The 72,089-nt window shown below is 43.9% G+C and overlaps 2 protein-coding genes and 1 pseudogene across 2 annotated transcripts; 1 reads left to right on the top strand and 2 right to left on the bottom strand.

The window, feature by feature from the left end:
- Window positions 1–23,686: 23,686 nt before the first annotated feature.
- Window positions 23,687–55,571, bottom strand: LOC135510696 (mitogen-activated protein kinase kinase kinase 11-like). Its single transcript, XM_064931823.1, is given in 13 exon segments — window positions 23,687–24,403; window positions 25,838–26,133; window positions 26,135–26,485; window positions 26,487–26,526; window positions 26,529–26,555; window positions 26,817–26,923; window positions 27,051–27,222; window positions 29,615–29,731; window positions 32,811–33,057; window positions 34,750–34,925; window positions 35,382–35,530; window positions 38,119–38,299; window positions 53,655–55,571. Coding segments are annotated over 13 exon segments (3,240 nt in total). The 5' UTR covers window positions 54,409–55,571; the 3' UTR covers window positions 23,687–23,780.
- Window positions 55,572–57,107: 1,536 nt separating this feature from the next.
- Window positions 57,108–64,030, bottom strand: LOC135510694 (dr1-associated corepressor-like). Its single transcript, XM_064931814.1, has 7 exons — window positions 63,641–64,030; window positions 59,964–60,036; window positions 59,561–59,654; window positions 59,290–59,412; window positions 59,074–59,164; window positions 58,836–58,924; window positions 57,108–58,634 (listed from the first exon to the last, which is right to left on the bottom strand). Exons 1-7 carry the CDS (start codon window positions 63,680–63,682, stop codon window positions 58,463–58,465), a joined length of 684 nt encoding a protein of 227 aa, XP_064787886.1. The 5' UTR covers window positions 63,683–64,030; the 3' UTR covers window positions 57,108–58,462.
- A 1,241-nt stretch (window positions 64,031–65,271) lies between these two features.
- On the top strand, window positions 65,272–65,945 carry LOC135510090 (UPF0696 protein C11orf68 homolog; annotated as a pseudogene).
- The last annotated feature ends 6,144 nt before the right edge of the window (window positions 65,946–72,089 follow it).

Genomic DNA, 72,089 nt, shown 5'->3' with positions numbered 1-72,089 from the left:
TAGCGCTTGATGGTTTTTGCGACTGCACTTGAAAGAAACTTTCAAATTAATTTAAATTCTCCGGATTTACTGACCTTCATGTCTTAAAGTAATGATGGACTGTCATTTCTCCTTACTAATTTGAGCTGTTCTTGCCATAATATGTACTTTTACCAAATAGGGCTTCTGTATACCACCCCTACCTTGTCACAACATGACTGATTGGCTCAAACGCGTTTAGAAGAAAACAAATTACACACATTAACTTTTAACAAGGCACACCTGTTAATTGAAATGCATTCCAGGTGACTACCTCATGAAGCTGGTTGAGAGCATGCCAAGAGTGTGCAAAGCTGTCATCAACGCAAACGGTGGCGACCTTGAAGAATCTAAAATCTCAAATATTTTGATTTTTGGTTACTACATGATTCCATATTGTGTTATTTCATCGTTTTGATGTCTTCACTAGTATTCTACGATGTAGAAAATAGTAAAAATAAAGAAAAAACCCTGGAATGAGTAGGTGTATCCAAACGTTTGACTGGTACTGTATGTGGCAAGTAAGTAATTCCACTAGTACAATATAATTCTACAAGGCAGGGTTTACATAACATTCTATTGCATGTCATTTTGATGTTCTCAAACTCTCAATATGCAGTCTTGGCTTCCTTTACCCACTATGATATAAGCATTAACACCAATTGACTATTCCACAGTGAAAGCCATATTTTGTTCAATTTGGAGTCGATCAGCAGAAAAATACAGGCTCAATAATGAGTCAAACGACTGCCTAAACATTGTGTATGTTTTGTCATTTCGCCTTGATGGATTAATCAAAAGGTGCATGTGATCTAAATACATGAACAAAATTGTAAACCATGACAGTTATAAATTGTGTAGATTAATGCAGAAAGTCCAGGCATCTTGCTGTTGTTCACAGCAGTTGCACACGGAAACACTGCTCTCTGCTGTCCATCTTCAGAACAGGTCATTTTTACCCTCACAAAGCGCTCTCTATTCAGCCAGAATGCTGACGGGTTACAGATGTAAAGGTCATTTTCGATTGAGCTGACATATGCAGCGTTTACCGGGAATGCAGAATACGCCAACTCGGGAACGTTGCCTTTACATTTAAATTGCGCTCCATCCACAATACAGATTAAACAGGTAGCCTAGTGGTTAGAGCGTTGGACAAGTATCCAAAAGGTTACAAGATTGAATCCCCGAGCTGACAAGGTAAAAAAAACTAAATCTGTCCTTCTGCCCCTGAACAAGGCAGTTAACCCACTGTTCCTAGGACATCATTGAAAACAACAACAAAAACAGAACCCGTAGAATCTGGTTGTTTGGTGTGTGCAGCTGCACAAAGAGAACAGAAGACACTTCAATTGACCTATATGGTTTTCACTTTATCCGTGTCAAAGGATCGTCTGGAATCCATACTGAATATCACTCCGTTTCACCAGGATAGAACTCGAGAACAGTCAGTGTTGCTGGAGCAGCAGCTCGTCTTTATTGCCCGAGTCCACACTCATACAGAACATCAATGGACAAGAACAGCTCAAGGCCCTGAACTACACACATTTTCAATGAGAACAAATCAAATCCCATGTTATTTGTCACATACACATGGTTAGCAGACGTTAGTGCGAGTGTAGCGGAATGCAATAGAACAAAAAGAGTTACAACTGGCGGTTACACGCACGCATACATCAGTACGCATGCACATGCCTGAGATTTTATTTACACAACAAAAATATAAATGCAACGTGCAACAACTTCAAAGATTTTAGAGAGTTACAGTTCATATAAGGAATTAAGTCAATTGGGATACATTATTTAGGCCTTAATCTATGGATTTCACAGGACTGGGAATACAAATACAGTATTTAACAAACAAAAGGTAGAGGCGTGGATCAGAAACCAGTCAGTATCTGGTGTGACCACCATTTGCCTCATGCAGCACGACACATCTCCTTTGCATAGAGTTAATCAGGCTGTTGATTCTTCAATGGCTGTGCGAAGTTGCGGGATATTGGCGGGAACCGGGACACTCTGTCGTACACGTCGATCCAGAGCATCCCAAAAACTCAATGGGTGACATGTCTGGTGAGTATGCAGGCCATGGAAGAACGGGGACATTTTTAGCTTTGAGGAATTGTGTACAGATCTTTGCGACATGGGGCCGTGCATTATCATGCTGAAACATGAGGGCATGGCAGTGGATGAATGGCTGTGCATTCAAATTGCCATCAATAAAATGCAATTGTATTCATTGTCCGTAGTTGGTGGCGCCTTAATTGGGGAGGATGGGCTTGTGGTAATGGCTGGAGCAGAATGAGTGGAATATCAAACACATCAAACACGCCGTTCCACTTGTTCCGTTCGGGCCATAATTATGAGTCGTCCTCCCCTCTACAGCCTCCTCTGCAGTGGACTTTCTAGCACCATGATAAAAAACAGTGCACAATCAGTGGCGACCCGCCATTCATGGCAGGTGCCTGTTATGCTGGCATTAATACCCGTCACATGTCATTGAGTTAATAGAGCCACATACAAACATGGTCTCTTTTTTGCTTCCTTGAGTAAGGCAGCTCCATGTTGGTGTTTCAACCGAGCTCAGTGCTTCCTGCAATGGTGGGGCAGCCAGCGGAAAATTCAGAGCGTAGGGGTTTCGCCTTGTTTGGCTCAGAACTCGAACATTTAAGCCCCTTGGGTGCTGCCATAGATTTACATTAGAAGTTCCCCTCCAAGAAGACTTGCCCACAGATAAAATTTACGTCAAATCACATTATATCTACCATAGCTTTGATTGGACTGATCATGTCAACATCATACTTTCAAAATCTTCGCTAGCAAGCTAGACAAGCCGTCATCCTCATGATTCATCATGAATCAAGTCGACAATCTACTGGCAAATCCTTTTCAATCCTTGTCATCTGAAGAGAAATTATAAAGAAAACATATCAGTGCTCATCGGCCATTGGACATTGCTAAGCAATCACTAGCCTGCTATTCAGTGGAGTGAGTGTGTGGTCAAGTCTAGGTTTAAGGGTAAACATTCACATGCCATGGGCCAGAAAAGGTTGAATACATTGGCCATGCTGTCAATCCAGCATGACATCTGTCACGTTCAAAACAACTGGAAACTCGGAACTAGAAAATCTCAGACTTCAGTGAGTTCAAGACAACTGGGAACTTGGAAAACTACATTTTGAACGGTCATCCAACTCGAAATTCCAAGTCGGGAACTCGGGCCTCTTTCTAGAGTTCCGACCTGAAGATCACTGACGTCATGATTAGATCTTGTTTTTTTCTGAGTTGCCAGTTGTCTTGAAAGCATCATAAATCCAGAGAATGCTATTGATGCCAAGGTTTGATGACAAAATTTACCCACAGGAAGGACAGCCACGCCACCTTCCTGTTCAAGTGAGCACAGCACAATAAGGTGAGTCCAAAAACATATTGTATGCTGCAGTATAAACTATTTAATGTGCCAGTAAGATACAGTGCCTTGCGAAGGTATTCGGCCCCCTTGAACTTTGCGACCTTTTGCCACATTTCAGGCTTCAAACATAAAGATATAAAACTGTATTTTTTTGTGAAGAATCAACAACAAGTGGGACACAATCATGAAGTGGAACGACATTTATTGGATATTTCAAACTTCTTTAACAAATCCAAAACTGAAAAATTGGGCGTGCAAAATTATTCAGCCCCCTTAAGTTAATACTTTGTAGCACCACCTTTTGCCCTGATTACAGCTGTAAGTCGCTTGGGGTATGTCTCTATCAGTTTTGCACATCGAGAGACTGAATTTTTTCCCATTCCTCCTTGCAAAACAGCTCGAGCTCAGTGAGGTATGATGGAGAGCATTTGTGAACAGCAGTTTTCAGTTCTTTCCACAGATTCTCAATTGGATTCAGGTCTGGACTTTGACTTGGCCATTCTAACACCTGGATATGTTTATTTTTGAACCATTCCATTGTAGATTTTGCTTTATGTTTTGGATCATTGTCTTGTTGGAAGACAAATCTCCGACTCCATCAGGTTTTCCTCCATCTTCCCATCAATTTGAACCATCTTTCCTGTCCCTGCTGAAGAAAAGCAGGCCCAAACCATGATGCTGCCACCACCATGTTTGACAGTGGGGAAGGTGTGGTCAGGGTGATGAGCTGTGTTGCTTTTACACCAAACATAACGTTTTGCATTGTTTCCAAAAAGTTCAATTTTGGTTTCATCTGACCAGAGCACCTTCTTCCACATGTTTGGTGTGTCTCCCAGGTGGCTTGTGACAAACTTTAAACAACACTTTTTATGGATATCTTTAAGAAATGGCTTTCTTCTTGCAACTCTTCCATAAAGGCCAGATTTGTGCAATATACGACTGATTGTTGTCCTATGGACAGAGTCTCCCACCTCAGCTGTAGATCTCTGCAGTTCACCCAGAGTGATCATGGGCCTCTTGGCTGCATCTCTGATCAGTCTTCCTTATATGAGCTGAAAGTTTAGAGGGACGGCCAAGTCTTGGTAGATTTGCAGTGGTCTGATACTCCTTCCATTTCAATATTATTTGCACAGTGCTCCTTGGGATGTTTAAAGCTTGGGAAATCTTTTTGTATCCAAATCCGGCTTTAAACTTCTTCACAACAGTATCTCGGACCTGCCTGGTGTGTTCCTTGTTCTTCATGATGCTCTCTGCGCTTTTAACGGACCTCTGAGACTATCACAGTGCAGGTGCATTTATACGGAGACTTGATTACACACAGGTGGATTGTATTTATCATCATTAGTCATTTAGGTCAACATTGGATCATTCAGAGATCCTCACTGAACTTCTGGAGAGTTTGCTGCACTGAAAGTAGAGGGGCTGAATAATTTTGCACGCCCCAATTTTTCAGTTTTTTATTTGTTAAAAAGTTTGAAATATCCAATAAATGTCGTTCCACTTCATGATTGTGTCCCACTTGTTGTTGATTCTTCACAAAAAAATATAGTTTTATATCTTTATGTTTGAAGCCTGAAATGTGGCAAAAGGTCGCAAAGTTCAAGGGGCCGAATACTTTCGCAAGGCACTGTATGTATACTGTAGCTAAGAAAGTAATACTAAGTGTATGTTGTGTAGTAAGATGTTAGTAGCCCATGTGCCTCACCCTAATAATTTGGTCCATTTACCCCTTATAACTTAGCCTACTGTTCTGACTTGGTGGTGCACATGTAGTCTATAGCCTGTTTTAGAGAAATGTAATCATTGAATTTTATAAGAGCTTTCGTTGTCTGCTAACATGCCCCTTTATTTATCCTATGGTTCTGACTTGGTGTACATGGAGAATACTGTAAGAATGGCCCATGTTCTGAATTCTGTTGCTGTACATTTGAAAATGGCTGAACAAATAGTTCAAATTGCTCATTAATGTCTTGATCGAAATTACAGATTGCCCCTTATGCAATAGTTTATACATCACAATTGTCAGTAGAAAACACATTTTTCGACATCAGCTATGTTTCTTAAAAAGGCAAATAATGAGGCTGAATTAACTGTTGGGACAGCCTTATGTAGGTCCTAAAAGTTTGTGGGCAACGTTTGTCACTGTTATAGTGCAATTAATGTATTGTTTAATGTTGTATTGTGGCTTTTCTCGCATGCATGTCCACAATGCACAGTACAGTAATTGAGTACATTGAGACATCAAGTGGTTTGTGATGATGTGGATCAGTTGGTAGAGCATGGCGCTTGCAATGCTAGGGTTGTGGGTTCGATTCCCATGGGGGACCAGTATAAAAATGTATGTACTCACTCCTGTAAATTGCTCTGGAAAGAGCATCTATTAAAATTGAAAAATAATTAATAGACCAGTTGCATTAGCTAAGTTTTTCAAGAAACTGGAAAACACATTAATTTAGCAAGTATTTTTATACTTCACAAGTTTTATCAGATTAACTGTTTTGTACAGATAAATATCAGACTCAAGTTACAAATGCTGGTAAACACTAGAATACATTGAACTTACATTTTTTTCACAAAAGTAGTGCACTGGGCCTTTACTAGTCCTGTATTAGCGGACCGATACAGACGTCTACAGGGTGGACATTTTGTTCCCTTCTGCAATTCCCAGGAGTGTAAAGGGATAAAATCATCCCTGGTTCCAAAATGCCATCATCTGGAAATGGACAAAAATAATTTGTCAAATGTGAACTATCAAATCAGAAGGAAGAAATAGTTCAGAAGGGTTTTTATCCCTCAGAAAGCTTGCATGTCCCCATCAAAGAGAAAAATCATAATTCTTAGCATTATGGCTTGATGAACAGGATGGTGTAAAGTACTTAAGTAAAAAATACTTTAAAGTACTAATAGTTTTTTGGGGGTATATGTACTTTACTTCACTATTTATATTTTTGACAACTCATTTTTACTCCATTCATTTTCCATGACACCCAAAAGTACTCATTACTTTTTGAATGCTTAGCAGGACAGGAAAATAGTTTAATACAAACACTCATCAAGAGAACATTCCTGGTCACCCCTCCTGCCTCTGATCTGGCGGACTCACTAAACACATGCTTTGCTTGTAAATTATATCTGAGTTTTGGAGTGTGCCCCTGGCTATCCACAAATCTTTTTTTTAAACAAGAAAATGGTGCTGTTTGGTTTGCTTAAGGGATTTGAAATTATTTATACTTTTACTTTTGATACTTCCGTATATTTTTGCAATTACATTTACTTTTTATACTTAAGTATATTTAAAACCAAGTGCTTTTAGACTTTCACTCAAGTGGGATTTTACTGGGTGACTTTCACTTTTACTTGAGTCATTTCCTATTAAAGTATATTTGACTTTTTCTCAAGTATGAGCAATGTAATAAAGTATTGACTTATCAAATAAGTTATGTTACATGTTATTAAGTTGGCTGACAATTTGTTAGCTACGCTATTCTTATGAACCGCATAGCATATCATCACAGCAGTATGTACCGGTATGTTAGCTACCTACTGTAACGTTAGGTGACTACGAGTACATCAAACTTGCCAGTATATTTACTTTATGCTATCTAACTAACTACCCAACATTCATTGACTTGATTATTCACGTCATTCATAGCTTAGCTAAGTGGTATAGTCGTTCGGGTCCGTTCGCTCTGGCTATCCACACCGATTTGATAATTCACCTCTGGTAAGACGAGGGGTGGGGTGTGTGTCTTTTTGTCAGTAACAGCTGGTACGCAATGTCTAATATGAAAGAAGTCTTGAGGTATTGCTCGCCTGAGGTAGAGTACCTTATGATAAGCTGTAGACCACACTATCTACCAAGAGAGTTCTCATCTGTATTATTCGCAACCGTCTATTTACCACCACAAAGCGAAGCTGGCCCTAAGACCGCTCTCAACCAACTCTATAAGGCCATAAGCAAAGAAGAAAATGCTCACCCAGAAGCGGCATTCCTAGTGGCTGGGGACTTTAATGCTGGCAAACTTAAATCAGTTTGACCAAATTTTTACCAGCATGTCACAAGTGCAACCAGGGGGAAAAAAATCCTGACCACCTTTACTCCACACAGAGATACATACAAAGCTCTCCCTCGCCCTCCATTTGGTAAATCTGACCATAATTATATCCTCCTGATTCCTGCTTACAAGCAAAAACTAAAGCAGGTAGTACCAGTGACTCACTCAATAAGGAAGTGGTCAGATGACGTGGATGCTACACCACAGAATGGTTTTGCTAGCACAATCTGGAATATGTTACAGGATTCATCCAATGACATTGAGGAATACACTAGCTCAGTTGTCGGCTTCATCAATAAGTGCATCGATGACGTCCTCCCCACAATGACTGTACATACATATCCCAACCATAAGCCATGGATTACAGGCAACATCCGCATCCGCACCACGTAGGTAACCTGCCTAAATGATTACCACCCTGTGGCACTCACGTTGGTAACCATGAAGTGCTTTAAAATGCTGGTCATGGCTCACATCAACAGCATCCTCCCAGACAGCCTAGACCCACTCCAATTTGCATACCGCAAAAGATCCACAGATGACACAATCTCAATCTCACTCCACACTGCCCTTTCTTACCTGGACAAAAGGAACACCTATGTGAGAATGCTGTTCATTGACTACAGCACAGTGTTCAACACCATAGTGCCCTCGAAGCTCATCACTAAGGTCAGGACTCTGGGACTAAACACCTCCCTCTGCAACTGGATCCTGGGCTTTCTGACGGGCCGCCCCCGGGTGGTAAGAGTAGGAAACAACACGTATGCCACGCTGATCCTAAACACTGGGGACCCATAGGGGTGTGTACTTAGTCCCCTCCTGTATTCCCTGTTCACCCACGACTCCAACACCATCATTAAGTTTGCTGATGACACAACAGTAGGCCTGTTCCCCGACAACGAGAAGTCGGACTATAGGGAGGAGGTCAGAGAACTGGCAGTGTGGTGCCAGGACAACAACCTCTCCTCAATGTGAGCAAGACAAAGGAGCTGATCGTGGACTACAGGAAGGCGAACAGGCCCCCATTAACATCGATGGGGCTGTAGTGGAGCGGGTCGAGAGTTCCTTGGTGTCCACTTTACCAACAAACTATCATGGTCCAGACGTACCAAGACAGTCGTGAAGAGGGCACGACAAAACCTTTTCCCCATCTGGAGACTGAAAAGATTTGGCATGGGTCCCCAGATCCTCAAAAGGTTCTAATGCTGCACCATCGAAAGCATCCTGACCGGTTGCATCACCGCCTGGAATGGCAACTGCTCCACATCTGACCGTAAGGCGCTACAGAGGGTAGTGCGAACTGCCCAGTACACTAGGAACAAGCTTCCTGCCATCCAGGACCTATACAATAGGTGGTGTCAGAGGAAGGCCCATAAAATTGTCAGAGACTCCAGTCACGCAAGTCATGGACTGTTTTCTCTGCTACCGCACGGCAAGCGGTACCAGAGCGCCAAATCTAGGACCAAAAGCTCCTCAACAGCTTCTACCCCCAAGCCATTAGACTACTGAACAATTCATAAAAATCGCCACCGGGCAACTTACATTGCCCCAAACCAACTTTGGGATGCTCTCTCCTGCCATCCAGGACCTATACAATAGGTGGTGTCAGTTATTGACTAAGAATTTCAATAGCTTCTTTATCTAATTGAGCAGCCAGATTGCAGTGGTAATGAAGCTGCCCCTGCCGCAGTTGTTAATGAATTTTGGTGTATGCTCTGTCACCTCAGACTAGAGTGCACGCGATGGAAGAAGGCGCACAGATTGTGAATTAAGTCCCCTGCTATTTGTGTTGTCTTCTTCCTTGCCAGTGTGTCATACAGCCTCGAAGGACCGAGTACTGCTGCCCTCAGACAGCAGAGCCCATACTGACTGCCTTCCTCAGCTTGGATGTGTCAGGCGGCAGGTGTATGTGGCAGGTGTAATAGCGCCACTGGCTTGTGGGAACTCCATCAAGGCGCATGTCTCCATAGCAGGTAAGTGTAAAATGTACTGTGTTTTCAGTGAAGTTGAGGCTTCTTTCTGTAATAGTCCCTAAGTAATTCAAACTGCTGAACCTCTTCCCCTGTCAACAACTTAGGTCCGCTTTTCGCCACACAGTGATTTGCAATGGGAAACATTAAATGTGAAACATTGCAAATCACTGTGTGGAGAAAGCGGACCCTCAATTGTTACATTTAAAAAAAAAAAATTTGTGTGTTTCGTGTGAATGGTGTGTAACTCTTTAATAGAATCCATTGCTTATTACATGTCTATCACATGTTTGTTACCAATTTGTTATTCATCTATATTCCATGTTTCCAGACACTGTGCTGAATATAAATAGCAAAGTAAGGAACAGATACCCCAAAGAACTTCTTAAGTAGTACTCAAAGTATTTTTACTTAGTTACTTTATACCACTGAATGTCACATATCTCAGGATATTGAGGCAGGTTCGTGTTTCGGGGGACGCATGGCTTTCGACCTTCGCCTCTTCCGAGTCCGTACGGGCGATGCAGCCGACTACCAATTGTAGAGTAAAAAAGGTCAAATTTGTCAGGATATGGTGCATATCCACAAAACACCAAATATGCATTGGAAATGGTCTGTATTCCCTGATACGGACCCTTTTCGCCCAGTGCCATCCCCTCTTCCCTTCTCCAGACTGTCTCTGGAGACCTCCGATTCTTCACTTCCCTCATCAACTGATCACTGATCACTGTCTGAGTCAACACTGACTTCAAGATGACCAGAGTCACTCCCCTCCTCAAGAAACCAACACTCAACCCCTTTGACGTCAAAAACTACAGACCGGTATCGCTTCTTTCCAGAGCACTTGAGCGTGCTGTCTCTGACCAACTCTCTCGCTATCTCAGAACGATATTCTTGACCTTAACCAGTCAGGCTTCAAGACGGGTCACTCAACCGAGACTGCTGTTCTCATTCTCATCTTGAAGCTAAGACAGCCGAGTCCCTGTTGAAAACAATAAACCCTACCTCTTCAAAAAGTGTCTTAAATAATCCCACAGCTCCCCTCCTACCTATTTCTGTCATCCTTCAATAACTGTTTTTATAAATCAAATGCAATTTCTTTGGCTCACAAGAAGTAAAAAAAAAGATTAATCTATTCCCGCCAGTGAAATCACGGGACACATTTTTCAACACAACATTAAACTTCTGGAGTCTATAGAAGAGATTAACCACAATGCCTTTCATATTCAAACTACGGAAGGACTTGAAAGAGAAATATACCTCTAGAAATTGCAGTTAAATATTCAATTGAATTTAACAAAACATTTGACAAACTATGACAAATTACAGAATTCCAGCAACACACTGAGCACATCACATCACAGGAACTAAATGGCAAATTAATGGATTATTGTTGTACACTCTTAGGAAAATAGCTGCTAAGTAGAACATTTAGACTACTCTTGCATGTCTCCATAGGGGAACGACATTTGGTGCGAGGTATAAACCTTTGTTCTACCTAGAATGAGAAATATACAACATTAAGATCGATCAATCGCTGTGTACAGTGTGTGTGTGTGTGTGTGTGTGTGTGTGTGTGTGTGTGTGTGTGTGTGTGTGTGTGTGTGTGTGTGTGTGTGTGTGTGTGTGTGTGTGTGTGTGTGTGTGCGTAAGGAGAAACAGAGAGCTAAAGGACCAGAGGGCTCATACAGAACACAATAGATTACGGGGACTGAGACGAGGGGGATTGGGCATCTCTGTGGACCTGTCAAAAATGACTCCCGGACAGAGTCAGTCAGGCAGGATAAACACCACCCACGTTGCCGAAGCACAGCCCCCACACCCCTCAATGGAAATCAACAGACCACTAGATTACGACCATGAGACAAGGTCGAGTATAGCCCAGGAAGGTCTCCCCCACCGCACTACTCCTATGGGGCGCAAAACCGGACAGGAAGATTAAGTCAGTGACTCTACCCAACCAAGGGAGTCAAGTATATTGAACAAAGCCTGGCATGATGTGATGCACCCTCATGTGGACATCATGGGAGAGTACGAGCAGGCCAATGATTCAGCCTCTGTAATCGGGTCAGAGGCAGAAAGTCTTGGGAGAGAGTGGAGAGCCGGCCAGGCAGAGACAGCAAGGGTGTTTCCTGTCACCAGCGCCTTGCTGTTCACCTTCGCTGAGCCACAATCATAGGACCTACAGAAGAGATGAGTCTTCAGTAAAGACTTCAAGGTTGAGACCCGAGTCTGCTTCTCTCACGTGGTTTGGCAGACCGTTTCATAAAAGAGGATCTCTATAGGACAAAGCCCTGCCTCCAGCTGTTTCCTTTGAAATTATAGGGACAATAAAGAGGCCTGTGTCTCGTGACCGTAGCATACGTGTAGCATACCTACATTATGTACGGATGGACCAAATCAGAGATATAAGTGGGAGCAAGTCTATGCAGTGCTTTTGTAGGTTAACAGTAAAAGCCTTGAAATGAGCCCTAACCTAAACAGGAGTCGGTGGAGAGTGGACGTGATGTTTTCCCAGGTTTGTAGGGAAGTTACGGGTTCCAGTAGTGTGAAATATAGGATCCGAGGAGGGAGCGAACAACAGTGGCCTTTAAAAGGTTTCATGGCCTTCAGACGATGTTCACAATGAGAAGTAGCATACGGCCTGCCTGCAAAGTTCTCCAACAGTCCGCAGCCTTACTTTACACCCTAAAGATAAGGACCCAGAGGAGGGAAAACACTACATTTTGCCCTCCCAATGCCAGCCCATCAGAATGCCTGTAAACAAATTGAGCCATGACAGTAACACCAAAATGGTGTTCCCTTCAGAGTGAGCACACAGAACAAAATTCTGAACATATTGAAGAGGGTTGACAGAGGCTAATAGTAACCCAGTTCAGTAGTCCAGGTAAGAGGTGGCAGTCTGACATACTGTTCAACGCAGAACCTTTAAGAGTTCCCAAAACCCGAAGTCCAACTTTGCAGAGCAGAACGTCTTCTTGTTATGTGAAACTGAGCGAGGCAGAGAGCTGGGGCCTTAACGTTGCGTCATGGTGAAAGCCACAGGGTGTACAATGTGTGTCCCTACCTGGTGAACAATACGTAGTTGGTTTAACATGCCTCGGTCATGTGATGAAGGAGTTATTGAAATTCTAAGTCAAAAATTGAAATAATAAGGTCAGTCACATGGTCAAGGAGCTATTATATTTTAAGTTATTTCATATATATATAATACCAGTCACAAGTTTGGACACACCTAATAATAGTGAAGACATCAAAACCATGAAATAACACATATAGAATCATGTAGTAACCAAAGTAACCACCCATTGCCTTAATGATGGCCTTGCACACTCTTGGCATTCCCTCAACTAGCTTCAAGAGGAATTATTTTCCAGCAGTCTTGAAGGAGTTTCCACATATGCTGAGCATTTGTTTGCTGCTTTTTCTTCACTCTGCGGTCCAACTCATCCCAAACAATCTAAATAGGGTTGCGGTAGGGTGATTTTGGAGGCCAGGTCATCTGATGCAGCACTCCATCAATCTCCTTCTTGATCAAATAGCCCCCCACAGCCCGGAGGTGTGTTGGGTCTTTGTCCTGTTGAAAAACAAATGATAGTCCCACTAAGCGCAAACCATACGTGATGGCGTATCGCCGCAGAATGCTGTGGTAGCCATGCTGGTAAATTGTGCCCCCACACCATCACACTCCTCCTCCATGCTGCGAACCACACATACAGAGATCATCCATTCACATACTCACAAAGACACAGATTTGGATTCATCAGATCAATCACAGGACTAAGATCAATCACTGGGCTAAAGTCCTCCTCCATTCCTGTCATTATTGAAAGAGATTGTGATAATATCTCACATCTCAAAATAGGGCTACTTAATGTTAGGTCCCTCACTTCCAAGGCAGTTATAGTCAATGAACTAATCACTGATCATAATCTTGATGTGATTGGCCTGACTGAAACATGGCTTAAGCCTGATGAATTCACTGTGTTAAATGAGGCCTCACCTCCTGGTTACACTCGTGACCATATCCCCCGCGCATTCCGCAAAAGGCGGTGGTGTTGCTAACATTTACGATAGCAAATTTAAATTTACAACAACAAAAAAATACTGTTTTTGTCTTTTGAGCTTCTAGTCATGAAATCTATGCAGCCTACTCAATCACTTTTTCTAGCTACTGTTTACATGCCTAATGGGCCGTATACAGCGTTCCTCACTGAGTTCCCTGAATTCCTATCGGACCTTGTGAATATTATCTGCCATGACTACATTTTTGGTGACTTTAAAATTCACATGGAAATGTCCACAGACCCACTCCAAAAGGCTTTCAGAGCCATCATCGACTCAGTGGGTTTTGTCCAACATGTCTCCGGACCTACTCACTGCCACAGTCATACCCTGCCTGGACCTAGTTTTGTCCTGTGGATTAAATGTTGTGGATCTTAATATTTTTCTTCATAATCCTGGGCTTGCAATCGCAAAAAAAAAAAAAGAAATCTGCTCAGACCCCAACCAAGGATCATGAAAAGTTGTGCTATAAATTCTCTGACATCCCAAAGATTCCTAGATGCACTTCCAGACTCCCTCCACCTACCCAACGACGTCAGATTGCAAAAACAGTTAACCACCTAACTGAGGAACTCAATTTAACCTTATGTCATACCCTAGAGGCAGTCGCACCCCTAAAAACAAAAAACATTTGTCATAAGAAACTAGCTTCCTACAGAAAATACCCGAGCTCTGGCGCTACACCAAACTGGAAGCCTTCCGACTAGCTTGGAAAGACAGCACTGCAGTATCGAAGAGCACTCACTGCTGTTCGATAATAAGAACAATCCAAAATGTATTTTTGATACTGTCGCAAAAGCTAACTAAAAAGCAGCATTCCCCAAGAGAGGATGGCTTTCACTTCAGCAGTGATAAATTCATGAACTTCTGGTTAAAGCAAATGACGGACTCTTCTATAAAAGGGAGTTTTTCCTAGCCACCGTGCTTCTACACCTGCATTGCTTACTGTTTGGGGTTTCAGGCTGGGGTTCTGTACAGCACTTTGTGACATCAGCTGATGTAAGTGCTTTATAAATACATTTTATTTGATCAAAGGACAGATTTCCACTGATCTAGTGTCCATAGCTTGTGTTTCTTGGCCCAAGCAAGTCTCTTCTTCTTTAGTAGTGGTTCTTTGCAGCAATGTGTCTGTTACTTGAACTCTGTGAGCATTTATGTGGGTTGCAATTTCTGTGGTGCAGTTAACTCCAATGAACGTATCCTCTACAGCAGAGGTAACTCTGGGTTTTCCTTTCCTGTGACACTCCTCATGAGAGCCAGTTTCATCATAGCGCTTGATTGTTTTTGTGACTGCACTTGAAGATACTTTCAAACGTCTTGAAATGTTCCGGATTGACTGACCTTCATGTCACACCCTGATCTGTTTCACCTGTCTTTGTACATGTCTCCAACCTCCTCCATGTGTCACCCATCTTCCCCATTATCCCCAGTGCATTTATACCTGTGTTCTCTGTTTGTCTATTGCCAGTCCATCTTGTCAAGCCTACCAACGTGTTTTTTCCGTGCTACTGTTTTCCCTAGTCTCTGTTTTCAAGCCCTCCCAGTCCAGACCTTCTCTGCCTGCCTGCCGCCCTGTACATTTCGGACTCTGACCTGGTTCATGAACATCTGCCTGTCCTCAACCTGCCTACAACATGCCCCTTCTATTTTAATAAATAGAGACTCGAACCATCTGCCTCCTGTGTCTGCATCTGGATCTCGCCCTGTGTCGTTATACTTCATGTCATAAAGTAATGAACTGTCATTTCTATTTGCACATTTGAGCAGTTCTTGCCATAATATGGACTTGATCTTTTGCCAAAAGGGCTATCTTGTGTATACCACCCCGACCTTGTCACAACACAACTGATATTCTCAAACGCATTAAGAAGGAAAGAAATTCCACAAATTAACTTTTAACAAGGCACACATGTTAATTGAAATGCATTCCAGGTGACTACCTCATCAAGCTGGGGCGGCAGGGTAGCCTAGTGGTTAGAGCGTTGGACTAGTAACCAAAAGGTTGAAAGTTCAAACCCCCGAGCTGACAAGGTACAAATCTGCCCCTGAACAGGCAGTTAACCCACTGTTCCTACATTATTTACTATACATTTCTAATTGGCACAAAATGATCTGAAACACAAATCAAAACAAACAGCAAATGCATCCAACAAGTTTATGGAGTCACAAGCTTGATGTAATCATTACATGCTAGGAATATGGGACCAAATACTAAAATGGTTCTCCTAATATGGATGAAAGCACCCTATAATTTCAAATCCAAAGTGGTGGAGTACAGAGCCAAAACAACAAAATTGTCACTGTCCCAATACTTTTGGAGCTCACTGTTTTTACAAAAAATTGTAACAACTTGTGACTTCTCTGCCTGGCCTGTCTTAGTCACAGCGTAAACAAGGTGAGGTGATGTGAGACAGGGTACTGACAGTGAAGACAAGAACACCCTCTCAGATTTTGTGTGTGTGTGGTGAGTGAATGGGTCTGTGAACTCAGCCCCCTCATACAAGCTGTGCGCATAGGCACACACACCTCAGTGAACACTCATTGCACACTGTCATGTAGCTGAGAAGCATTAGTCTCCATAACTGCACTAACACAGTCACACAGTGCACTGTCACCTGTAGAACACGCGTCACCATGGATGGAACACATAGCATTCAAATAAATACCCATGCTTTTAACTGAGCATGACTTTGTGTAGGCCTAATCGCTGTGGACATTTTCACCACCTTATATGCACTGTACAGATTTATATTATCTTCTACAGATTGGTTGTAGCATCATGTAAATGTATTGTGCACCTTTATTTTCAAGAGATGTTTCGTAGCTATTCACCGTTTTAAAAACAGTCCCCTTACAAGGCAACATGTTGAATACAATTCCATTTTAATTTGTCTTGAGTTGGCTGGTCCTTATGCAGCTGGGAACAAAATATCCACAAAGAAGTACTATAGCTCTCTAGAGAATCCAAGCGGGCATACCCAGCCTCGGGGTCTGAGTCAAAACTATACAGTATGCCACAGCGCGGCCAATGTGTTCTACGGTTCGCACACTTAATGTTTACGATACGGTTTTGTAAACCTTTGGAACTTTCATATTACATAAGAATCATTTCAGGAATACAAAAAGACGCACTGTGCCTTTCCTCACTTGACATTCACAACATGACTGGGACACCTGCTCGTCGAACATCTCATTCCAAAATGATGAGCATTAATATGGATGGAGTCGGTCCCCCCCCTTGCTGTTATAAACAGACTCCACTCTTCCCGGAAGGCTTTCCGCTAGATGTTGGAATGTTGCTGCAGGGATTTGCTTCCATTCAGCCGTAAGAGCATTAGTGAGATCGTCCACTGATGTTGGGCGATTAGGCCTGGCTCATCCCAAAGGCTGTATGGACCTCACTTTGTGCACACGGGCATTGCCATGCTGAAACAGGAAAGGGCCTTCCCAAACTGTTGCCACAAAGTTGGAAGCAAAGAATCATCTAGGATGTCATTGTATGCTTTAGCGTTAAGATTTCCCCTCACTGGAACTAACGGGCATAGCCCGAACCATGAAAAACAGTCCCAGATCATTATTCCTCCTCCAAACTTTACAGTTGGCACTATGTATTCATACAGGTAGCGTTCTCCTGGCATCCGCCAAACCCAAACTTGTCCGTTGGACTGCCAGATGCCGAAGCATGATTCATCACGCCAGAGAATGCATTTCCAATCGCTTCGATGGCAGCGAGCTTTAAATGGAAAAGGGGATACCTGCTCCGTTGTACAACTGAATGCCTTCAACTGATATGTGTCTTCCGCATTTAACCCAATCCCTCTGAATCAGAGAGGTGTGGGGTCTGCCTCAAATCAACATATACGTCTTTGGCTCCCAGCCGAAGTTTGGCATTGCGCATGTTGATTTTAGGCTTGTGCGCGGCAGCTTGGCCACGGAAACCCATTTCATGAAGCTCCCGACGAGCAGTTCTTGTGCTGAAGTTGCTTCCAGAGGCACGATCTTTACGCGCTACAGCACTCGGCAGTCCTGTTCTGTGAGCTTGTGTTGCCTACCACTTCGAGGTTGAGACGTTTTTGCTCTTAGACGTTTCCACTTCACAATAACAGCCCTTACAGTTGACCAGGGCAGCTCTAGCAAACTGACTTGTTGGGAAAGTTGGCATCCTATGACAGTGCCACATTGAAAGTCACTGAATGGCTGTGTGCTCAATTTTATACACCTGTCAGCAACGGGTGTGGCTGAAAAGGCCAAATCCACTCATTTAAAGGGGTGTCCACATGCTTTTGTATATATAGGTGTATCACTTCCTCGCTGCTTCACCTCATGTCAAATTAAAAGTTCTGCATGAGTGCCATATGTGGGTTAGCAAGCCATGCGCAACATACCATTGCCGTTTTACCCCTTCTCGGCTTGTGGGGGACTTATTTTGACATGAGTTGAGGCAGAAGAATAACACCTTGAAAAAGGTATAAAAATGTATTTATTATTGTTGGCTTTTGAATTTAAAAAAACAAACCCACACATCTCAAGGTTGTTATATTTTATTTGGTCTCATTTTCTTTGAGTTTTTCCTTTATGTGTTTCACAGGTTAAACCCAATTAAAATAGTCAAGAACAAAAAAACAAGTACACACATTCTCTCACATACACGCCTCTGACGCACAAACAACAAAATAGTTTTTGATTAGGCCCAGCCCAGTGCGAAATTTCACAAACACACAACACAATGAACGACAACATCATCTCAAAGCCTAAAGACAAAACAACCTAGCTCATACGAGCAGAAACCAAATCTGGAAGTTGTATTGCAGTATTTGAGGCAACGCAACATAATATTTCATCACATAACCCTGGATTTGGAAGCAGTGGGCTAAGAAACACGGACATAACATAAGCTTTTGAAACAAACAAAAAATGATTCAGAAAGGAATGTTGAACAGAACACAAAGCAAATAGATAGTCTACAAAGACAGGGAGGAGGTCACAAAATGTCCACCGTTGTCAAACCTTGTTTCAGTGAAACTGAAGACCTCATCTATGTCTAGGTAGATAGCAGTTCTATGCACAGTATGGGTGCTATTGAAGGGATCTCAGTTTGGGATCAGGTTCAATGTCAGGAGGATCTCTCTCAAATATATTTTTGATGATCTAACTATAGTATAAAAGTAGTCTATGATTTTCTGTTACAAAGAAATACTGGAATGCCTAGAGAGATGTGTGATACAAAACCATTTTGTTTCAATTTGGAAGCAGGAATGTTAAGATTCGCCCCTGGTGAAGCACCCATACTGTTTTTATCTTAAATACTCCAGTGAAGACCTAAAATAAAACACAAAAAATACAAATTAAAAACCAGGTCGCCCAAAAAATATGAAGCAATCAAGCATCCTAAAGTAGACTCTGTCTCTGGCCCTCTTCAAAATGTTTTCAGTCCAGTGTGTAAAAAAAAGGGCCATTATAAATATATCCTCTCATTTGTCCCCCTATATAAAACTCCATTGTAAGCTGATGGGAGCCGGTCACAGCAGGAAGGAGTGCTGTACAGTACTGTGATTCTGAGTGGGAGTCCCACATGTTCTTCCACAAAGTCCCAGGGAATTGCACCGTCCTCTTAAATCGGCTGCTTGTTCTTTGATGAATTTGAATTCAATTCAAAACTTTATTGAAGCAGCACCTGAAATAGACCACCCACTACAAATACCCCCAAATACCTTGAATAGCGACGTTTGGTTTTCCTTTTCTTTTTTCTTACCGAGATTGTTTCCGATAGCAACAGTTAACCTTGTCAGCATGTAATGAGGTCTATTCAAATTCAGCAAAGGGCAAGGAAAAGAGTATTCAGACACTTAATTGATCTGATTCAGTCTAATTAGTGTTGACTGGATAACGTTCTTTCCATCAACGTCTTAAAACGTTGACAGTTCCATAAGAGAGAGATTCAAATTCTGTGCTCCGTATGCTTTGTGTACAGGGACCGTCTCTTTGGCACAGGGTTGATTCAAAATAAAAGTAGTTCTTTAGATGAAACAATTAGTCGTTTAGACCTTGGAACTCAATAACCACACAGATTGGTCCATGCTTCGTTTCCTCACACTTCCATGAACTAAACTGAATTCTGGGTAGCCGCTGTTTCCAAATGTTAGCATTTGGAAACAGTACCAGGGAAATAAAAAGCAAAGTATGGATTGCGGTCATACCTTGTCCATAGACTGGTTTCCTTACCCTGTAAGCAATGTGTCATTTTGTAATATGGGTGAACCATCCCTTTAAGTGTTATCATTTGAACAAGAGGACAACAGATGGTGACCTCGAGTGTTCAGACCGAAACGGATGACAAATAATGTTTACGCTTAAGAGCTAGCATCAGAACTAGGCTACACCTGGTATTGGCTTAGACTCAGACAGACACGTAGTTGGCTCCCTAGAGGCCATTGTCTCGCCACAGTTCGTAAAGGTCATCTTTAATCATTTTGTTTGATGACATCACGCAGAACAAAGAGACAGGGGCAGGTGTTGCCTTTTAATGCGGTCCACGAAGAGAAATAATCCCCCTCTGGTGATAATAGCTGGGTACGAAAGGATGGTAATGGAGTCCTTAATCAGGTTTATTTGAATGAACAGCTGATTCATTCAGTCCAGGAAAGCAGCGAGAATACTGGGTAAATGAGCTGCGCTGACCCCAAGTCTCCATTAACCATGAAGGAGACAGAGCCGGAAGAAATTGATGTAGTAGACACGATGCGATTTGCTTTGGGAAAGTAAAAAAAAAAAAAAGAGTTTCAGTGATTTGGTTTCATGTTAATAACTGACACGCCTCAAAGCTCGACATGAATGGACAAAGTAAGCCTGAACGAAGCCAGTATTTGTAGTTGAGTAGTCGTAACATGGTCTATTGTCTTTACCTTCCTCTCCTCCTCTGCAGAGCTCTGTTTCATTTGGCCTGTCAGCCCGGATGGGGACATTGATTCCTGATGACGGATGAAGCAATGCCTGAAAGGGTAGTGCGTCACAAACAACTCGTCACGAGTATTTTTATTGGAACGCCGCGTGTCACCCGCATCAATCTGGGGACTGGCAGCGGAGCGACCCGACAGCGTTCTAGGAATCTAGTCTCCTGTCCAGAAACCTGTCACCGCTGTGACCAGGGTTAGAAGACCATGAAGCGAAACAGAGGGGAACAGGCCGAGGACCTGAGGTTTATTTGATTCTATCAAGAGATGAGTGAATCTGAAGTTTTTGTACAACCACAAAAGGTCATTCGCAAGGTCATCGTCTTTTTGAGCGTCAGTTCCTCACAGCTAGTTACTTCAAGAAAATGGTCAATTTTCAATCTCACGACAGGATCAGAGTAGTAAGAGCATCCAAAATGAAGGGTTGATTCCACTGTATCGGTTTGTCTGATGGCTTGCCAAAATCAAAACACACTCCTCAAATGGATCACTCTGACTTTTGACCGAAGATGATAAAATATAGTCAAACTGATATAATCTACACAAGATCGTCACATAAGTGTATAGTGACTCTGCCCTTAGTAGGGCAAACATACAACCTCACAACAGTTAAGAAGTTAAGTTGAGCACATTTTGAGACACTATAGCCTTTGAGGACTTTGACGCATCCAACTGACTGACAGCGTGGCATCTAAGGGAAATCAAAGTCTAAAGAATAGACCTTGAAGAACTGAGTCGGATATGAGGGCTAGGGCCTAGACTCTTGACGTGACAGACAGGCAGCAATACCGAAAACTCTTGCTAATATTGCGACCATCGGTTTCGGTTTCATCCTGTCGCTATGGGAATTGCAGGGGCCGGCTGTAACTGTGAGACAAAACCCCATAATGGCGATGGGAGGATGTAGCGCCCGTCGACTTGTATGACGAGGTTATAGCGCAGGGGTCTTGTGTGGATTAGTATTGTAAGCAATAACACACCTGTCACTGATTTAGACGACTGGGATGGGATATGGAAAAGCCAGGGGGCCAGAGCCCAGGAGCTCTGTATTCATTTTCTGTTTACTGACAGTTTCTCCTTCCCGAAATGGCACTCTATTCCTTATATAGTGCACTACTTAAGTCCAGAGACCTTATAGGCTGTGGTCCAAAGAAGTGCACTACTTCTTTGATGCACATGCACGACACGTCGTTTTAGACCCTTAAGTCAGGGAAATAAAAAGGTGTATTTTTGTGTTTTAAAGCCTTAAATCAAAGTGTCACAGGGTTACAAATACACAAACCAACCTGTAAAGGGACGTTTTGAAATGCCAATATGTAATACTATGATGAATGTGAATACAATTATTGTTTGCAGATGCTCTTATAATCCAAAATATGTCATATTCTTGCCCATTTCCTTGTCCTTTGGTGATGACTACATCACTACTGAGAGTTGCATTGGACTGTCTTTATAGGCTCAGTGTCGGTTTACCTCAATGCCGATATCTGTTAACCTCAGTTGAACCACAAATGAAATGCCATAGTGCATGTAACGGCTCCTGGAGTAAATGCTCACATTCTGTTCATGATCTGATATGTAATAGTGAGGAAGAAATGTGGGATGACATACTGTAGTCTTAACCCAGATAGGCCTCTCAAACAAATCTCAGTAAGAATGACCATCTGGATTAAACGTGATAGGTCTCTAAGGAGTTATGTGCAATAAGGGGAGAGGTAGAGAGGGGAGGCACCTTATAGGTTGAGACGCAGTCCAGTCAGTAGTCTGTTAGCCAATGGCACGAGTCAAAAACAGACCCAATCTCTTTGGCTCAAGAGAAGAGCAGTTAGCCTGACCTGAGAACAAGTGGGATATGAATGATAGTCAAGAACAACTTCTGGCCTTGACTATGTGACCTGACCCGGAAGTAAGAACTCTGGGCCCCCGGTCAGGTCACATGATCAGGAAATTATCTGCCATCCCATTGAAGGGGCCTCCTGCCATGGAATCCACTAAAACGCACAGTGCCACTTAAATCCCATTTCAGATCCTGACTCATTAAATACAAACTTTATGTTGGAGGAAAGTAATTAATTAGGCATATCTCCATATTCATTAGATTAACCCTGTCTTTATCGCAACCCTAATTAAATATTATCACCCGGTTCGTCAGCACAGTTATTAAGACTGATCACAAATCTTGCCACGCGGGTCGATTCTCTTCCCCTAGAATGGAACAGCCAATGTATTCCAATGACATGGCTTTTGTGTGTGTGTGTGTGTGTGTGGGGAGGGATTATACTGTAGCGTACCTCCTGACATGCCAATTAGTCACTTCCTGGATTTAATCCAATCAGATTTACCGGACAGAACCAATGTGAGGGGCTAGGGTTATGGGTCATACCACTCTGCTATACTGGGGGGGGGGGGACATGTATAAAAATGTGGGCCGAGGCACTCCTGATGCTTTGTCACCTGCCGACCTGCTAAACAAATCAGTCGCATTCTGGGAATGTCGGCGGAATGTTATCTGCTTCCTAGTGGAATGCCTGGGCCCTGGGTTTCTTTTGCTTTATGCAGAAAAATTTAAAAGGAATTTATGGCGCCTTTGTAGCTATTCTTGAAGTGCTCTCTCACGTTGACCCACCTACAGTCTATTGCAAAGAGAGTCAAACGCTTGAGAGACAACTCTGCTTATAGAGGGTAAGACTTTCCTCATCACGTAGCTCCCAGTCCATTGCACATTTAAGCCAAATCATCGAAAATAGGTCCTGAAGTAGGTTCACCACTCAAGACAAGGATGCTTTCAGAGCTAGGGAGGATACAGAAAGATAAAGCGAGCCACTGTTTCCAGACACTTCAAAAGTAGTGAGAGAAATGAGTGGGGGAGATAGGGAGGCGTCTGATTGAGTCTGGAGATGCTCACTGATCTGACTCTCCAGAGAGAACGAGAGAGGGAGCGAGAGAGAGGGAATGAGAGAAAAGAGAGGAGTGTAGAGAGAGAGAGGAATCCTTTGTTTGGAATAAAAGGCGTTGGTTCTTGTGCACAGGGCTCCCACTCCAACAATCCATTGTCACTGGGCTAGATGGCTAGCAGGATTAGCTTCCTGGTTGGTTTCTAAGGCAACATGGAGGGCAACAAGTCAAAACCACTCCAGGGGAAATGTGCATTTTTGTTTTGAAAAGGACTCATTCCTAACACAGGATATACATAGCCTGTAGTCCATCCATTTAGGGGGGTCCTAAAAAAGATTGTCTGTAAAAACTCTTGTGATAAAGTCAAGCTCCGTGTCTCCGGGGGGGGGGGGGTCGGAGTAGGGTTTGGGGGTTTAGTTTAGAAGCGATCGTCTCGGAGTTGCGTAGGGGACTTGAAGGGCTTGAGTCCTAGAGTCTTCCTGGGTCGCGTCTTCTCTTTGGTGACATCCAGGGGCTTGACCTCGACCCCGACCCCGCACGCAGCAGCCCAGCCAAGGTCAATGAGCGGTGAGTCAGCCGGGTTCAGGGGTGCCACCCGGAATGTGGGCAGGGTCGGGGACCCGTTGGTGGAGCAAGGCGCTGAGCGGGAGGTAGGAAACGGCGCAGAGAAGGGGTCAAAGGGCAACGGTGTGTCGCGCGTGATGCCTGGCGATGGGTAGGCCCTCAGGGAGAACGGGTCACAGTCCGGGGAGGGGAAGGGGTCACAGCTCGTGAAGGGGTTAGTTGGCGAAGGCTGGTACCCCAGCAGGTGGCAGTCTGACCGCCGGGGCCCCTGGACAACACCATACCCCCCTCCCCCGGCTGAGATGAAGCTCCACGGGTCAATGCGGGGTCGGATGGGGGAGGGGCGCGGGCGCACGTTGACCTCCAGGCGACGTGTTTTAGGGCTCCAGAGGCGAGGGTCAGGGAACAGGGAGAAGGGGACTGCAGAGGGCTTGTCTTCTGACTCCAGACTGTCCTGGCAAAGGGGGAGGTCTAAAACTGAGAGAGAGAGATGACACAGAGATAATAAATATGTATATATCGTTTCACTAAAACGCATCAAATAAGTGTGCAGACATTTTCTTCTTAGTCTAACATTGCAGACTGACAAAAGCCCCACTTTGTTTTTCTAATTGAACCATTATTTAACTAGGCAAGTCAGTTAACAACAAATTCTTATTTACAATGACGGCCTACCCGGCCAAACCCTGACGACGCTGGGCCAATTGTGCGCCGCTCTATGGGACTCCCAAACACGGCCAGTTGTGATACAGCCTGGAATCGAACCAGGATCTGTAGTGACGCCTCCAGCACTTGAGATGCAGGGCCTTAAGACTGCCGCGCCACTCAGGAGCCCCGCAATGGAGAGTAGATCCTAACGGGGCATTGAAGAAGCACTGAAGCGAGACGAGCTCACGTGCAGACGACAGGGTTGAAAAGGTGTGGGTGTGCATGTGTTCGATCTGAGACAGCTCTCTGGAGGTGCTAAGGAGTTCAGCTGACACGGAACCACAATCAAGAACTCCACGATCAGAGAACCGACCAAACATCCCTTTTCAGTCAACAAAAACAAATCCTATGTCGTTAGCTCTCCAAGGCCGCCTCCGAAATGGCACCCTATTGCCTTTGGGCCCTGATCTAAAGTAGTGCACTATATAGGGAATAGGGAGCCATTTGGAACGCCCCTAAAAAAAAAAAAAAACACACAAAAGTATAGAAACACAATCACTCAGGCATATAGAGTGGACCCATGAGATTGCAGTCAATTTGCTGCAGTCAGAGTTCTTTTCATCCCCAGTTCCAGTAATTTCATTTCTATGCTGCCAACAACTTTACAACAACCTGTGTGTTTTCTAAGTCAATATCCGAACAAACATATTGGGGCACAAGGTAACAGATTTGCTACTTGTTTTATGTACTTTTCGCCGCCACGTGCATGTCAAGAGTTGACGAGTTGTTTGATTCTAGCTCTAAGATGAAAGTTATTAGCAGCATTACAAGCAGACGCAGGCTTGATGATCAGCTCGAGGCAGTTCCAAGACGGCATCCTTAGGGAGAACACTGTTGCGACTAGATATGAAGTTAGCATATCAAAATGGCACCGGAGGGCAACGCTTTAAAACACCCCTTAGATTCGCTGTGAAAATCTATTACATTTGCAGTGCTCCTGTTCCACCATCGTTAAACGACTGACTGGAAAAGTAACGGTCAGAACTGAGCTGCGCTGCGCTTATGTACATGTAAGCAAATGGATAAGATGTTCGTTTTTGCTCTGTAATGATGAAATAAAAAAATCCCCTGTCTGGAGGGGGAAGGAAGTGGGGTGAGGGAGTTCGTGTGTGTGTGTGTGTGTGTGTATATATTTCTGTGCTTGCGTCAATGTGCTGCTCGCATTGCATGCGTTTGTATTTGTGCGTGTGTGTTTCCCCTCACCTAGTTGAGAGGCTGAGAGCAGGCTTTGGCTGGACCTCCTCCTCCTGTCCGCCCCGTGGCCCCAGGCGTCACAGACAGGCGCACCGTTGGTGTGGTGGGGGGAAGGGGCCCACTCCGCTGGGCTAGCCTGACCCAGGACCTGGCTCTGCTGCTGGGGACTCCGGGCATGCCTGTGGCAGACCCACTCTCCTGGGCTGGCCTGTTCCTGGGTCTGGTGATGGAGGCTCCGGGGGGCTTGGGGGCTCTGGGGTGTCTGGAGGGCCTGGGCATGCCTGTGGCAGGCCCTTTCCCGGGGTTAGGGGAGGCGGTGTGAGGGGCAGGGGCTTCACCTCAGGGGCGTGCAGGGCGCAGGGGAAGTCAAAGAGGGGCTGGGGTAGGGGCTCCAAGCTGGAGAAGGTTATAAGGTCATCCACCACAGGGGGATCCGAGGAGGGGACTTTGGGGGCCGTGATGTTGACCTCCTGTGGGGGGTGGTGGTGGGGGTTAGTCCGGGGGGGCACCCTGGGGGGGATGTGTGGCACGTCCAAGTGTCGTCCCAGGGCCACGGAGGCTAGGAGAGAGCCTCCTCCCAGTAGGGCCCGGTGGGTGCTCCTCAGCAGGCCTCCCAGGGAGCGGTGCTCGGGCCTTGGGGAACCGGCCGGGGAACTCCTCCAGCCCCTCCTCACTGCCCGAATCCCCATGAGATAGAGAAGGCCTGGGGGCTCCTTCACTGCGGAGCCTGGGGAGATGGAGAGGGAGAGCGAGAAAAAGGTAGAGAGAGGGAGATGGAGAGGTGGAGGGAGGGAGAGAGCGCGTGAGAGAGAGATTGAGAGCGATAGGGAAAGAGATGGTGGTAGCGAGAGGGAGAAAGCGAGCGAGGTAGGTCGGTCAGCTCATGAATACAGAATACTAATTTAGAATTTACAATTAGCTGTGACCCACTTAGTTAGGCTAGAGGTGGTGTGTGTGCATGTGAATATGGTAGTGATGAAGAGCATACCGTTTTGGGCAGGCTGTGGCGTGGAGGGTCTGTACTCCTCAAAGTCATCCTTGGAGTCTCCGTTCTCATTGCTGTCCATATCCAGGAGTTTGGCTCTCATTGAAAGACTGGAACACACACACAATGACTTCAAAATACACTCGTTCTGCTTTAGCTGATATGGTAAAAAAATACAAATCCATATATGGCCCTGTGTATGGAGGGTGTGAGGGAGAGGTGAGAGGGTTACACAACCTGCTCTCCTGGGGGCTTAAGCGAAGGACTTTGGGGCTCTTGGGGCTCTTTGGGCTCTGGGGCCTCCAGTGAGGGCCCAGCCGGTCCCCATTAGCCTGCTTGTTGTGTGGAGGGCCCTCCAGGGGCCACATAGAGCTCAGACCAAATGCCCTGTTGTTCTCACTGGGGCTCACTGGAGAGGAGGAGAGAGAGAGCATTCATAAAATAAAAACACTTACATGAACACACACAATACATTTCATTTCAAGACCACCTCTGGTACAAGCACCATGACATAGGTTGGTGACACACAACAATCAAACAGAGTGGAACAACTGGTTCTTATACAACACATTGCTGGGATATGTGTGTGCCACCGTGCACCAGAACAGGTGATGTGCTCCGGGCTCAAGCCAAGATTTCACATGTCACTGGAACAGTGTGGAACAGCGGAGGCAAGTACAAGGGGGAGAAACAGAGAATGGGGGGGGAACAAAGAGAGCAAAAACAGAAGTAAGACTCCACCTGGTGCTGACACACTTACAGCAGACTTTCTAACCCCTTTGGGGCTAGCGACGCTAACTCTGTGTGAGCGTTACGCTAGTGTTAAACAAACACTGCATGATTCTCAACAGCTCTCGCAGCGTCGTCACACAACAGCCATGCCATCCCAGAGGAGTTTTCAGACTCGGAGACGCAAAGTGCTATCAAGTTCGTGTCAGGCACGACATGTCAGAAACCTCTGCGGAGCGACGCTGTGAGAAGACGCTAAGACGCTAGCAAGATGCTAAAGCGCTAACACATTTCTACGCATACGGCCCCTGGATTCAATGAGCCATCGTCTGCTTTGACATTGCTAGCACAGATGTTTGCTAAATAAGGAAATAGATTTCAAATGACAGCCGCACTCGCAAGCCGTGAAAATTACCATTAGGCAGACACGTTACTACCGAGCCATGAACTCAACCCACTTTTTAATGCATAAATGAATCAAACAGATGGTTTTTGATGCTGCTAAACCAATCAAATAATTCATATAAATTAAATTGTGCTCTTAAACTCAACCGCAGCGGTTAGGCCTACTTTATGGGGAATTTTGGGAAAAACCCTTTCAGTCTGGTGCGACGCAGCACATTCCTGTAGACCTGTGTGATCTATGGGGAGAATTCCCCACTAAGGGGAAAACAGTCATTCGCATGTGTCTTTAGCGCCGACTCCAGAACAGTGCTCTTACTCAAATGCGACACAGCCTCACCTCGGGCCAATTCATTCTGGCTGGTATCCAATTCAGTAAAAAGGCATTGAATGTGGAACAGGACATGCATGTAAAAATGCTGACATTAAAACACATGGAGGAAGGACTCCCCTATCTGGTAGAAAGAGGACATTGCAGACATAGAACTTGAAGGCTAAAGCAAATACTCTGCTGATCCCTTATTAAAACAAAGTCGGATAATATTTGGACTGGGACAGCCATTGTTGAGAGAGAAGGAGAGAGACAAGGGGAGAGAGAGAGGAGAGAGAGAGGAGAGAGAGAGGAGAGAGAGAAAAGGGGAGAGGGAGAGAGAGAGGAGAGAGAAAAGGGGAGAGGAGAGAGAGAAAAGGGGAGAGGAGAGAGAGAAAAGAAAGGGGAGAGAGAGAGAGAAAAGGGGGAGAGAGAGAGAGAAGAGAGAGGAGAGAGAGAGAGAGAGAGGAGAGAGAGAAAAGGGGGAGAGAGAGAGAGAGGGAGAGAGGGAGAGAGAGAGAGAGGAGAAAGAAAAGGGGAGAGAGAGAGAGAGAAGGAGAGAGAAGGGGAGAGAGAGAGAGAGAAGGGGAGAGAGAGAGAGAGAGAGAGAGAGAGAGAGAGAGAGAGGAAGGGGAGAGAGAGAGAAGGGGAGAGAGAGAGAGAGAAGGGGAGAGAGAGAGAGAAGGGGAGAGAGAGAGAGAAGGGGAGAGAGAGAGAGAGGGGGAGAGAGAGAGAGAAGGGGAGAGAGAGAGAGAGAGAAGAAGAGAGACAGAGAAAGGGATAGAACGAGAGAGAGAGAGAGAGAGAGAGAGAGAGAGAGAGAGGAGAGGAGAGAGAGAGAGAGAGAGAGAGAGAGAGAGAGAGAGAGGGGGAGAGAGAGAGAGAGAGAGAGAGAGGGGGAGAGAGAGAGAGAGAGAGAGAGAGAGAGAGAGAGAGAGAAGGGGAGAGAGAGAGAGGGGAGAGAGAGAGAGAGAGAGAGAAGGGGGGGAGAGAGAGAGAGAGAGAGAGAGAGAGAGAGAGAGAAGGGGAGAGAGAGAGAGAGAGAGAGAGAGAGAGAGAGAGGGGAGAGAGAGAGAGAGAGAGAGAAGGGGAGAGAGAGAGAGAGAGAGAGGAGAGAGAGAGAGAGAGAGAGAGAGAGAGAGAGAGAGAGAGAGAGAGAGAGAGAGAGAAAAGGGGAGAGAGAGAAAAGGGGAGAGAGAGAAAAGGGGAGAGAGAGAAGGGGAGAGGGAATGTAAAGGGCTGAGTGAAGTGAGCAAGGATGGGGTGTGTGTAAACAGACAATGTCTCGTGTGCTAGTGTGCGAACTGAGAGGGTGTGTGTGTATGTGTGGTGGGGGGAGAGAGAGAGAGACCACGCTCACGTTGGATTGCTCGGAAGCGTGGGCCGAAGGAGGGAGAGGTCCCGGAGCCCAGATCGGGAGAGTTGCGTCTCTTCTCCAGCCCTGGAGACGCCTGCACTGTGATCTTATGGATGAAGTCTGGAAGAGACATACACCAGATGTGAGAACAGGCCACACACACAGAAACAATCAAATCGCAATCCTGGGTCCTGTTCAGTAGAGAGAAAACGTTTTGAAAATGGAGTAAACGGGGATGTAGTACCGGATCTTGTGCAACAATAAGAACAGAGATTTATTTTACTGCTGTAAAGCCTTTTGCTATGGTGTGCCCTACTGAACTCGACTCAGAATCGAACAGGCAAGGAACTAACATGTGCTTGTCTTTGGCAAAAAAAAATTATAGGTCCTCCTTGAAAATAATTTATGTGGTGGAGTGGGTGTCTGAATTTCTTTTTCATGTAATGCCATGAGAATACGGTCATTTGCGAGGCCAAGCTAAACGAAAACACGAGACGCCTGAAGGATGTCTGTCCTGGCTTTGCGTAGCAGGATAATGTATCTTTGTGGGTGTGGAGGTTGAAATGCGATAGAGCAAGAGAGAGAAGGGCCAGCCAGGGGTGACAGGAAGCCCAGAGGCGTGGTTGAGTTGGCCCCATGTCCCTCTCATCAACCCCCCATCAAATCACTACCCTGCTGCTGGGAAAGACTGCAGCCTCCAAAACACACCTCACACAGACATATGCCACACACTCCTATGCATAAACAAGTGCATGCACACAGACTGAACATGCATACACTGAGTACCCACACACAGACAGTACTCACGCGCGCGGTAAGAGTGTGCGCATTTGGAAAGAGAGGGAGTGTATCTGTATGAGAAACGCTGAGTGTGCCCGTATGACAGCAGATAGCCTGTTCCTAGGCCGTCATTGAAAATAAGAATTTGTTCTTAACTGACTTAGTTAAATAAAGGTCAAATAAAATAAAATGACGCATGACGACTGCGCAGCATGAGAGAGAGTGGGTGGGTTTGCTTCTATGGTGAGTTTCTTATCCGTAGACAATGGGAGTAGTCTACAGGAGAAAGGGACCCTATAGTAGATTATGGCCTTACTAAAACGACACACTGTGTACTTCTAGTTCTACCTACTATTTTAGAATGTACTGTTTAGTGAAAACCTATGCAGTTAGCAACACATATCAACGGGTTTTTGGACGGCTATTGTAAGTAGAGGTCGACCGATTATAATTTTTCAACACTGATACCAATACCGATTATTGGAGGACCCCAAAAAAAGCCGATACCGATTAATCAACCAATTTTTTTAAATGTATTTGTAATAATGAAAATTACAACAATACTGAATGAACACTTATTTTAACTTAATATAATACATCAATAAAATCAATTTAGCCTCAAATAAATAATGAAACATGTTCAATTTGGTTTAAATAATGCAAAAACAAAGTGTTGGAGAAGAAAGTAAAAGTGCAATATGTGCCATGTAAGAAAGCTAAATGTTAAGTTCCTTGCTCAGGACATGAGAACATATGAAAGCTGGTGGTTCCTTTTAACATGAGTCTTTAATATTCCCAGGTAAGAAGTTTTAGGTTGTAGTTATTATAGGAATTATAGGACTATTTCTCTCTATACCATTTGTATTTCATATACCTTTGACTATTGGATGTTCTTATAGGCACTTTAGTATTGCCAGTGTAACAGTATAGCTTCCATCCCTCTTCTCGCTCCTCCCTGGGCTCGAACCAGGAACACATTGACAACAGCCACCCTCGAAGCAGCGTTACCCATGCAGAGCAAGGGGAACAACTACTCCAATTCTCAGAGTGAGTGATGTTTGAAATGCTATTAGCGCGCACCCCGCTAACTAGCTAGCCATTTCACATCGTTACACCAGCCTAATCTCGGGAGTTGATAGGCTTGAATTCATAAACAGCAGAGCTGCTGGCAAAACGCACAAAAGTGCTGTTTGAATGAATGCATATGAGCCTGCTGGTGCCTACCATCGCTCAGTCAGACTGCTCTATCAAATCATAGACTTACATAATAACACACAGAAATACGAGCCTTAGGTCATTAATATGGTCGAATCCGGAAACTATCATCTCGAAAACAAAACATTTATTCTTTCACGGAACCATTCCATATTTTATCTAAGGGGTGGCATCCATTAGTCTAAATATTCCTGTTACATTGCACAACCTTCAATGTTATGTTATAATTACATAGAATTCTGGCAAATTAGTTCGCAATGAGCCGGTTGGCCCAAAATGTTGCATATACCCTGACTCTGCCTGCAATGAACGCAAGAGAAGTGACACAATTTCACCTGGTTAATATTGCCTGCTAACCTGGATTTATTTTAGCTAAATATGCAGGTTTAAAAATATATACTTCTGTGTATTGATTTTAAGAAAGGCATTGGTTTTTATGGTTAGGTACACATTGGAGCAACGACAGTCCTTTTTTGCAAATGCCCACTGCATCGATTATATGCAACGCAGGACACGCTAGATAAACTAGAAATATCATCAACCATATGTAGTTATAACTAGTGATTATGATTGATTAAGTTTAATGCTAGCTAGCAACTTACCTTGGCTTCTTACTGCATTCGCGTAACAGGCGGGCTCCTCGTGAGGCAGGTGGTTAGAGCGTTGCACTAGTTAACCGTAAGGTTGCAAGATTGAATCCCTGAGCTGACAAGGTCAAAATCTGTTGTTCTGCCCCTGAACAAGGCAGTTAACCCACCGTTCCTAGGCCGTCATTAAAAATAAGAATGTGTTCTTAACTGACTTGCCGAGTTAAATAATGATTAAATAAAGGTGTTAAATTTAAAAAATTGTCAAAATCGGCATCCAAAATTTCTGATTTCCGATTGTTATGAAAACTTGAAATCTGCCCTAATTAATCGGCCATTCCGATTAATCGGTCGACCTCTAATTGTAAGATATGATGGTACAGTACGTGATACTTCCGCACACTCGGTAGTGAAGTGGTGAATTAGTGTGAAGTGAGCTGAGGTGAACTAAGTACAATGATAAGTACCGTAGCTGCTTTCTCGGCCAGGTCTCAATGGATTTCAAAATGGCGACTGATTGACTGATTCCTACTCTGCCAACCTGGCTCACAGACTATCCAATCAACTGACTAATATTTCCTATTTCAAGACACCCCCAGCAAGTTGACCCCCCTCACCTTGGGGCATGCTGATCTTCTCTCCGTTCTTGCTGCCCTTCAACTTGTGCTTCTTGAAGGTTCCCTTCCTCTTCTTGACGTTGGGCTTCTCCTGGTTGTTCATGTGCAGGATGAGGAGACTGAGCTCCCTCTCGAACACATCCTGCTCCCACTGGGCCAGCTGCTGCTCCCTCTGCCTGAGGAACTCCTCGTGAGACTTCTGCTCCACCGCCGCGCGCTTCAGCTCCTCCTCGCGGCAACGCAGCTCCTGGAGACGGGGGAGATCTTGGTTGTAGTTACTGCTGTAATTGCGGTGTTAGCGTTTATAGCAAACACGTAAAACACACACAAAACAATACAAGTTGTGTTTATTATCACACGCATACATAGGGGCTTCAGAAAGTTCATACCCCTTGACATTTTGTTGCGTTACAGCCTGAATTCAAAATGGATTAAATATAATTCTCACCCATCTACACACAATAACCCATAATGACGAAGTGAAAACACGTTCTTAGAAATGATTGCAAATTTACTGAAAATTAAATACAGAAGTATCTGTATTCCCACCCGAGTAAATACTTTGTAGAAGCACCCTTGGCGGCCAGCAGTGAGTTTGAGGGAAAGTCTCTAAGAGCTTTGCATACCTGGATTGCACAAAATTCTTCAAGCTCTGTGAAGTTGATTGTTAATCATCGTTAGACAGCCGTTTTCAAGTCATGCCGTAGATTTTCAAAATTATTTAAGTCAAAACTGTATAACTAGGCCACTTAGGAACATTCAATGTTGTATTGGTAAGCAACTCCAGTGTAGATTTGGCCTTCTGTTTAAGGTTGCTGTCTTGCTTAAAAAGGTGAATTCCTCTCCCAGTGTCCGTTGGAAAGCAGACAACCAGGTTTTCCTATAAGATTTTGCCTTTACTTATAGCAGTATTTTGTTTATTCTTATCCCCGAAAAACTCCCTTGCTCTTGCCGATGACAAGCATACCCATAACATGATGCATCCACCCACCAAGCTTGAAAATAAGAAGAGTTGTACTCAGTGATGTGTTAGATTTGCATAACCCAAACGTAACGCTTTGTATTCAGGACAAAAAGTACATTTCTTTGCCAATTAGTTTTTTTTACAGTATTACTTAAGTGCCTTGTTGAGAACAGGATGCACGTTTTGGAATATTTGTATTCTGTACAGGCTTATTTTCAATCTGTCATGTAGACTAGTGTTGTGGAGTAACTACATTGTTGTTGATCCAGCCTCAGTTCTCGTATCACAACCTTTAAACTCAAACTGTTTTATTAAAATCACCATTGGCCTCATGGTGAAATCCCTGAGCAGTTTCCTCCTTCTCCAGCAACTGAGTTAGGAAGGAGAAGGACACCCGTATCTTTGTAGTGACTGGGTGTATTGATACACCATCTAAAGTCTAATTAATAACTTCACCATGCTATTTTTTTTACCCATCTACCAAAATCGGTGCCCTTCTTTGTGAGACATTGAAAAACCTCCCTGGTCTTTGCGGTTTAATCTGTGGTTGAAACTTACAGATAATGTGTAGGCTACAGAGTTAAGGTTGTCATTCAAAAATCATGCTAACCACTATTATTGAACACAGAATGAGTCCATGCAACTTTTTGAGATTTCTTAAGCACATATTTACTCCTGAACGTATTTAGCCTTGCAATAACAAATGGTGGAATACTTATTGACTCAAGACATTTGAGTTTTACATGTTTTATTCCACGTTGACATTATGGGGTATTGTGTGTAGATCAATGACACAAAAACTCAATCAAATCCATTTTAAATTCAAGCTGTAACCAAATCTAGGGTGCTCCAGTTACGTGCATCAATAACAAGCACACTCATACTTCTCCATTTCGATTTTAAAAAACGCACACACAATAACCACACAGTCACGGTCTCCCAGCCTCGCTCTAAAAGACACCCGTTTCCCCTCACCTTCTCCTTGGCCCGGAGCTCATCAAACATGTCCTGGATCTCCAGTTTCCAGTCCTCCTGTAGGGAATGAAAGGAGTCCTGAGGCATCTCCTCCACCACCTGCCTCTCCAAAGCCGTCAGCTGAACCAAGATGGAGGCAAAGTTTGGCCTGTGGTGTGGGTCCTGATCCCAGCACTCTGAAGGCAGACACATTGAGTTTAGACAAATTACAATAACATGCCAATTACTGGTACTCCACTACCAAAGCTTACATAACCCTGTAAGGTCAGGACATGACACAATTCATGCACAAACAAATCTACAACTTAAAGCGCATTATGGCTGTCATTTGGCTAGGCATTGTCAAGTCCGTTTACACAACTGATGATCAAATTATTTCTTTAGTGCCTTTAACAAATCTAACAATCACCTCAAACTAACAACATCCTTGAGCAGCAGCCTCAATGTATTGCCCAACCTAACCAGCAGCTCGGAATGTTTTTCCTGCGCGTGACCAAATCTGACATTTTACGCAACATTCTTTTTGAAATTCAGCCTCCAGGTTTGAGGAAATGGAGAAGAGAGAATTATGGTTGCACCAAATTTAAAAACACACACACACACACACGCAGGCACGCACAAAGGACTCTTACCTGCCATGAGCATGGCAAAGGGTTCTGGGCAGGTGGAGGGGATGGGGAGAGTGAGTTTGTTAACAGCCACTCCGTAGGCCACAGCCAAACCATCTATGCCCCTGTAGGGAACCTCTCCTGTCAGCAACTCCCACAGAAGAACACCATAGCTGGGGAGGAGAGAGGGGGAGAGGAGGCATCAATTGAAGGTTAGGGAAGTTTCTCTAACCAGTCCCTGGTCTTTCTGGTATTAAATTACATCGGATTCAATTAGTCAACTAATCATGAAGCCATTGATTGACACGTTGAATCAGGTGTGCCAGTGTTGGAAATAAATATGTGGAATGGAATGAGTTTGATGCTATACATACAGTACATTGATGATACATACATAGCACACACATACAGTGCATGCAAATGATATCAACAGCTAAAGTGGAGGGATGGCAACTATGCTATACGTTATTAATATCATCATTTATGTATTTATTATATGCAATAATGACGGTCATGGAAGTGCATTACGCTTCTCTAAAACATGCATAAAGGCAAAAATAGGGAATAAAGCAATAGCTATTAGCATACTACAATAAAAACATGATGGGGCGGGTCACATACATACATTAGAGGTCGACCGATTAAATCGGAATGTCCGATTGATTAGGGCCGATTTCAAGTTTTCATAACAATCGGAAATCGGTCATTTTGGACGCTGATTTTGGCCATTAAAAAAAAATGTACACCTTTATTTAATCATTATTTAACTCGGCAAGTCGGTTAAGAACACACTCTTATTTTCAATGACGGCCTAGGAACGGTGGGTTAACTGCCTTGTTCAGGGGCAGAACGACAGATTTTTACCTTGTCAGCTCAGGGATTCAATCTTGCAACCTTACGGTTAACTAGTTCAACGCTCTAACCACCTGCCTCACGAGGAGCCCGCCTGTTACGCGAATGCAGTAAGAAGCCAAGGTAAGTTGACAGCTAGCATTAAACTTAATCAATCATAATCACTAGTTATAACTACACATTGATGATATTACTAGTTTATTTAGTGTGTCCTGCGTTGCATATAATCGATGCAGTGCGCATTCGCAAAAAAGGACTGTCGTTGCTCCAACGGGTACCTAACCATAAACACCAATGCCTTTCTTAAAATCAATACACAGAAGTATATATTTTTAAACCTGCATATTTATCTAAAATAAATCCAGGTTAGCAGGCAATATTAACCAGGTGAAATTGTGTCACTTCTCTTGCGTGTGTAACGATGTGAAATGGCTAGCTAGTTAGCGGGGGGCTACTACAGGAAAAGGAGGACCGAGCATGCCCCCATTCTCATCGTCAGGGCTGTAGTAGAGCAGATTGAGAGCTTTAAGTTTGTTGGTGTCCACAACAAACTATCATGGTCCAAACACACCAAGATAGTCTTGAAGAGGGCACAACAACACCTATTCCCCCTCTACAGCTGCACCATCGAGAGCATCTTGACTGTATTGTACCCCCCCCCCCCCATTTTTATGCTGCTGTTTCTCTGTTTATTATCTATGCATTGTCACCTCTACCTACATGTACATATTACCTCAATTACCTGGACTAACCAGTGCCCCCGCACGTCGACTCTGAACCGGTACCCCCTGTATACAACCTCGCTATTATTTTATTGTTGCTCTTTAATTATTTGTTACTTTATTTTCTTTTTTTAAACCTTTTTTTAGTTTATTTTTTACTTCAGTTTATTCTAGTAAATATTTGAACATTTATTTTTCTTAAATCTGCATCGTTGGTTAAGAGTTGTAAGTAAGAACTTCACTGTAAGGTCCATCTTTGATTCAACGCATGTGACATAAAATTTGATTTGATTCAATTTCACAGTTCCACACACACGCTCTTCCGAAAGCGCTGTAGGCTGTCTTGTAAGTGGGGAGTGTAGCCTGCAGCGTTTTAATATAGTCCTTTAATTACTCTGCCACTCCGCGGCTCTGTTTTTGCCAGCATCGGAAATCTACAGCTTTATGAAGAAGGGCTACAGCATGTCCAGATCGCACCCTATTTCCTAAATAGTGCACTATAAAAGTACATAGGGAGCCATTGTGGGAAACAGCCACGGAGATGGATAAAGGAGAATAAGAAGAGGTCAATATTGGCCCTCATTTTCATACCAGGTTCATAACACCCTCTCATTAACATATGCAAAGTAAAACAGAAAAAGCTAGTTTAGGAATAGTGAAGTGTCTCAGGAGAGCATGAGAAAGAGATGTGTGTGTTGTGTTTACAGTGTGCTATTTTGGATACACTTCCTGTGTGTGGCACTGGTACGAAAATGCATGCGCACTAATACGCATACACACAGAAAAGAGAAAAAAAAAACACACCCTTCACAGATAACCGGTTGTGGTCAGGTCTGCTGTGTGGCCTACCTCCCTCCCTCTCTAGCTCCATACAGGGGGACAATAGGACAGTGTGCATGACACGTCTCACACAAAGCACAGAGCAGGCTTTGAGGTGCTGCTGCTATCACATGGCTGTACCCCTCCTGCAACCCATCCCTATTATATCACTGTCAGAGAAGGTGGAGGGACAAGTTCCCACAGTCCTGGCTCATAAATAGTCTCGTCATATATCTTCATTTTTAAATCAATTATTTTAGCAGGGAAGTTGGCATCTCAACAGGGAAGTTGGCATTTCTCGTCATCATGTACTGCTCCACCCCCACACACGCGCGCACGCAAACACACACACCTACAAGCCCCCTTACCTCCAGACGTCGCTGCCCTTGGAGAAGGTGGAGGACTTGATGACCTCCGGCGCCATCCAGGCGTAAGTGCCCGCCGTGCTCATCTTGGTGGTATTGTGCCACTCCCGCGCCAGGCCAAAGTCTGTGATCTTCAGGGTTATCCCTTCCATACAATCATTCTCCATAGGCTGGGCCAGGAGGACTGGGAGAGAGAGAGAGAGAGAGAGAGAGAGACGCTTGGATTGAGACATCCTCCTTTAAAAAAACATTTACATTTTAGAGACGCGATGATGATGATCTGAGCCATCAGATCGCGCGTACAGTTGGTGCGTTCAACTTAAGGTTCCAAGGGACGACAACCACCGGCGGCAGTCGTGGTAAAGTAAACACTTTCAGTAATAAAGCAACTGTCAGGAGAATCAGTGCTACTAGGAAAAGACAAGCAAAACCTAAATAATATTAACACTCGTCCCGACCGTATAAAGCAAGGTGGGTGTGAAGGAAAAAAAAAAAAGAAAAGGATTTCTCCAACACTCTTATTCAACTATTAAATGCATGAAGTAATTATAATGCATCATTGCAAAAGGGGATTTAGAACTTTTCATAACTAAGTATTAAGCCACTTCGTGACCCCTCCTACACACACACACACACACACACACACGCCTTTCACATCCTCTTCCCTTTATTCTTTTAGATCAGTGAGATCAGACTTAGAAGAAGAAAGGAAACCTGATAAAACCTTCTATATCTATACAGTAACATCTCCGCTCTTTAACCTCCAGACGATGGGCATATATCATCCTTTCATCATAGATATCTAGAATGATACACTCTGGAATAGAACTGAGCTAATGGAATACAGAGGCACATTCATTTTATGTCCTGATACTCATCTTCTCTGCCCCTTGTACCTGCACGTCTTCATGTGATGGTTAGCTATGTTATGCACGGGCAATACATGCTAGGCACAATCAGCCTGCACTGAGAGGCCTTGGATTAGCCTCTTCCGCCTCAGCATGCAAACCTGAGGTCAGGCATCCTCCCTCCTCTCGCGTGCGAGGTGAAAAGAGGCGAAAGCTCTGGGAATACGCCTTAGAACGACACGCATGTGTTAGGACGGGTCTATGCCCTCCCCTTTGGCAGCCCAAATGGGTAACCTCAGGGTGAGAGACGGGCAGCCAACGTCCAGAGAGAGAAAGACAGAGAGTCGGAATTATGGAATCATTTATTTATTTTTTATTTTATTTTTATTTTTTTTAAATGGGGAAGTAAGCCTTCTGCTATTTCCAGACACTTTCTGTTTTTTTCAGTGTATAAGTGCAGGTTTTCTTTCTGTCTGTCGTCTCTTGCCTTCTCCCTCTCTGTATCGGGCCTCTCTTTCTCTCGCGCACACACACAAACGCACACGCTACAGTCTCTGGCTCCCTCCCTCTGCACACATCCTGTGCTTTGCCTGGCAGGCCGGCCACTGCACCGTGTTTGACGTCACAAAGGAATGCATCACAAGAGTGTGGGGTGGGGGGTATTGTGAAAAGGCTCAGCTCTCACAATGAACCTCTGGCACCATCACTTCACACTGTGCAGGCTCGGCCACACACACACACACACACACACGCATGCATTTCAACAACTAGAAAGACAGAAAGAACAGTGGACACATGTTCACACATGGGAACACACCCACAGTGTCAATTAAAACATACATACTGTACACAGAGATACCATAGGAACACACCCACAGTGTCAATTAAACATACGTACTGTACACAGAGATACCATAGGAACACACCCACAGTGTCAATTAAACTTATGCCAATGGTATCTCTGTGTACAGTACGTATCTAAAAGCACAGACACAGGTATGGGAGCTGTGTTCAATGTGAACAGACGCGCCACAGATCCGTGGCATGAGATTGTGGGATGAGAACCAGACAAATGCCCTGCGTCCCTTTGCATCTCTGTATTGTCTTTCTGGAGAATCAACCGTTGTTTTTTTTGTCATTTATGTGCGTCAGAAAAACTTCCCATGGACTTCCTGTTCTTCATAGGATTTCCACGAAAACCCATGGTCTTAGTAGTTATCAGGCGACTAAATTAAAAACCAAACCAAACTGGATTGATCGACTTTTCATTGGCTTGTCCTCCTTGTAGCAGAAATGTAGACAACAATAAAACAAGTCTCCATTCATTCCATCCTCTTGTTGTTGTTGTTTTCCTTTAGTATACAGCCCCTCGATGGGATAAATACTTACCACACTAATCTATTGTACTCTCTTCAATGAAACCTAACTAGTTTGTCAGTCAACTAGTGTTGAGCACATTTCAAAACAAGCTTACGTCCCAAATAGCAACCTATTTCTTACATGATGTACTACTTTTGACCAGAGTCAAATGGGCCATGGTCATAGGTATAGGCAATAGCCAAGCTCTGGGCAATAACCTCTATTTCCTCTCGGTCTGCTCTTGTGATCTAACCTCCAGGAAGTGACGCCAATTGGACCAAAGGGCTCTGGCCCTTCCTCGAAACAGAGGATCCATTTCACCGTCGTGCTTTACGAGGCAGATTAAGCCGTATCCTATTTTTAGAAACAGGGGTTAACAGGGGTCATTTTGCTTCCGGCAACTGATTGAGAAAGCCGGAGAGGAATGTGGGCTATATGGGTGAGTGAATCAAATCGGCCGCGCCGATGAGAGAGGGTTGGTTGTTATCGACAATAAACTGACCAAGTCGAGTGTCTGCCAGGGTGGTGACCTGTGGCGGCTTGAATAACTTGCAGTAACTAAAAAGAAAAATTAGCGAGAAGTACAGACACAGACAGCGTTTTAGCAGCATCAGAACGCTCAATATTCTTCCTCCATTTCCTGTGTTGAGGCAGAGTACATCCTCAAATAAGACACTCTTTGGCCCCTCCCAACACATGACCACACCATTCTCCCCTCAATATCACTGGCTGCTGGAACCACAAACAGTGAACTGGTCTAGTATGTAACCATTGTAAAGCTCCACCTTATCTCAGCTCACTGGTCACGATAACAACACCCACCCGTAGCACATGCTCCAGTAGGTATATCTCACAGGTCACCCCCAAAGCCAACACCTCATTTGGCCGCCTTTCCTTCCTGTTCTCTGCTGCCAGTGACTGGAACAAATTGCAAAAAAATATAAAAAATTCCAAATAACTATCGCTGAAGCTGGAGACTTATGTCTCCCTCACTAACTTTAAACATCAGCTATCTGAGCAGCTAACCAATCGCTGCAGCTGTACATAGTCCATCTGTAAATAGCCCACCCAATCTACCTACCTCATCCCCATATTGTTTTTATTTACTTTTCTGCTCTTTTGCACACCAGTATCTCTACTTCCACATCATCATCTGCTCATTTATCACTCGTGTTAATCTGCTAAATTGTAATCACTTCACTATTATGGCCTATTTATTGCCTTACCTCCTCATGCCATTTGCACACACTGTATATGATCTTTCTTTTTTTCCTATTGTGTTATTGACTGTACGCTTGTTTACTCCATGTGTAACTCTGTTGTTGTTTGTGTCGCACTGCTTTGCTTTATCTTGGCCAGGGCGCAGTTGTAAATGAGAACTTGTTCTCAACTAGCCTACCAGGTTAAATAAATAAACACATTTTGAAAAAAATGGACATCCACGGCATGACATATCTCGGGTTTCACTAAACCGATGTACCAGACTAGAAGTCTAACATGCTGACCAGACCAGACACGCCGCATGCGCGAGCATCGCAAAATAAAACTTTCAGTGCAATCTGTGTCAGAAATAGGAATGACTTCTATTTTAGTCCTTGGCATCGCAGACTCTCGTTGGCACGCGCGAGCAGTGTGGGTGCAATACGCGACTTGTCCTGTCGGGAATAAGGTGAACAAGGACATGTGGCACTAGACCCAGAGTTGGTCCCTGCTAGCCTGCCCAGCCCCAGACAACCTCCTGACACAGACAGGGCAACCAAACAAAGACGCCTGGACACGGCAGCTACATCCCCATGGCAACGGGACTTTGTTTAGTATTGTTTGTTGTTCAGAGAGAGAGAAAGAAAGAGAGTAGGTAGTCACTGAAATGACCCTAGACATGTAAACCAGCCAAGCCTATCTACAACAGAATATATATATGGAAAGGAAGCTCAACAGTCTATTGCATATTTGTATGTGGGAAGAAAAATATAGTGTTTTCTTATTTAGGGGCACTTGGGCTATTGACATCTTAAGTGTGGATGAAACTGACACTGACATGCACTTCACGCACCACCAAGGAAGGGCTGTGGCCCCATTTCATTTCCACAGCAGCTTATGAGAGAACACACGTTTGCATTCTTCAGAGGCACGTCGATCCAAGAAGTGTAGCAAGTTGCACACAGATTTTGGGTGTTCAGCAGGCATATCTCGAAAGGAAAAGGGGTAACGGAATAAAGGCCGGGGGTATCATGAAATCCTAAATCTCTGTTGGCAGGACGCACACATAAGAAGCTCACCTGCGTTACCAGCTTGACTCAATTCATTAGTAGCATGACATTGACCTGTAGTTCATAAAAAGTGGCCAGCTGCACCAAACTACTGTTCACACACTACTGTTCTTGGTAGAGAGAATTTTGCAGGTTTTAAAGCTTATTTCCTGCAATTCTACACATTCTGTCATGGGGTGCAAAGAAAATGTTTTAAAAGTCCTGTTTTAAAAGCACATTTTAGAGCGATTCTATGCACGTTGCCGTGTCAAATGTGTATTGATGCGATATTTGAGTGACAACAAATTACAACAATATGGCCTAAAAAAAAAAAATTCAAATCAAAAACCTTCAACCCTAGTTGATCTGGACATTTCTGACAAGTTATAAAATGCTGTCTATAGAAAATGGCAGCAGTGACTGACATGAGAAGAAGAAAAGTGATGATGCACTACCCAATTTATTTTTACAACTTTTAAGAGTAAGTTGAAAGCTGCACCGAGTTCCCTATAAGATCATGGCTGTTGGCTGATGTTATGGTCGGTGTGTGTGTGTGTGTTTGGGAACCATTGCTCTAACCTACACCTTAGAGACCGCTGCCCTATGTACATAGTCATTAAACACTGGTCACTTTTTAATAACGTTCACATGCTGTTATACCCACTTCATATGTATTCTAGTCAAGCCTCATCCTATAGAATTACTACTGTACACATCTTTTCTATTCATATACTGTCTATTCAAGCCATTATATAGATATATTTCTATTCCGGACATGGCTCATTCTGATATGTCTTAATGTTTTGGTGGATTTGTGTGTATTGTTAGATATTACTGCACTGTTTGGAACTAGAAACTGCACCTGCAATAACATTTGCAAAAATGTGTGTATGCAACCAATACAATTTTATTTGATTTCATCTCTCTCTGCCCTCCCCTCCTGTGTGTTTGGGCCAGCTCTGCTCTCTGCCCGTAGGCGAGGGAGAATTCCGACAGGGGAGGGGGCTTTCCCCACGAAGAACGGGCGCTTTGTCCCCTGTGGGACAGAGCCATAGGCTGACAGACAGTCTGGCAACCTCTAACACTGACATAGTGATAGAGGGAGATGGAGAGAGAGAGAAACCGAAAGAGAGAGAAAGAGAGAGGGAGACACAGAGAGATATGGAAGAATAGCAGCAAAACAGCAACCTGCAAGAGAACACAACTCGTGATTAACCTGAAACATATTAGAGTTGATGTGGTATTAACAGGGCATTTGGTTACTTGGCATTATAAAAGACAAGTTCTCCTCAGACCCTAGGCATCCTCTTAAGAAGGGCGCGTTAAGGGATTACTCTGTCAATGGGTTCTTCATAACATACACCAAGTCTAGTCATTGAGTATTTTCCTCTTGGCAGCTAAAGTGTGTAAAAGCTAAACTCACCTATACAAAACAACAATGGTACAACATAGCTACAAGTCTCTCTCTTCACAAGAAGCAGGGAAGCTGACATCAACACGAACATCAGTCGTTGAAGTTTAACCTCCATTAGCTCAGCCTCCTCAAAGACGATCTAGATTTTGGACTGTCTGCTCTAACAATGGGAATACATGTCAGCAAAGGCGGAAGGCAGGCAGGAGGCAGAACATTCTAGTTCATGAGAAGGCATGTGAACAACAGGCACAACTCCAATATATATATATTTTTTTTTACTCAAAGTTGCCAGGATGTCACGTGCGTCCACTTATATCAGGATATTTGTAAACAACCTAAATATTACGAAACCTCTATTTGATCAAATAAGCCTCACTTGAGCAAATGAGCAATACAATGTTAATGTTGACTTAATGTGACACTCTCGTTGACCTCCATACAGAAAAAGACTAATTTGGGCTGCTTCGTGCTTTATTCTCGCGCTGACAGATTTTGCAGCGGAGTCGGCCCTTTCGCTCCGGCCTCTCTGGTATCCTAGGAAACTCAGACCCTGGGAGTCAAACCGTGGTCAACCTCACAGGGTGTAGAGGTCAGGAGGTCGGGTCAGAAGTGGCTGGTGTATAAGTGGGCGGTTACTTCCTACTTTTTTTTTGGAAAGACGGTCCCCTTTATGCAACATAGTACAATGTGATGGTCCCGTGTCATGCATTCATCTAGCTAGTTAAAGCTAGCTTATCAAGGTTTGATTGACAAGAAATGTTCCCTAATGTTTGCACAATCGCGCAGAACGGCACTGGAACAGATCAAAATCGGCTTCAACTTACTGAGAGAGAGGACAAAAATGTAGCGGTATGACAAGCATACCTCGACTCCACCGGTTGGTGCCACCTTAATTGGGGAGGACGGGCTCGTGGTTAATGGCTGGATTGGAATAAGTGGAGTGGTATCAAACGTGTTTTCAATGCGTTTGATGCCACTACGTTTGTGCCATTCCAGCCATTTTTATGAGCCGTCCTCCCCTCAGCAGCCTCCACTGCTCGACTCTGGTACAACAGCTGCATGCACACATACAAATGCTCAGGTACAGAGAAGCATACAGGATGTACAGAGAAGCATAACAAGGACAATTAGTCAAATCGTTCTAGCCAAATGGTAAGAATTCTCCATCGGCTCACTTTAGAAAAGATGCCAAACCAAGCCAGTGAGAGAACTAGCTGGAAGCCTGGAAAAGACCTCTCCCTGATTCCCTGGGTTTTGGAACTCTCTCTCCGCATCTTCTGTGGTGTGACCTTAGTGTCTCGTTTGGTCCCTCACTCCTCTCATTCCCTGGAGTTGTGTTGTCCAGGGCCTCATCCTCCTGCTCTCTGTTCCACACAGCATATTATTCTGGAACTATTAGTTGTGTGTGTGTGTGTGTGTGTGTGTGTGTGTACACATACTGTCCGTGCATGTGTGTGTGTATATCCATGCATGCGTGTATCCAAGCCAACAGTGTGTGTATGGGAATCCCGTGCCAGCTCCTACCTGCCCCCCTCCCTCCCTATGCCAATCAGACCCTGGGATCTCAGGATGCAGCTTGCCCGGCCTTTCCAAAATAAAGAGAAGGGAACACAGAGCTAGAGGGGAGGCCAGCTACCCTCACCCCTCCTGGGCCTACTGCACTCTTATCACAGTCCGCCAGACACTGTTCCAATGGGAAAGCAGCTGAGCCTTGCTCTGACAGCACTGGCACTGCCACCCAATCACAGGTGATTCCTGTTAGGCAGCAACACAGTGGTATTGAAGCGGTCAGTGAAAAAGATAAAAGGACAGGTTTGTAGCTATTGAGGCCGAGGGAGTATTTCCTTGCCACTGTCTGTCGGCTGCGTTTGCTACTGTAGTTTGGGGGTTGGAACGTTGTCGTTTCATCCAACAGCGACAAAGAATGGCTATCAACTTTGTGTTCTACTTTATTTTTTATTACAGATTGATTGAAAATAGAAGACGGGAATTGACCTACAGCAAGGTGTTTTATTCAATCGATCTGTGGCTACATTTCGCATCCAACCTGTTTCTATCTCCAAGACCAGGATCTCATTCCAGTTGGAGGCTATTTCCTTCACAAAACAGAATATAGTTTTGCTTTCGATTTGAATATGCAGATGAGTTATTGATTTGAATTTACGAGTACCATCTCCTACTACTCATCCCATGACCTATTTACCCAGTAAACTACAAAGTAAAGCTACCACTTAACAAAAAGTGACTAACTGGCCATAACGGTCAAGCCCCATTGGTCTCTCTAACCATTTAATTTACATACAACACCTCTTGGATTTACTTTCAAAATGTCCATATCAGGGCCTGTATTCATACAGCATCTCAGAAGAGGAGTACTGATCTAGATTCAGTTTTGCCTTCCTAGATCATTGTGAAAAAGATGACAAGGACTGGGGGACCTGATCCTAGATCAGCACACTTTAGCCTAGTATTGTTTGTCTCTGACAATAGACTCGACTGGCAAAGCTACTCTATTGCCGCAGCAGCCCCTGCTACAGATGATGAAAGTCAACATGCCAGAGTTATAGAATAACATACGGGTTGCAATTCAGGAGTTTATCAAGTTCAAAATGTCTCTACATCCTGGCCTGAATACCTCACATGACGCCACTACGGGCTAAATGTCCAAACTGCCCTCGTAATTCTCCTCAGTGAATTTGGGAATGTTGATGTGTGTGAGAACGAGTGTGTAAGTAGCGAGAGACTGCCAGTGTGTGTCTGGGAGTGCAGAGCAGCACAGGGGATGTTTTCAGTGTGCTGCGTTGCGGCGCTAAGGACCCTGAACAAAAACACATCCGTATACCAACCGGTATATCAGATACTTATCCACTCTGGGAAGAAAAGAAAAAAACATGTTGTTCCAAGATGTACTTAAACTGTAGTTCTTCTTTAAAAACGTTTAAAAAAAAGGGCCATTAAATTTAGTTTGACTCCACCAACGCTTAGTGTGGAATTTCCCACGTGATTTCGAACTATAGTGTATATTTATAGTGGGTGTAAATATAATGTGCGTGCGTCAATGTGTTTATGACTGATTGTGTGTATCTGAGGGCCGAGGTGTCAATGGCTGACTGATAAGGGGTCCCAAGGTATGTGTGTGTGTGTGTGTGCTGGCACTGGGAATGCGAGAGGAAGAGGCTCCTCTCTGCTGTACCTTCCTCTGTATTTACTTTCAACAGAAGTCCAGTTCTGGCCTCTGGCCTGCATCCAAGGCCTTCCTCTGTGTGCACCTTCTTCAATGATCCTGTTCAATCAGCATCTTCCATTCACGCAGTAAGTACAACCAGCTTCACTGATTTGTAACAAAGCTGCAGGCTTTTATCTTTTAAAATCTCTACACCTATACAAAGTGTCTTTCACCCTTAAAATGGACACATTTACATTTTTTTACAACCAAATCTCTATTTTTTGATGTAAATGGCCTGTTAAAGCATCCAGACACGTTTGTGATTTCACGTTTTTGAGAAACTTACCCCAAAACAGCACATCCCTTCCATATCCTTGTCGTATGGGGTCCCCCCCACCCCAAAAAAACAAATACATCATTTTAGAAACGGCTACGCGATCAGTATAGTGATGCAGGTCTTCAGATGTTCTACACATGAAATTGTGCGAATTCCGAAATGTATCTGTAACGTTAGATTACATTTTGTCAGACCCCCCAGACTACACAACAGGGATGAGGAAGTGACTTTCTGTTGGGGGTAAGTTTCTCAAAAACATGTGAAATCACAAAATGCGTGTGTCAGGACCAGTGGCGTGTATTCGTGGAAGCCAAAGGAAGCCGGGCTTCCCCAAATATTTGACCAACCAAAAAAATTATAAAAATGTATTTTTCGTCTCTTGTGTTTTCATCATCTGTCAATTCACAAGTGGCTGAATCTCAGCGGAGAAATCACCCGAGCAAGGGAAACAGCGCCCCTCGTCTCAGGATGTCTGGACCCATCTGGACCAAAAGAGTATAACATGTTGCCGTCGTAGCGTTTGATTGACTGATGCCAACAAGCATTTGGCCTCCCTTGATAAAAGAACAACTCTAAAATAATTAACCAATCAGCGTTGAGCTGAGCGCAACTGTGGGTTGTCCTGGTGGCCAGTTTGGATTTTGTTTCAGAACAATTAAAAATCACTTTCTTGGAAAAACGCCATTTTCAGAAGAAAACGTGTCAGTTTCTGGTCTGCTTGTGTTGATGTCCTGTGGTAGCTAACTTTCTGAATCGTCCCTTTCCTAAGCCATGGATGGAGATGGGGATTTGGACTTCTGGTTTTGACTTCATTCTCTGTACAGGCCAATGATTTTGATGGCGATTCTGATCCAAACATACATTTATTTGTTGTGCCACTGGCCTGAGACGATGGAAATTCAATCTGTAGCCAAGTAGGCTAAAGTTAACCTAGCTAACTTAGTGGTTCATTGTTGCCCATGCCAGGAAGTCAGGCTTGCAAGCATTTTAGCTAGGCAGACTATGACAACAAAAACTAACAATAAAAGAGCCATCAACATTTTGCCAACATGAAAGAGAGGATGGCATTGGCCTTCAACCAGTCTACAAGTAGGGTGAGTCAACATGTTTTGTCTAACTTGCACACACCACAAATCAGTACCATGGACAGAAGCATGATATTTAGCAACATTGATTGGACTAAATTGTTTATGGTATATTTAAGTTTGTATATAGTCTTGCTGATTTTATGCTGGAATACTAAATTGAAATGGTGCTGGAATACTGGAGGCAGTGTCTGTTGTCTTTGTGCTGACTTGCGGTAACACTAAACTTGAACTTGTTTGACCATTCTACAGGTGATATACACTATAAATACACCCAAAAGCATGTGGGCACTCCAATCAAATTAGTGGATTCGGCTATTTCAGCCACACCAGCTGCTGACGGGTATAAAATCGAGCACACAGCCATGCATTCTCCATAGACAAACAGTGGCAGTATAATGGCCTTACTGAAGAGCACAGTGACATTCAACGTGGCATCGTCATAGGATGCCACCTTTACAACAAGTCAGTTTGTAAAATGTCTGCCTGCTAGAGCTATCCCGGTCAACTGTAACTTCTGTTATTGTGAAGTGCAAACGTCTAGGAGCAACAACGGCTTAGCCACAAAGTGGTAGGCCACACAAGCTCTTAGAACGGGATCGCAGAGTGCTGAAGCTAGTAAAAATTGTCTATCCCTACCGAGTTCCAAACAGCCTCTGGAAGCAACGTCAGCACAAGAACTGTTCATTGGGAGCTTCATGAAATGGGTTTCCATGGCTGAGCAGCTGCACAATGCCAGGCATCGGCTGAAGTGGTGTAAAGTAAAGCTCGCCGCCATTGGACTCTGAAGCAGTGGAATTGTGTTCTCTGGAGTGATGAATCACGCATCACCATCTGGCAGTCCGACGACCGAATCTGGTTTTGGAGGATGCCAGCAGAATGCTACCTGCCCCAATGCATAATGACAACTGTAAAGTTTGGTGGATGAGGAATAATGATCTTTGGCTGTTTTTCATGGTTCAGGCTCGGCCCTTTAGTTCTAGTGAAGGGAAATCTTAATGCAAGAGCATACTATGACATTCAAGACGATTCTGTGCTTCCAACTTTGTGGATACAGTTCGGGGAAGGCCCTTTCCTGTTTCAGCATGACAATGCCCCGTGCGCAGAGCGAGGTCCATACAGAAATGGTTTGTTGAGATCGTTGTGGAAGAACTTGACTTGCCTGCACAGAGCCCTGACCTCAACCCCACCAAACGTCTTTGGGATGAATTGGAACGCCAACTGCGAGCCAGGCCTAATCGCCCAACATCCGTGCCAAACCTCACGAATGCTCGTGGCTGACTGGAAGCAAGTCCCCGCAGCAATGTCTCAGCATCTAGTGGAGGCTGTTATAGCAGCAAAGGGGAGGGACCAACTCCATATTAATGCCCATGATTTTGGAATGAGATGTTCGAAGAACAGTTGTCCACATGCACTACTTGACCAAAAGTATCTGTTTGGATGCATCACAACATAAGTTGTAATATGGTTTATTTACTGACTTGGCTTCCTCAGTGATTTTACCCGCGCATCACTACTGGTCTGGACCCTTCTAGAACATGTCATCTACATGAGAGGTTTGGCAGTCCACTAAACAATGCCTTTAATTCACTTTTAAAATCATCGTTATCGTGTAGTGAACGTCTTTCTCTGAACCTGACCTTTCTCAACCTTTCTCCTTTCACTTACTGTGTTATTGAATGTAAGGCCTCGCTGTGTGTCAGTGGCTTGTGTCCAATTTTGGAAGCTCGAACCTCATTGCATTTTCAATGGCGCCAACTTGAATAGTGTGCACCTTACCTTGGTTCCCCCGTACATTTTAAAAAGTGACTGGTGAAACACTGAAGGAAGATCTCTCTCTCTAAAACACAGACGTCTCCTTCCCCAAACAGCAGGATCGAGACAAGTAAAGGCAGGCCTGGGACAAAGCTTCAGAGAATTCAATGTAAAAAAACACAAGGTAGGAGGTAGAGAGGGACTGTGTTGGATGTGCCGCTCCATATAGCCTATAAACCCTGCATTTAAAAAGCTTTTCTTTACACAACATGGGTGTTTTCCAGCCCAGTGGGTTTCGTTGATGTCTGCTCAGTCAGAACAGTGGGGGGGCATTTCCCTCTAAAAAAAGAGGACACATGAGCACTAACAATTGTTAGTTCATAGGAGCGTATCACATTTGGTGTCAAATGAAAGCTAAGAGAGTCTATATTTTGGGGAAATTAAGCCATAGATACATTTTCCATCTTAAAAAATGTGCTTTAAGTAAAGGCTTTGATTTCTGGATAAACAGATGGAAAATGGGTCATACAAAATATCTAACAGAAATAGTCTTAAAAAGCTATCAGAAATACACAAAACACAAGTGTTGATGTGATGACCCTTGCAAACTAAAATCAACATTTATATTTAGTTTGAGAAATGGTTTACCTTCAGCAAGTTTAAGACATATTGCCTTAATTCCTTTCCCAAATACCTACATATTCTTAATATATTTTCACATTTCTCTCCTTCATGGAGGATAATGAAAGTTTAAGTAAGTAACAAGTAATGGTAGACCTACCAATAAGTTAGTGATTTTACTGATATCAAATTTGTATACGAATTGAGAGACTTAAAAACTCGTAATTCAGTAACGGAAATACCACAAATTAATTGGTAACCATTGGGAAATCACCAGTCACAAACTACAGTTGGGTCACCTGCTACTGGTCTCTCTTCCACTGGCATACTGTTATGTTCAGCTCATAATGGTTTTATTTAGCTTTCTGTTGTCTGGTGGTCAAACAAAGAGTATTAAACTCCTCCCTCCCGCTCTCTCACTCTCCAGTTTAATGTTACCTCTCCCAACCTCTCACTGACACCTACCCATGAGTCCCCTCTCTTTCCATTGACTGTAACCAGCATCCTCAACCACTGAGCACGGACCGACGCCAGAAGTCTGTGGATGTTGAAAAGTAGATGAAATTTGGTCAGTCCACCCTCGCCTTGATGTTAATAACGTCCACAGACGTACCGGACCAAATCTGGACCCCGTCATAGATACTGCACGAGTATATTTCACAAGTTTGGATAGCAAAGCACAGTACAGTGAGTAGAGCACAGTAGGGTACAGTACACTACAGAAGTACAGTACAGAAAAGTAGAGTATAGTACAGTACATTGTACTGTACTCTCTGATGTGCTGCATTGTACTCTACTGTACTCTGCTGTTCTGCGCTATGATGTCAGAACTTGTGAAACATGAGGAGAATGACATTTTTAACCATTTCTGTTTAGTTCAGGCAAGAGACCCATGATGAAATTCTGTTACTGGGTGTAAATCCAACTCACTTACTGGAGTTCAATAATTAGAGATTTCTTCAAACTCAAGGTGCCATGTCAGTCTCCATTATTTCTGCAGACATCTTTCAATCTTAATTCGGAGTGGATATTTAAGAGTTTTTGGAAAACATGGTCGCATAAAAACCTGAGAAAGAGTTTATCGAAATTCCGTTACCCAAAGTTTAATCTGCACAGTTCTTCTACTAAATGTGTTTTTTTTTGGAAATGTTTCAAAGTAGTCCCTGTGCATAGAGTTGTATGGTTGGTTAAACTTTGAAATGAATGGTCTTTGTTTGGCAGACATATTAAAGTGAACAAGTAATTGTCCTGGGTCATGAAGCAAGTCGAGGGTTGAGAGAGGAAAGGTGCAGTGGAACAAGTGAAAGGATTGTGCATTGTGAGAATCAATGAATATGTAGTGAAAACAGTGATACTTTGGCCTAACTAGGGATAGGTGTGACCGAAAACCTTGAAACTGAGTATAAAACTATTAACGCCGACCTACCAAGGCCCATATTCTAAGAAGTGGTGCCGGTCTCTAGTCAAACTAAAAAAAAAATAATCTTGATATTTTGCGTAAGGTAACATGGCTGTTCAGAGGGATTATTTGGTGATTTGAACAAACGATAAAAAGAATGGACGCTGAACAATTACAAACCCTGAACATTGCCGAGCCTCTGACACGGATTATTGGACATGTCAAAAGGTATAATAATGGTTTTGCCTCGGTGTGTGAATTCAGGTGGCCTTGTGTTTTGACTATCAATGTCACTTAGACACACTCAGCCTGACAGTTCCAACAACCGTTTGTTATGGATTGAGAGAGTTGAATTCTCTCTTTATCACCTTCACTACATCTATTTGATGTGGTATAAGGTCCATGGTATAGGTCTACGTGGCCAGAGTCCAAAACACCTATATCACTGTTATTCCCACAAGTCCAAAGGGTGAATTGTGACGGACTTGAAATGCATCCACTAGAATTCTTGACCTTTTGCTCGCGAAGCAGCTGGTCTCGTTATCGAGAAATTCTCACTAGACTTTCACAATCAAGTTGAAACTTTCAATGAGTCACATGTATGGGATAAGTATGGTATAAATCGTCCAACGAAACGCTTACGTTCAGGTTCCTTCTCGACAATGAAACAATAAGAAATTATAATATGAACCTAAAGTAAAATGTCAGTAGAATAGAATAATACATTCGAGCAAGTATAAAACAGGAAGGCACAATATGTAGGCCTATATTTGCACGTGTATTGGGGGACAAGTGTATAAATTGAGCAGTATAATAAGAGTCTGGTAGCAGAAGTTGTGATGTGTGTGTGTGTGTGTGTGTGTGTGTGTGTGTGTGTGGCATTAGTGTGTGGGTGTAAAATTACATTTGTCTAAAAGGTGGGATGTTTGTACTTGTAAATTGTGAGCTATATTGTAGTTGGGGGGGGGGTGGTTGAGCTTTGTCAAAGGCAAACCGTGTGGTGTATCTTGTGGCGATACAACATATACCATAGCCTGCAGTGCACATGTCCTGACAATCCCCTGCCCTGCAGGCCAAGATCCCCAGCAAATAGGTAGTATACCAGCATTTCACTCAGAGCCAAGTGTCCAGGTGAAACTGAACTTGATAGTTTGTCAAGGAGCTAAGGAAATGCCACTATATCACCTGAATATGACCTTCTGGGTCTCAATAGGTGTTGTCTATAACAATGTTCTAACCACTGTGCATCGTGTAAAAAAAATAAAAAAAAGCTCTGGACATAGACAGGCCTAGTGCAGGGACTTACTGTTGTTAGACTTAAGGTCACGGTGGATGACAGGAACAATGGCCTCCGTGTGCAGGTAGAGCATGCCCCTGGCGATCTGCACCGCCCAGTTCACCAGGACGTGCGGCGGGATGCGCCGCCCTGCCAATGCTCGGCTCAGTGCGCCACCGGATGCGTACTCCATGATGAGGCACAAGTTGGGTTCCCGTAAGCAAACCCCTTTGAGGGCGATGATGTTGGGGTGAGTGAGCATGGCAAACAGCCGGGCCTCCTGACGCACGTTCTGGGCCGTCACACTGATGTCCTCGTCCGGGTCCTGGCGGGCCGCCTTCACGGCCACCAGCCCACCTCTCCACGTACCGCGATACACCTTGCCGAAGCCTCCGACCCCAATGACTTCCTCGAGGCTCAGCTCCCTGAAATCCACAGCCTCTGGTTCGAACTCCCCCACCACGGCTGGCCCAAGCTCCCCGACCCCAGTGCCCTGCAGTTTCCCATACGAAGGGGGCTTGAAGGACACGTAGTTTGAGGGAAAGATGCCCACTTTGTTGTTGACCTTGCCCGCCCACCAGCCCTCGTCGCCGGATATCTCAGAGTCCAGCGACAGGACTTCCACCAGGTCTCCTTTGTGGAGGGTGAGCTCGTCTTTACCGGACGCCTCATAGTCAAATAATGCCGTCCACACAGTATTGGTGAAGTTCCCTTTTTGCGATTGATCCAAACCTTTCCAGTTCGACAGTGAGCCGCGAGTAAAAATGGTCTTCAGCGGCTCCATGGAGCCACAGTGAGCAAATGCTCAGACACCGGGTTAGATTTTCCAAAATAAAGCACAATAGAGTACTTTATTGCGCCACTCTCCCGTTCCTCTGTGTCTAGTTGGTTCATCAGGGACCCGTGAAATGCGTTCAAAGGCCTGGCCAACAGGAACACAACAGTGTTCAAAGATAACAGGATAAAAAGCGCCTCTCACACGACTCGACATGGACTGCTTATGTTTCCATTGGAGCTGGCAACGATCAAACAAAGGCCATGGATGTGACCAGTTCTGCCAAAGTGTTCCAATTTGTAAAATGGCAGAATTGTCTCCATAAAGCAAGTTGATACTTAACTTATGTGGTGTTTCAATGTGTGGTTTGAGCACATAGCTCACTTAATTACTCTATTATTATACCACACAGTCACATATTAACCAATGAGTATGTGCTGAGATTGGAATTTGAAATAAGGGGGAACTTATTCCATTATAACAAAACCAAGACTGTGCAGAGAACTGGATGGATCAGTCACTAAAATTAGCATCAGGTGGTTGTAAAATATCCAGAACATTGGACAATAATAACCTCAACAAAAGAGCTCAACTCCATTTAGTTGTCCATTTAGAGCTGTCTGTATTTTTAGCCATTAAGTGCCGTGGCCGTCATAAGCAGGAAGCGCTGAAAAGACGAGAAGAATAGCAGGAAAGGAGCGTTCAGTCAGGCGAACCCCGTGCTTTACCGCAAATTTCAAAGCTGACCAACTCGCCCTAAACCCACAGCACGGCCAACAGTATCTGGACGAAACTTCTATGCGTTCTGTTAACAAATCTCACATCCGTTTGCCCAACTGTATGCATATTTGCTGTCTCGCCCGGTGGTGATATACAATGTCTCAATTGTACAAGTCGGTATATTCCATAAGAACTTTATATCCACCGAGTTGGCAACAGGAAGAACTGCACGATCCTGCTTCTGAGGCTACTTTTTTAAAAAGAGAACCGCACACCGGAAACAAATCATGTATTGTCCGTCGTGCGTAACGATACTTTTAGTGCCAAGCTCCGACAAGCTCGTTGTTATTACCGATGTCCAAAAAGCGTCATGATAGATGCATTATTGTTATCATGTCCCCCACTTCCTTTAGCCGTCGTTCCGTTCTCGAAACACTCTACGTCTGTGCCTACAGTCAGAGAAGAGGGTGTGGTTTAGTAACTTTTTTCCCAGCAGGAAAAGAAAGCGTCAGGGGTTTAATCATTGGGCGATTTCGTGTTTCATGGTCCGGTGCCCCTGGGTGGAGTCAGTAGATTTTTGACCATTCCATTGGTCCTTCAATATTATCTCCACTCACCCGGGGCAGTTGGGTCACTCCCCATTTCTTTTCGTTTGCTTACATTGAAGAAATGTTTTACAACATAATCAGCGGAATGAATACGCCCCAGGTGACAGAAACAACCCAACTTGCGTTCTGGTGGAGGCAGCAGTAATATGCGGACTAATTCCCGTTTTCTATATTTGAGGTTCACTGGAATATCTGTGTGAGAAATAAATACACTCATATTTGGCAAGTTAGTGGTCCAACGTGCAAATGTCGGGGCATAAATATAATTCAGTTAATAAGGCCTATAATAGGTTACATAGTCTCCAATACTAATGAGGTTGATTATGCATGGTGAAATATGCAAAAGTGTACATAAAACACGTTAGTGTAGCTGTTTCTCTGAAGAGGTGCATCTATTGAATAAACATAAAACATGTCATGCTATTTGGGTCTGAGACAGACGAAACCTGAATCTTTGCCACCTAGGGCACCTTTGCCCTGTATTGCTGTGAGGAAACAGTGTGCTTCCTTCTGAGGCCTTTGATTGCTCCCCTGCCCCATGGCAGGCCTTTGTTGCTCCGCCGCCCCTAAAGTAAATCCCCTCCCATAACCCCGGCCAAAACACCCCCACCCCCTGCTACCCAGCGCTGACTCATCACTTGTGCAGGAAGAAGGCAGTTGTTTTCTGTGGCCTGGCCGCTGAGCCAAGCCTGCTGTTACATTTACAATATGAAACCAAACTCAGAGGGAGGGAGGGAGGGAAGGGTGTGGGTTCACAGTGCACACGGAGAACAAAAAAATGAACTGCCTTTTCAGAAAGAGTATTTTCTTTGTTCAGTGTTTCTAATCGAATCAAATCTTCCATCCATGGGAATCTCTCCCACAGAACAGACCTGTGCTGGCTTGCACTTCAATCACCTTGCCGACTCTGTTGATAACAACATGGCCTTGACAGGGGAAAACACATCACATCAGCTGTGGTGACAAACATCCATTGTTAAACGTTTATACACAGGATATACGTAGGAGTACTAATGCATGGTCGGCCATTTCTATTCTATACCTGGAGTCTATACCTGGAGTCTGAGACAGGAAGTATTTGGAGGAGACATGAAGGCGGCTTAGAGAGTAATGTACAGATTTTCCAGATGGGAATGGGAAGTCCAGAGAATGTAGGATGGGTTTGGGTTGAACTCAAACAATGTGTTACTCTCCTGTGTAGTCGTAAGGTGAAGCCTTGTGCAATGTTTCGCTTAGGTGCCAATGGAATGAAGTTCATTGCCAGTTTCAATGGACTCAACAACAAATAGCGTATGGCATTGTGGCTTGTAATATCACAGATACGCTTGGTAAAATATCTCATGCCGTTTAATGTAAAAGAAAAAGAAAACTAGTTGGGCAGTGTTTTATTGAAATCTGAACTTTATTTCACCCATACAAAATAAAATAATGTTAAAATTTTACATACAGCGTCAAGTTCAACGGCCCACCTTTAAACATTTCATATCAAGAGACACTGAAACGGGAGCCCTATCCTTCTCTGCATTTCAATGTGTACATTTAAACAATCTAAAAAGAGAGAAGAAAAAAAATACAATACAAAGGAGAATTTTATTCCAAGTGGGGGGGTACGATATATTTTTGAAAACAAATTATAGGCGAGAAGAAAAGGTGAGCGGTTTAACAACTTTAAAAACAAAGTTATGGTCCAGGAGGAGCATCACAGTACATTTCAGATAAGAATAGCCAGCACAGAAATATCTGTCTTCAAGAAGGAGATAGTTTGGGGGGGGGGGGGGGGGGGGTACAACACAACATATTTTACCTCAAAAGCAGTGACTTGTCACTCATATTTCAAATCAACAAAAACAACCAATTGGAGTTGTAATCATTAGCATAATGACATGTGAATATGGTTGACGTAAGCTAACGGCCAAGGTCTTAAGGAGGATCAATTATCGTCATAAAAAGTTGCATTAAAAAAGGGGAAAATCCTCAACTCAAGTCACATTGAGAAGAATTCATAACCTAGAGTAAAACACATCTCCTTACCCACACCCTAACAATTGGAATAGCCATGTGCAATAACGGCCAACTCCGAAAGCAAGACCAAGATCTAACCGCTCTGCCAAATTCAGAATCCTCACAGACAATCATCTCATCTCCCTTTGCTATAGGAAAGTGCTGATCCCTTTCAAAATATGACCGACCGCTGCTCTGACTTCATCTCGAGAAGGTGTCTGTGTGTACAGTATTCTATGAGGCTACGTAGGCTGCACAGGCACTACAGTTGGTTCATCTCAACTGAACCAGAGCAGACGTTGAAGAAGTAGACATGGAGCTGGAGTGATATGTCTGTTGAACACCAATGACGTATGCAGAAAACAGAGATGAGAGAATAACCAAAGTGCAAACTACAATGGGGGACTTAATCAAACCAGTACTTGGGCTGGGGGCCTTTCAGAACATCAACTGACATTTTTAGTCCAAATAGAACAACCACCTGTCTTTATAAAACAACCTGGTTCATTTTTTTTCCTCCACAATAAAATAACAAATAATTAAACACAATATACAACCGATTACTCGTCTTCAGTGGTGCCGGCTGTCATGTCTACACACCTTACTGCTAGTTGTTGGAGGCTTTTCCTTAATGGGCCGCATGTGAGCATCTGCCCAGACTCACCTCTTTCTCAATGCAGCCACAGAAGAGAAGAACTTAAGAGAAAATTAAAGGTAAAAAGAGCGAGGGGGAGCTAAGAGTCATAGTCTTCATCATCATCGTCTTCATCTTTGTGCGGGATAGAGGGCGGAGGCGGGGGTGCGGTGCCCATCAGCGAGGGGTGGGGGGCAAAGGAGCCCAGGGGCATGGCCAGGCCCCCTTGTGCGGTGCCCATGTGGAGGTACTGGGGTGGCATGGTGTCTGGGCTGTGGCACAGGGCAGAAGAGGGGGACAACACATTTAGTAATAGTACCCACACACAAAAGGGTCATGTTCAGTTAAGAAAATATTTTGAAACTGTGTGAAATGGAAAGTTAATGCCCAAATACGACCCAGGAAAGCACATTAGCAAAGAGTACAGTTGCGTGGTGGTTAACTGTGTGTGCGCGCCTGTCCATGTCCATTACCTGTGGAATCGGGATTGTGGCTGCAGGTTTGTGCTTGACTGAGACCCGTCTTCCTCATCCTCGTCTGTCTCGCTGTCCTCAGAGTCATCCTGTTCCCATGGCAACGAAAAGCTAAATAAACCTCTATCCTCACATCCTCACCACCCCTAATTACACCTGATAACTTCAATTGGCCACCAAGCCAAACTAACTAACATTGCCCTCTATAAAATGTTACTGTTTTAAGGCCAACACCCACCTCTTGCTCTGACTCTGTGCCTGATAGCTTCTTGTCCTTGCCCTTGCAGCCAACCCCTCCGTTCTTGCGGCCTGACCCTGGCTTTCGACCTCTGGAGGACACCAAGTACAAAGTCAAGATTGCATAATTCACACATTCACCGACACACAAAGCTTTAGTAGACCATCAGTAATATCCTATCCAAGTCAACAGTTAGTATCGTTCAGGGTCCGTTACCTGCGTGCAACCTTTTCCCCTCCCTCTGCGTGGTTGTCCTCTCCCTCGCCCTGCATGTCAGGCACTGCCGCTACCAGGTCCTTCAGGAAGTCAAACTGCTGCTCCAGCTCAATGCACTGTTTTCTACCAAGACACACACACACTGTTTAAAATGACAACACCGTCCCCATCGCTTCAAAAAAAGCACCGAAAGACAAGAACGCTGAACGTTACAATTTGTAACCCTACTGAACTTTTATGACCAACACCGATAACTGAATACATGACTTACAAGTGTGATGTCGTCATTGTTTTTGCGTTCCGGGACTGGGTGACTTGACAGGTTTTCGTCAGGAGAGACTCCAGGAACAGCTCCAGAGCTCGTGCTGGTGGTTGAGTTAAGGGGAGGTAGACACTAGCCACACAGGACCAAAGTGGTTTATTTGGGCTTCAATAACTGAACAGTTAGACATTTCGCAACGACTCAAGAGCGATTGCTAGACTCTTACCAGGCACACGACCCCTCAAAAGTCAAAACAGTGAGTCATATGACTTTTCATTCAAACTGCACAACAAACAATTAACCTTATGATCTCCATATTGTCATTGGCAAAAAAAATACACATTTTGAAATACAGTTAATGTGAACTTGCAATGAAATACAGATGAAGCGTTCAGGTGAGAAGAACGGATACATATGATGACAGGAACGGCGGCAGCTACTTTGCCTATCTCTTCATCAGTCTGCATAATCTTCTTAATCCTGGCCTGTAATCAAAATGGGAAGAGGTCAGTGAGAGAGTGCATTGAAGATTACTACCATTAGAGTATCTGCATAATTGCCGAGTTACTAATTGATCAACCAACCACACATGCCCAGCACATTGACCATATTTAGATAACAAATAAACTAGGCTAACAACAGAAATGCCCAAAATATCTTTCAACTAGGTCCATTCCCATCCGTTTGCATCTGAGGATTTAGGTACTGCGTAGAAGTGATGACCTCGATAGGTAGCTAAAGATCACACACCCGCACTGGGAGATAGTTGTTTGTTATGGTGACGATTATATAATCCATAGGCCTATTTATTTTGAAGCTGTTGCTACCTTTTGTCCTACCAAATAGAGACCACCGTGCACCTTCTTGGCTTCTGCCCCGTCTGTTTTGGCTCATCTCACACGTGAAGTCAGGGAGGTGGTCAACAATAAAGACATCTAGCTACCTCGCTCAGCAAAATTTGACAGTAGCGGCAGCAGGTACATTATATATACACTGCTCAAAAAAATAAAGGGAACACTTAAACAACACAATGTAACTCCAAGTCAATCACACTTCTGTGAAATCAAACTGTCCACTTAGGAAGCAACACTGATTGACAATAAATTTCACATGTTGTTGTGCAAATGGAATAGACAACAGGTGGAAATTATAGGCAATTAGCAAGACACCCCCAATAAAGGAGTGGTTCTGCAGGTGGTGACCACAGACCACTTCTCAGTTCCTATGCTTCCTGGCTGATGTTTTGGTCACTTTTGAATGCTGGTGGTGCTTTCACTCTAGTGGTAGCATGAGACGGAGTCTACAACCCACACAAGTGGCTCAGGTAGTGCAGCTCATCCAGGATGGAACATCAATGCGAGCTGTGGCAAGAAGGTTTGCTGTGTCTGTCAGTGTAGTGTCCAGAGCATGGAGGCGCTACCAGGAGACAGGCCAGTACATCAGGAGACGTGGAAGAGGTTGTAGGAGGGCAACAACCCAGCAGCAGGACCGCTACCTCCGCCTTTGTGCAAGGAGGAGCACTGCCAGAGCCCTGCAAAATGACCTCCAGCAGGCCACAAATGTGCATGTGTCTGCTCAAACGGTCAGAAAACAGACTCCATGAGGGTCCGACGTCCACAGGTGGGGGTTGTGCTTACAGCCCTACACCGTGCAGGACGTTTGGCATTTGCCAGAGAACACCAAGATTGGCAAATTCGCCACTGGCGCCCTGTGCTCTTCACAGCAGGATCACACTGAGCACGTGACAGACGTGACAGTCGTCTGGAGACGCCATGGAGAACGTTTTGCTGCCAGCAACATCCTCCAGCATGACCGGTTTGGCGGTGGGTCAGTCATGGTGTGGGGTGGCATTTCTTTGGGGGCCGCACAGCCCTCCATGTGCTCGCCAGAGGTAGCCTGTCTGCCATTAGGTACCGAGATGAGATCCTCAGACCCCTTGTGAGACCATATGCTGGTGTGGTTGGCCCTGGGTTCCTCCTACTGCAAGACAATGCTAGACCTCATGTGGCTGGAGTGTGTCAGCAGTTCCTGCAAGAGGAAGGCATTGATGCTATGGACTGGCCCGCCCGTTCCCCAGACCTGAATCCAATTGAGCACATCTGGGACATCATGTCTCGCTCCATCCACCAACGCCACGTTGCACCACAGACTGTCCAGGAGTTGGCGGATGCTTTAGTCCAGGTCTGGGAGGAGATCCCTCAGGAGACCATCCGCCACCTCATCAGGAGCATGCCCAGGCGTTGTAGGGAGGTTATACTATCACGTGGAGGCCACACACACACTACTGAGCCTCATTTTGACTTGTTTTAAGGACATTACATCAAAGTAGGATCAGCCTGTAGTGTGGTTTTCCACTTTGATTTTGAGTGTGACTCCAAATCCAGACCTCCATGGGTTGATAAATTTGATTTCCATTGATAATTTGTGTGATTTTGTTGTCAGCACATTCAACTATGTAAAGAAAAAAGTATTTAATAAGAATATTTCATTCATTCAGATCTAGGATGTTTTATTTTAGTGTTCCCTTTATTTTTTGAGCAGTGTACGTAAAAGTATGTGGACATCCCTTCTAATTAATGGATTTGGCTATTTCAGCCACCTTTCCAACAAATCCACGTATCAAATTTCTGGCCTGCTAGAGTTGCTCCAGTCAACTGTAAGTGTGGTTATTGTGAATTGAAAACGTCTAGGAGCAACAACGGCTCAGCCGCGAAGTGGTAGGCCACACAATCTCACAGAAAGAGCCATTGAGTGCTCTAGCGGGTAAAAATTGGCACTACAGAGTTCCAAATGGCCTCTGGAAGCAACATCAGCACAAGAAGTGTTAGTCGGGAGCTTCATGAAATGAGTTTCCATGGCAAAGCAACTGCAGACAAGCCTAAGATCACCATGCGCAATGCTAAGAGTTGGCTGGTGGTGTAAAGCTCGCCGCCATTGGACTCTGGAGCAGTGGAAACACGTTCTCTGGAGTGATGAATCACGCTTCAACATCTTGCAGTCCGACGGACAAATCTGGGTTTGGAGGACGCCAGGAGAACGTTACCTGCCCCAATACATAGTGCTAACTGTAAAGTTTTATTAGAGGAGGAATAATGGTCTGGGGCTGTTTTTCATGGTTCGGACTACGCAGCCTTAGTTCCAGTGACGAGATATCTTAGCGCTACAGCATACAATGACATTCTAGACAATTCTGTGCTTCCAACTTTGTGGCAACTGTTTCAGCATGACAATGCACCCGTGCACAAAGCGAAGTCCATACAAAAATGGTTTGTTGATCGGTGTGGAAGAACTTGACTGGCCTGCAGAGGCCTGACCTCAACCCCATTGAACATCTTTGGGATGAATTGGAACGCCGACTGCGAGCCAGGCCTAATCGCCCAACCTCACTAATCCTCGTGGCTGAATGGAAGCAAGTCCGCACAGCAATATTACAACATCTAGCGGAAAGCCTTCCAAGAAGAGTGGAGGCTGTTATGGCAGAAAAGTGGATGGGGGACCAACTACATATTAATGACCATTATTTTGGAATTTGATGGCTGACGAGCAGGTGTCCACATACTTTTGGTCATGTAGTGTATCATGACATTCCTAGGCGGACTGGTTTGTTGACAACTTATGCTAGTATCTGGCAAGCATTTACACCGCTTGCCACATCCTCCAATTTTCCCGATCATGTCTCACTTATTCTGAATGATACAAACCCCTAGCAGGCCTATTCTAACTAATACTTGTTTAGGTCAATAACTAAATTTCGTCTATCAGTTAGTACAGCTGGCAAACTTAATAACAATGAACAAACTAAGCTAGCAATGCTTTTTTAATAGCCACCCTCCCAAGTGGCTGGCTGGCTAGCTTAGGTACCTAACGTTACCATTAGTTAGATAGCTAGAGCATTGTTAACTACAAAGTTATCCAACTAACTAGCATTATCTTCTTGTCTGCTAACTAGCAACATACCTAGAACAAATCATATTAATGGGTGCACTGTTGATCTAAAGTTAGCAAGCTAGCTAGCATTCCACAGATTTAGATCAGTAAGTTAGTTAGCTAATTAGCTATCAGCTTAGCAAGCAAAGCTTAACTACTTACCGGAGGGAATCTCGCATTGTATTTCTTCTTTTTGCTGGGCATTATTTTATAAACTGTTTAACTTAAAACAAGCTTCAATATTTTGTTATTATATGTCCCTCCAACCCGCACCCAAATGGGTAGGTAGCTAGCTAGCCTAGCACGTAGCCTTCTCGAGATGTTCCGCAGGGTCTCACGTTCCGTCGATTTCTTCGAGCCTGCACTCTGGTGTGAAATAACAAACAAACACAGATCGTTGCATTATCAAAGTACTGTCGCGTTGAGATAAAATCCAACATTGCAGGCTCAACGTGACAAACAGTTAAAAGCCCATCACCCAACTTTTACTTTGCTCGTTTTCTACTAGATAACGTTAGCCAAGCTACTATAGCTAAGCTAAGCTATTTTGCATACGGGGTGTTTCAATAAAGTTTTGCGAGCGACATTTAAATCATGATGGAGGCTTGAGCAGAAACATTGCTAGGCGGCCAGCTACCCCCTAGACTTGTTAGCTGGCATATAAAACATCTCGGCAAAGGAAAACATTTCATTATTATAGCAATTATAAGTTGTTCTATGTTCATGCATGTATAATGAACAAAAATATAAACGCAACATGTAAATTGTTGGTCCCATTTTTCATTGTAGTATAACTGCATTACACTGTAGGGTAACTAGTTAGAATGCAGTATAACTGCAGGATGCTACAAATGCTGCGTTCAAAATAACACAGTCGACTGCAGTTACTGCACACAAGTTACTGTCTTTTATTTGTAAGGGATAGTTTATTTCTCTCAAATGTTGTGCACAAACGGCATAATCATTACACAGGTGGACCTTGTGCTGGGGGCAATAAACGGCCACTCTAAAATGTGCAGTTTTGTCAAAGAACACAATGCCACAGATGTCTCAAGTTGAGGTAGCATGTAGTTGGAATGCTGACTGCAGGAATATCCACCAGATCTGTTTTCAAATAATTTAATGTTAATTTCTCTACAATAAGCCGCCATCCAATGTCGTTTTTAAAGAATTTGGCAGTACGTCTAACCGACCTCACAACCGCAGACCAAGTCTAACCACGCCAGCCCGGCTTCTTCACCTGCAGGATAGTCTGAGGCGGTGCTGAGGAGTATTTCTGTCTGTAATAAATTCCTTTAGTGGGGAAAAACTCATTCTGATTGGCTGGGCCTGGCTTAACAGTGGGTCGGCCTGGCTCTCAAGTGGTAGGCCTGTGCCCTCCCAGGCCCACACATGGGGGCCTAGATTACGGCCTCATTTATTTATTTCAATTGACTGATTTCCTTATATGAACTGTAACTCAGTCAAATCTTTGAAATTGTTGCACGTTGCGTTTATATTTTTGTTCAGTGTACAATATAAATACCACGCAAGTTCTAAATGACATAATTTTCATGCCAACGTCGAGCTAGCTGGCTGGCAAAAAAAGCTAGGGCATAACAGCTTCTAACTTTGGTTGCAGGAACTCCTTGCATGCATGCTGGAGAATGACTGACTGCAAGGCAGTTCTTGTGAACAGGGTTTTAAAACGTTTCCCACTCAAACTAACTTTGTGCTTATCGACAAGGAAATTGTGCATCCGTTTTGACCATTGCTGAGAACCCACCCCAGGAACCCCTTGTTGAGATTCCACCATGGAGGAGGTTCAGATGGAGGAAGATGTCACGGGAGGGGACAGAGGTGGAGAACAAAGAGCCACTCTCCGCCGAGAGCCATGGATCCCTGGATCGTATTCGACTCCCGCAAAACACCCAGAGTTGAGTTTGACGGCTGGCTGGAGACCAACAAGCCATCCCAGGTGGGCCGCTTCGGGGACGAGGAGGGCGGTAAGGGCCCTATGGGGTGGATTTCTGTGTTGGGCCTGGACCACTGTCCTGCCACTGGGGACATCACTGGACTACAGGAGAGCCTGTTGGACAGCGGGAGACATGTCACCTTCCAGATTGTGAAGGAACTGGCACTGAACCACAGGGTGCTCACCGGGAAGGGACTGATGCACCTGGACTCAGGCTTCAAGGTGGACCATGCCTGTGTGGCCAGAGCAGCTGTGGAAGGGAAGATCTCCCTGACCAAGGTGAGCCCGTGTGACCCCCAAGTCTTGACAGCAAGTACGTCATCTGTTCCTATAATAAGGACTTCATGGACAAAAAAACGAGGTAATGAGGCTGGACGCAGCCGGGCCACGGGGGTCAAGTGCCAGCTGTCTTTCAAGCAGGATGTTTACACCTACCTGGGCATCGTGTCTTGGTTAGCAGCTCCAGTGTTTGTCTGGGCATGTGTTTTAGGTTATTGTCCTGCTGAAAGGTGAATTTGTCTCCCAGTGTCTGTTGGAAAGCAGACTGAACCAGGTTTTCCTCTAGGATTTTGCCTGTGCGTAGTTCGATTCCATTTATTTTAATTTTAAAAAACAATATTAAAAATCAGATGTATTGAATTTTCCATGTGGTCTATATTAACCCATTTGATCCCACATTTTTCCCAGATATGAAAATATCCAAATCAAGTGTCATTAGTAACCCTGAGGTAATCAATCATTTATTTTTAGGTGAAAAGGTGTGTTTTATGGTCGGTCACAATTGTGACCGGTGGGATAACGTTACGTATACTGAATTAACATATTTCTCATATGTAGTTATCAAAGTTCTTATAAATCCCAACCCAGTCATTAACACATTTAAAACTCTGTCACTGGCTGTCCCCAGCATTGCCACTAGAATGCCTCGTCACATTCTAGTGTGACTATTTTACACATCAAAAACCCTTATACAACACGATATGAATACTGAGAGCAAAGACAAAAAGACAACAACCATCAATGTATTTCAACATTGTTACTTTAGTGCAACATGTACTGAAACATTAATATTGTAACTTTATTGTAACAGTTGAACTTGAACTATAGTGCAATATTCATTGTAACATTGTCATTGTGACATTTTAGTGCAACATTCACTAACAACTGTATAGCAGTCGTGTGATTCATTCCCACTGAACATAAACATCACTGATAACGTTGTTCCTGTCATGATCTGTTTGCATAGGTTCCGCATATGCATTCAACAGCCTGGCTGGCAAATGGCCTGTCCATAGTCCATATCTGACCCATAGCTATCACAATCACTCAGGACAGCATCTTTCTCATTTTGAGGGATAACTGCAATGTTGCATGCCTTGTCTGGGCAGTCACCTAGATCCAACATATCCAGAAGTTGACTCAAAGTGAAACTAAAAAGAAAGAACGGAGTAGAAAGTTAGGTAAAACAAGAACTATGTATGTGTATACCTAGATGCACTGTGTTATCCCGCCGGTCACTATTGTTGCCGTCTACACGTTTACACATTCTATGATCACACTGAACAAATATGAGTAATTGCAAATGCATATATCAAAACTATTTGTCCTAACTTTATTTTAACTTTACTAACCTTTGTTTGGGAACTTTGATGCAGCCATTCTCTCTCATGGTGCAACCAGGAAGTAAACAGCTCTCGTCATGTGACAATTTACACTAAACATGTGACACTGCACTTCATTCATCGAGACCCTTTATTATTTCAATATTTGCTGGAAATGCATTGATAGATCATTCAGTAACATTTTTAGAGCCTTATAACTGAAAAAATAAATTACGGTCACGGATTAAATAGGTTAAAGGGCACTTCATTTTAAATAAAAGGCTTTTAAAATCCATTATTTGCACACAATTTCTACTTAAAATATCAAAGGGACGGAAAAGACACACATTTCGTGGAACCCAGTTAGGTTTTAAACGTCTAAATTTATTATGGGAAATGAACTGCAGCTGAAGTGAAATAATATCACACTGGTCTAAAAGCAAACCACACTGTGAATGAGCATAACTGAAATAGTGATTTTAGATACACAGAAATTTTAGATACTGCCTCCAAACTACTTGTCACGCCCTGATCTGTTTCACCTGTCCTTGTGATTGTCTCCACTCCCCTCCAGGTGTCGCCCATCTTCCCAATTATCCCCTGTGTATTCATACCTGAGTTCTGTTTGTTGCCGGTTCATCTTGTTTGTCAAGCTTACCAGCGGTTTTCCTGTCAACTCCTGGTTTTTCCCCAGTCTCTGTTTTTCTTGTTCTTCTGGATTTTGACCATTGCTGTCCAAATACATATGGCGTTGAATGTTCACAGTGAAAATGATTAGCTATTATGGTTGAAGCATCAATTACTCATTATCATGGAGGTAATTATTATGTCATATAGAATATGTGACTGCACGGTACTGGCACTAGTTCATGTTCCATGGTATATTTGAATAACTGTAGGAAAAGTGTTAGGGTAAGCACGTGAACCTGACATTAAACATTGTTTGCTTATCAAAGCGATGTCTATTGTGGTTACATGTATGCGGAATGATAAACCTTACACCCTAATTCCAAAATAATCAATAAATGCAGACAAAATGTATTATTGAACACAGACATCATTGGTCATGCTCATCAATGCCTCATACTTCAATAATGTTTCAGCGGACACCAAGCATTGCGCATAACACGGGGTCCAGTTCAATCAGATGCGTTTTCATTAGCAAACATGAAGCAGCTCATTTCCTTATCACCATGGCTATGACTTCCCGGTCCTTCTGTGCTCTCTCAGGAATCACCTTCACTGTCTCCATTTCAAGTTCATTGGGAACTTCCCATTGCAGAAGCCTGTCCAATAAACTGTCGAGCACAGGTCCTGACACCCGATTGACAAATTCTGTCCTCACAGAACGCAGCCTCTCTGTCGAACCCGTCTGACTAGTCTCAGCCTGAGGCCTTCCCACTAAACACAGAACCTGTGAGTCGGAGAAAAATGAAGACATATTCACCTGTGTGGGAATGGTGGTTGGATGGATTTACGGACTCCCTTCTCAAATACAAGAGGTCTGTCCTTGAAGTCTGTAACCCTGCTGGGTTTCATCCTTCCCCTCTAAACAAGGTTGGATATTGACCTGGGGCAGAGGGAGTACCTGGCAAACAGTGGCATGAATCAGATTTGGATACACCTTGTTGACAGACTAACTTCAAGGTTTTACCTGGCAGACACACAAGCCCGGTCCACACCTTCGTCCACACCTCTCTATCAAGCCCTCTTTTCAGAAGCCTAGCTCCATACCCTTTGTATCTGCATCCAGCAACACCTGAAAAGGTTGGATGGTAGTTTGGACCGTAGTGGCAGTCATATAGAACATGATGGGGGGGAAAAGTGAAATGGTTAGTAGATTCTTCACCAACTTGTATTTTCTGCAGTACATTCTGCAATTGAGATACAAACTATAGAGCAAAATAATGTCAACTAGATCAAATGACATAACGGCAGCAGCTTAGCATCCTATTTTCCCCACCCCACAGAATGCTTTTTCACATTTTGTAAACGCCCATATGTCGTTCTTGGCACGTGCTACACGAAAACCTGCAGCATTGGAACGTCTTGAACTTGGAATCAGTCCCCCGCTCGTCTAGATCACAAGACAAATGCTTATTGTTTTAGTTTGTGAGATAATTTAGAAAAACTTGCCATCAATTTAAGAAGCTCTTTTGCTAACATCTAGCCTGCTGCATACAATGTCATAATACTAATTTGATGTAATTTTGCTCAGTGACCAGTCTTGGTCCCGCTTCAACCTGCAACAGAATAAGAAGTGATTATCAATGAGCGTACTCACACTGAAAACTCAATGCTCAAGGTAGAAAAACAGTTACCCAATCATCAGAAGGGATTTTTTTTACCTGTTAAAGTGGCACATGATGGCAGGACGATCACATTGATAACTGATTGGAGTGATCGGAAAGGCAACACCTGCCCCTTGATTGAGAGCAGGGCTTCCCGTATGTACTTTCTGACAAGGCCCCATAAGGAGAGGTTGCTGGTGTTTACCACTGTGTGTGTGTCAGTCACCCTCAGCGGCGATAAAACCTCCACACTGTCACCAGTCACATGGGCCACAGACAGGGAACCAAGACCATCTCCTGCAAAACAGATATATCAACAAAACACTGGGTGTCATTTAGCCATTGTATTGATTATGTTTTTATGAAGGTTCGAGTGGTGTGTAACTCACCAGAGGGAATGTCACAGTGTGGGAGGTGTAGCTGACGGACAGACCCCTGAGGGTCTGAACAGGGCTCCTGCATGTGTCCGGCCTGTAGAATGCAGGAGATTCTCGTCCCATTGGACAGCCTTGTACAGCACCTCCCCCTCCATCAGAAACACCTGCCCTGTCAAACGGCCCTGGAACAGACCTACATCGGAGTACTAGAGCCTGGGGGTCACATGATAATAATCACCCTTACAACAATTTGAACATCCTCTGAATCAAATGTAACAATGTTATCAGCAATAAATAGTCACCTGTATGAGGTTTCTGTAAATTCTGTCTATGTTTCAGTCGTTCATTTTGTTACAATTACTGGGGTCTGGAATGCAGAAAGAAAACACAATGAAACCAGCATTCTTATAGAAAGACCACCTTTAATCTGCACTGCAGTCCTCTTAAAATGATAGTTCACTAGAAAATGTTTGTCCGATGTTTTCAGATCTCAAAGATGTGTAAATAGAGTGACACATTCCAGTTGAATACATTCAGTTGGACAACTGACTAGGTTTCCCCCTTTCCCTTTCATAATACCCATAAAACCTAGCGGTCAAACAGGGAAATGGTTGCAATTGTTTTTCTACCGTTAGGGGATTTTAGAAACACTTCAAATAAAGGCTGTGTTTTGTGTAGGCTTACCCTAGCGAGACGTTTTGATAACTGTGTAAATCTCTCTATATTCGCCTATATTTACCCCCCCCAAAATGCTAATGTGGCTATCATAAACAACTACAAAATGCCAGTGTGATCTGGATGAGACTGCAGAATCGAAGGGCAAAGGTAAGAATCTCTGCATTAACTATTTTTTTTTAAATTGACACAATACCTGTTAGCAAAGGTGTCAACTAGAGATGATGTGCAGGAGCTCGCAGGGATTTGTAGTTTGCATTCGAAATCTGAGAGTAAATGGAGCCGAATAGGTGCGGAATCGCAGGGGGCTCGTTTCAGCTAGTTGTATTTTGTTCTTGATACCATTTCTTGTTTTGAGGTGTTTTGACTTACTTCATTTCAATGCTAATATGGCAAAACATTTGCCAACCAACAACTGTAACAATGTATTTGAGAGACAAGTGCTGATTGTGCAAATGTATTTAAGTTTTCAATAAACATTTGGAGACTAAATATAGTTTACATATTGTAAACAATATAAGCCAACCCTGTGTTTTGCCCCATAGTTGCGCACATGTCGGTTTTGTTGCTAAACAACCAACCCTTCTATATGAAAGGAAAAGACAGCCACCGTCTATTTTATATTATTATTTGGGATTGAGGCATAGAATCGGATCTAATACTCAACTGAGGAATGTGGACTCAACATTACACAACATTTGAGGAGTAAAAACATTGGAGTGATCTATCACTTTAAAGGGATACTTCGCAATGAGGTCATTAATCTACTTCCCCAGAGACAGATGAACTTGTGGATAGCAATTGTATATCGCCGTGTCCAGTATGAAGGAAGTTAGAGGTAGTTTCGCGGGCCAATGCTAACTAGCATTAGCGCAATGGCTGGAAGTCTATGGGTAGCTACCAGCATCCCTTTAAGTACTGAAACACTGACGTAATGATGATGTACTCTATTCACATGTTCATCTGGTGTAGATGTAGAGCCGTGTACAGATTCAGAGTTCAATGTGCTACTCCTGTATTGAGTTTTCAGTCAATAAGAGAACGGGGTTAGGGTAGAGAGAGTGAGTGAGACAACGATATGATTATTACAGAGAACGTTTTGTGAGGGAGAAGCGGAGCCTCAGACAACAGTGCCTACCCCATGCAATCCAAGTTGGATGTTGCTCCAGTACGCTTTGATCCAGAGCAGTGCTTAAATGGCCCTGATGTGTGGGAGCTGTACTTAGAGCTTAATACTCCAGGGGCAGGAACTGTCAGATGTGCAGACAAGGTATGATTTGAACTGTGCTCCTCCGGGGAAGGGGAAGATACTATGTCAGAAAGGCATGTTAGGCCTACTCACTCTTCTGCCTCCAGGGAGTATAAAAAGGTTATAGTCATCTAGTAAAGTTACTGCTGCTATTTATTTTGCTGCCTGAAAGGAAGAGCCATTGGGATAGGAATAATACACTTTTTGTTGCTACCTTTGAGGAAGCTATGGCAGGAGGAGTGATACAGTTGACTTAACTGCCTCTGCGGGCGTAAAGTTGAAGCTATTAAGCAATGTTCTTGCTACCCCAAGGGCAGGAACTGTGAGAGATGTGCAGAGCAGGTACAATTATAAAATCTGTTGTCTCTAGAGAAGGTACTTCGACAGAATGGTGTATACTGTTTATGGCTGCCTCCAGGGAACGTAGCATCTCAGATAGAGATATGTTATAGATGTTGCTGCCT

This window comes from Oncorhynchus masou, chromosome 23 (genome assembly GCF_036934945.1).
Source record: "Oncorhynchus masou masou isolate Uvic2021 chromosome 23, UVic_Omas_1.1, whole genome shotgun sequence".
Lineage (NCBI taxonomy): Eukaryota > Metazoa > Chordata > Actinopteri > Salmoniformes > Salmonidae > Oncorhynchus > Oncorhynchus masou.
Note: the sequence above shows the minus strand (reverse complement) of the source record. Positions and strands in the feature narration are given on the sequence as shown.

Excerpts from the sequence above, each read along its gene's own strand:
- LOC135510694 (XM_064931814.1), bottom strand. The coding sequence starts at position 63,682 with ATGCCCAGCAAAAAGAAGAAATACAATGCGAGATTCCCTCCG. Across the intron at positions 59,413-59,560 it reads ACAATGACGACATCACACTT|AAAACAGTGCATTGAGCTGG; the intron begins GTAAGTCATGTA and ends GTGTCTTGGTAG. Across the intron at positions 58,925-59,073 it reads GCACAGAGTCAGAGCAAGAG|GATGACTCTGAGGACAGCGA; the intron begins GTGGGTGTTGGC and ends CCATGGGAACAG.